Source organism: Oncorhynchus tshawytscha, linkage group LG13, assembly GCF_018296145.1.
Source record: "Oncorhynchus tshawytscha isolate Ot180627B linkage group LG13, Otsh_v2.0, whole genome shotgun sequence".
Lineage (NCBI taxonomy): Eukaryota > Metazoa > Chordata > Actinopteri > Salmoniformes > Salmonidae > Oncorhynchus > Oncorhynchus tshawytscha.
The window spans coordinates 35880719-35931992 of NC_056441.1; the positions used below are offsets into that span (position 1 = coordinate 35880719).

Genomic DNA, 51274 nt, shown 5'->3' on the forward strand with positions numbered 1-51274 from the left:
CCCGCACCTCTGTGATTCAGAGGGGTTGGGTTAAATGCGTAAGACACATTTCAGTTGAAAACATTCAGTTGGACAACTGACTAGGTACCCCCCTTTCCTTTATTTATTTATAAAGCCCTTTCTACATCAGCCGATGTCACAAAGTGCTATACAGAAACCCAGCCTAAAACCCCAAACAGCAAGCAATGCAGATGTAGAAACACGGTGGCTAGGGAAAAACTCCCTAGAAAGGCAGGAACCTAGGAAGAACCCTAGAGAGGAACCATGATCTGAGGGCTGGCCAGTCGTCTTCTGGCTGTGCCGGGTGGAGATTATAACAGTACATGGCCAAAATGTTCAAATATTCATAGATGACCAGCAGGGTCAGATAATAATAATCACAGTGGTTGTAGAGGGTGCAACAGGTCAGCACCTCAGGAGTAAATGTTAGTTGGCTTTTCATAGCCGATCATTCAGAGTTTGAGACCGCAGGCACGGTAGAGAGAGAGAGTCGAAACAGCAGGTCCGGGACAAGGTAGCATGTCTAAAGAACAGGTCAGGGTTCCATAGCCGCAGGCAGAACAGTTGAAGCTGGAGCAGCAGCACGACCAGGTGGACTGGAGACAGACAAGGAGTCATCAGGCCAGGTAGTGCTGAGGCATGATCCCAGGGCTCAGGCCCTCCAGGAGGGGAGGGAGAGAGAGAATAAGAGGGAGCATACTTAAATTCACACAGGACACCAGATAAGACAGGAGAATTACACCAGATATAACAGACAGACCCTAGCCACCCGACACATAAACTATTGCAGAATAGATACTGGAGGCTGAGACAGGAGGGGCCGGGAGACTCTGTGGCCCTGTCCGACAATACCCCCGGACAGTGCCAACTAGGCAGGATATGACCCCACCCACTTTGCCAAAGCCAGCCCCCACACCACTAGAGGGATATCCACAGACCACCAACTAACTACCATGAGACAAGGCTAAGTATAGCCCACAAAGATCTCCCCCATGGCACGAATCGGAGGCGGCGCCAACCCAGACAAGAAGATCACCCACTCTAGTGACGCACCCCCTCCTAGGGATGACATGGAAGAGCACTAGTAAGCCAGTGACTCAGTTCCCGTAACAGGATCAGAGGCAGAGAATCCCAGTGGAGAGAGGGGAATCTGTCAGGCAGAGACAACAAGGGTGGTTCGTCGCTCCAGTGCCTTTCCGTTCCCCTTCACACCCCTGGGCCAGACTACACTCAATCATAGGACCCACTGAAGAGATGAGTCTTCAATAAAGACTTAAAGGTCGAGACCGAGTTTACATCTCTCACATGGATAGGGAGACCTTTCCATAAAAAATGGAGCTCTGTCAAAGAAAGCCCTGCCTTCAGCTGTTTGCTTAAAAATAATAGGGACAATAAGGAGGCCTGTGTCTTGTAACCGTAGCGTACGTGTAGGTATGTATGGCAGGACCAAATCGGAGAGATAGTTAGGAGCAAGCCCATGTAATGCTTTGTAGGTTAGCAGTAAAACCTTGAAATCAAACCTAGCCTTAACAGGAAGCCGGTGTAGGTAGAGTGGCTAGCACTGGAGTAATATGATCAAATATTTTGGTTCTAGTCAAGATTCTACCAGCCGTGTTTAGCACTAACTGAAGTTTATTTAGTGCTTTATCCGGGTAGACGGAAAGTAGAGCATTGCAGTAGTCTAATCTAGAAGTGACAAAAGCCTGGATTAGCTTTCTGTATCATTTTAGGACAAAAGGTTTCAGATGTTTTTGCAACGTTTTACGAAGATGGCAAAAAGCTGTCCTTGAAATATGTTCGTCAAAAGAGAGATCAGGGTCCAGAGTAAAGCCGAGGTCCTTCACACTTTTATTTGAGACGACTGTACAACTATGATGTAAGCAGCTTTGTAGAACCAAAACATACACAGCCTATGCTCTGCAGACTCGAACTCAAGAACGAATCATGTGGGGGGGCTGCAGTTCGCTTACCACCCTGCCTGGCTACCTAGACTACTTGTTCCGGCTACGCCAAGCCCACGGACATTAGTTTCTTCTCCATAAAGAGAAGGAAAAGAACTCTGTAGTGATTGACAGCATCGGAAGAGTCGTCAGGCTACTTATCACCCTCATGACAGTCCAGCCATACATTCCGTCATTCACAAACTAGTCCGGTTGCAGCCACAAATAGACCTCGTTTCATATTAAATAAGAAATCCTCTTATTTGTGTGCCTAGCAATTAACAAATATACATTGTTTAAAGCACATGTTTACAAGTCTCGGTCACAAATGACAGCTCCAATAAAGCCCCTATAACTCTGACCTCGCTCATAGTCACAATGCGCATAGCAGATTGAGTAGCTTAGCCTACACCCAGGGACAGGGTCACTATTAGTGACACCAGGGGTCAGGATCCTGTGGGGGTTCAGTTTCCACGGAAACGGGGAGAGTAAGTTTAGCAGTGAAACTTGAAGTAGTGAGATTGTGCAACTCCTGCACTATGCCCTCCTTCCCCTTATCAGGTGTTTTGAGGCTTCGTCAGTCTGAAAATACTCATGGAATGTGCGTTGTGGGTGTTAATTTGTGTTGGGGTGTGTATGTATGTCTACCACCGTGTCATGTACTGTATGTTGGTTGACATGTCCATTTTCTTTGCGCAGTGTCACTGTAATTTTAGGTTACGCGTGTTTACAGCAGGTGTGGTGTGTGCTTCTGTATTACATATAAGTACTACAACAACCAAACCTGGACCAACTCTCTCGCTCTCTCTCTCTCAGAACTATCTTCTTGACCCTAACCAGTCAGGCTTCAAGACGAGTCACTCAACCGGAGACTGCTCTTCTCTGTGTAAAGGAGACTCTGTCCTGCCAAGCCTGACTGTCTCTCCTCTGTTCTCAAACTCCTAGATCTATTTCTTGCCTTCGACACCGTGAACCATCAGCCATCAGATCCTCCTCTCCACCCTCTCTGGGCTGGGCGTCTCAGGCTCTGCACATCTTGGACTACAGTATATTCGTAAAGTATTCAGACCCCTTGACTTTTTCCACAATTTGTTACATTCCAGCCTTATTCTAAAATGGATTAAATACATAAAAACTCTCATCAATCTACACACAATATCCCATAATGACAAAGTGAAAACATTTTTTTTTTTTTGACAATGTCTGCAGCATTGAAGGTCCCCAAGAATACAGTGGGCTCCATCATTCTTAAATGGAAGAAGTTTGGAACCACCAAGACTCTGCCTAGAGCTGGCCGGCCCGGCAAAACTGAGCAATCGGGGGAGAAGGGCCTTGATCAGGGAGGTGACCAAGAAGCCGACGGTCACTCTGACAGAGCTCGAGAGTTCCTCTGTGGAGATGGGAGAACCTTCAGAAGCACAGCCATCTTTGCAGCAATCCACCAATCGTGCCTTTATGATAGAGTGGACAGGCAACTCCTCAGTAAAAGGCACTTGACAGCGCCCGTGGAGTTTGCCAAAAGGCACCTAAAGTCTCTCAGACCATGAGATGCAAGATTCTCTGGTCTGATGAAACCAATATTGAACTCTTGGGCCTGAATGCCAAGCATCACGTCTGGAGGAAACCTGTCACCATCCCTACAGTGAAGCATTGTGGTGGCAGCATCATGCTGTGGGGGATGTTTTTCAGCGGTAGGGACTGGTAGACTAGTCAGGATCTGCAGGGAAAAAATGGCCGAAACTCCCCAAATACAGGTGTGCCAAACTTGTACTATCATACCCAAGACTCGAGGCTGTAATCACTGCCAAAGGTGCTTCAACAAAGTACTGTGTAAAGGGTCTGAATACTTATGTAAATGTGATATTTTAGTGTTTTTATTTTTACATTTCTGAAAACCAGTTTTTTGCTTTTGTCATTATGGGGTATTGTGTGTAGATTGAGGGAAAAAATCTATTTAATCAATTTTAGAATAAGGCTGTAACATAACAAAATTACGAAAAATTCAAGGGGTCTCAATACTTTCCGAAGGCACTTTACATTCTACCTGGCAGGCCGCTTCTATCAGGTGACGTGGAGAGGATCTGTGTCTGCACCACGTGCGCTCGCTACTGGTGTCCCCCAGGGCTCGGTTCTCGGCCCTCTCCTCTTGTCTCTACACACTAAGTCACTCGGCTCTGTCATATCCTCACATGGTCTCTCCTATCATTGCTATGTGGATGACGCTCAAGTACTTTTCTCCTTCCCCCCTTCAGACACCCAGGTGGCGACGTGTGGATGTCGGCCCACCACCTCAAGCTCAACCTCGACAAGACGGAACTGCACTTCCTCCCGGGGAAGGTCTGCCCGCTCCAAGAGCTCTCCATCACAGTTGACAACTCCACAGTGTCCCACTCCCAGAGTACAAAGGACCTTGACGTGGCCCTGGTCATTTTTAATGAGGTTGACTACTTTAATAAGCGTCTTCTTCTCCAGAACCACTGAAGCAATTGGCACCAAATTTTATATATAGCATTTGTACAGTATTTATGTGCCACACCACGCTCACATTAATGTTTATTGGACTATTTTTTTAGATACTATCCTGGATAAACATAATTTGTGAGAGCTTGGTCCATAGATCCTAAGTATCAAGTTTTGTGCAGATTGGTCATTCGGTACCAGAGGAGTAGAGTTGTGTTTCACAAAAATTCAAAATCCATCATGGTGGATATTATGGGTCTTTGAGGCATATGTGTTTGTTGTGAGGAGAGGGACCTGTATACCAAATTTCAGTTCAAATGGGATGAGGGGTGTGAGCTTTCAAAGTTTGCATTTTTCTATGGCTTGTTATAGAGCCACCATGTGGCCAATTGGCATGACATTGCATGAGAGGTTGTGGCCCTTGCCCCTTTACCATCAAGCAAGGTTGCAACTTCTGAGGTCTTACCATCTCACAGGAAATCACATTTTTTTTCACCAATAAACGGCACCAAATACAATAGGGTTTCACCAGCTTTGCTTCTGAACCCCTAATAATTACGAACGCCAACAAATACAACATATTTAGCATATATGGGGTCGGCTATTTGAAAAACTAGGCTATAACGGACTAACATTAGAATTTAAGATGATAACAATGCAATACATAAAAAAACGTAAATACACAACTAAAGGCAACCACATATTTAGCCATTGAGCATGTTCTGATTGGCCAGTGAGGGGCCAAGCAAGACACACCCACAATTTGTTAATTCATCAAATCCCAGCCCTTTTGCGCCGCTGCCCACTACTGCGCCTATAATTCCGGTTTTGAAATTAGAAAAAATATTTCTGTCACACCCCTAAACTATTAAAACACTGCCACCAGCGCTAAGATTAACCAATGCGATAGGTTTGTTAAAATAGAGCCCAGACTGTATCCTGGTTGTGGGTTCAAGGTCTGTTACAAACGAGAGACATAATATAGAAGTATTTGCATTCATCATTTGCGTAGTGTATGGACGGCAGAATTAGAAGGAAATCCTGATGAACCGGACCTGCAGGATCAAGAGTGAACTACCGCCACCATAGTAGACTGGGCGAGGTGTCGGTGACAATCTTTTCCAAAAAAGTTCCTTTGTGATGATTCATGAGCTAACTGCTGAGGCAGAACCCAAACTAGTAGCAGCCTTTGCAGCTTCACTGGTATCTAATGTCACTGTTCGCCAAGGAGAAATTGATAACTGTGAATTGTTGTGAAATGTAAACTTAAATGTATCTCTTTCTTTCAATTATTCCCCCCCCCTTTTACAAAACACTGAATTACAGCAGTGATAACATGTAATAATGTAAAAAATCATTGACCTTATGATTGACTATATTGTCACGACTTCCGCCGAAGTTGGCTCCCCTGCCTGTTCGGGCGGTGCTCAGCGGTCGTCGTCACCGTCCTACTAGCCGCTACCCTTTTTCGTTTGTCTGTTGGTTTTGTCTTATTAGTTTCACCTGTGTGTATGTTGGTTTAATTAGCTTCCCTATATGTAGTAGTTTGACCCGCCCTTGTTTTGTGCGGGATTGTCTTTTGTTACGTGTGTACATATTAGGTCGTAGTGTATTTTATTTTCTATACTGGACACCCTGTGGTTTTGGATTGTCTGGTATAGGGTCCTGCACCCTGTATTGTATTGGGCTTATCAGTTGGGTGTGCAATAGTAAAGCACTTTACTCCGTTACTCTCTCTCTGCGTCTGATTCCTGCACACACACCTAGTCCCATCTGATTCCTGCACAACACCACTTGGTTTACCTAGTCCCTGTGTGACATGTATTTCATAACTGATATTACAGATAGGATATATGGAGACATACACTGTGCGTATAAAACATTAATAATCAAAGGGAAAGCTATGATCCCTTTATTGATGTCACCTGTTAAATCCACTTCAATCAATGCAGATGAAAGGAAAGAGACGGGTTAAAGAAGGAGTTTTAAGCCTCGAGACAATTGAGACATGATTTGTGTATGTGTACCATTCAGAGGGTGAATGGGCAAGACAAAAGATTGAAGTGCCTTTCAATATAGGGTATGGTAGCAGGTACGAGCCGCACCGGTTTGAGTGTGTCAAGAACTACAAAGCTGCTGGGTTTTTCACGCTCAACATTTTCCCGTGTGTATCAAGAATAGTCCACCACCCAAAGGACATCCAGCAAACTTACCACAACTGTGGGACGCATTGGAATCAACATGGGCCAGCATCACTTTGGAATGCTTGCGACACCTTGTATAGTCCATGCCCGATGAATTGAGGCTGTTCTGAGTACAAAATGGGGTGCAACTCAATATTAGGAAGGTGCTCCTAATGTTTTGTACACTCAGTGTATGTGACAGACTTTGCCCGAAAATCTGACATTCGAAGTGTCACACACCACAAAAGCAGTCTGCAGAAGCCAAAAAACATGTCAAGCTGTCATTCATATTACTCCTTAGCAGCGTTAAGCAGTGGTGCTGTATGCCCTTCCGTTTTGATACAGTTGGATTGAGCACTGACTTTGTGCCAAGTGGCTCAGAGGATGGAGGTACAGGTTTGGCTGGCAGGCTTTTTCCTGGTATGCCAGAGTGCAAAGGGAGGTCAGAAAAACAAAACAAATAACCAGACTAAACAATGTGAGGGAGTTCTTACTTTAATTGTGTCCAGATCTCTCTTAACAAACCTAAGGGAAATGTCATCAGGTGTTCCACATGTTTGAGATTCTTTATACCATCACAACTTTTCATTGACCCTTAAAGGTATTTACTACAAATTGAATATTTATGATGAATATGATGTTCATTTAAATCAAGTTTGTTTCGGTTTAAAACTGTTTCGTACATTAGGCTTACATTGCTGTAAGTGTCGCAAAAGACATTTTTTTTTGTTGATTTCCTGTAAAACTATTTGTTTCGTGGTTTCCATAAGAGACCCCTAATTGTACAAGTTTGGGGTCAATTCTTCATGACTCACTGATTGTGGGAAAGTGCTGCAATAACCAAGAAATAGTAACACCACACTGAGAAAAAACATTAGCCACTGTAATGATGCATCTGATTATGATATTTGGGTATTAATATTCATATGCAATGTACTTTATCATTCAGATGGAAACCGATAACATGATAATGTTTTTAATGATTTTATTTTTTAAATGATTTTATTTAACCCCTCCGGAGGACAAATATCTTAGTTTTTTTTACAGCTTTTATGCTACATATACATACATTTTACATACACATTTAACATATACATTTGACATACATGGTACTTTTTTTATATATAACAACAATACATTACCAAACAAACTCTTTAATCCCAACCCTCAGCCACTCTCAGCCCATCCCACCTATCACCATAGACCACCCATATATTTTTCCATTGTGTTTTACAAAATTTTGGAATCTTTCTAATCGTATATTATCCACAGATTGTGAGCTAAAGATGAAAACCTTTCCTACGAGTATTATTATGAGCTTTTCTTAATAATCTATTGGAGAACCATTTTGGGTTTAAGTATAACTTATGTATGCGTGAATCTTTTAGTGAGAGGTTTAAAGCTTTAATATTGAATAATTTTAGCCCCCCAAACTCATATTCATTATACAAATAGGCACGTTTAATTTTGGCTGCCTTAGCATTCCAAATAAAATGAAATGTTTTTTGTTCATTTGATTTTAAAAACGAATCTTCTGGAGTAGGCCATTAGTAAGTAAGTAAACTGTGATAGGACCAAAGAGTTAATCAGTGTAATATTTCCGTAAATAGAGTATTTACCTCTCCATGGTTGAAAAATCTTATCTATTTTTGCTAACTTTCTATTGAAATGAATCGTGGTAAATTCATTTATATTTTTTGAGATGTGAATAGCTAGTATGTCTAATTCACCATCCACCCATTTTATTGTTAAACTACAAGGTAATGTAGACATTGTATTTTTTAATGCTCCAATATTTAATATGGTACATTTGTCATAATTAGGTTTTAATCCAGTGAGGCTAGAAAAGTGATCAAGATCTTCAATGAGACTGTGCAGGGATCCAGATTGCGGACTTGAGAAAAACTACAATCATCAGCATACATTGATACTTTTGTTTTTATCCCCAGGATTTCTAACCCCTTGATGCTCTTGTTGGATCTCATTTTAATAGCTAGCTTTTAAATGGCCATAATAAATAGATATGGAGACAACAGACAGCCTTGTTAAACTCCTCTTAAAAGCTCAATACTTTCTGAGAAGTAACCATTTTTTACTATTTTACATCTGGGGTTGCTGTTCATAACTTTAAGCCATTGTATAAGAGATTCACCAAAATTAAAGTATTCCAGGCATTTATATATAAATTCTAATCGTACTTTATCAAACGCCTTTTCAAAATCTGCTCTGAAGACCAGACCTGGTATCTTCAATGTTTCAATATGTTCAATTGTTTCAGCTAATTGTCATATTTTATTTCCAATATATAGTCCAGGTTAAAAACCCTTCTGGTCAGGATGAACAGTATCTGGTATAGCCTTTAAAAAAAAAAAAAGATAACTGCATGGTAAGGTTTTTGCCTTCTAAATCCTTACTGGAACTGACCGCTAATGTGTTGTGTGGGTGCGTGCGGTTCGTGACAGGGTGTGTATGACATGGAATGTACACATTGGAGGAAGTCTGCTGTACCTGACTCAGTCGGTCAGTCAGAGACGCAGGTCAGGTGCATGATGGGATAGAGCAATCTATCTGTCTGCCATCCATCACGTCACCTCAGTCCTGCCTCACCTGGGGGCGTTGGGGCGGAGTAACGCCTCCCCCAGCTTTGTCCTTCTGTGACTGAAACACCATGCCCCGAACGGTGCTGAGCACACACACACACAAAGACACACACAGACAGACACTAAAAAATAACTCACTCAGACAGAAACCCAAATAGAGACACACAAACATGCGTACACACACACACACAAGTGTTCATACACTAACAAACATACACAAAACAAAATGCATTGACACACACCTTCATACTTGCAAACATGAACATGTTTGTGTCTACTACAGAAGAATAAGTAAGATATTAATGGGGGAAATGTCAAGGTCCAATGCAGCTGTTTTATCCCAATATCAAAACATTTCTGGGTAACAATTAAGTATCTTACTGTGATTGTTGTCAATCAAAATGGTAAAAATCTTTACCAAAATAGCTTCTCAGCAAGACCAATTTCTCAGGCAAGAATTTTCCCGAGGACTGTCTGGGAGAGATCTGAATGGGGAAAACCGAAAACTAGCTGTTATTGGCCAAAAAGTTTGGAAATTTCCTACGGGTCTGTTAACTAACATATCGCCTGGTGATGTCACCAGACAGGCCAAAACTCCATCCCACCAAAACAGGCTGAAAATTAAACTCTAAAAGGGAATCATCATAATTTTCACAATATTTTTCCACCCTCTTGGTGTGGAGCTAAATATAAAATACAGGAAATCTAGTTTTTGACTGCACTGGGCCTTTCAGCCTGGGCGTCACAATGACTGTAGTGCCACCTGATGGTCCTTATATTCCTCTCCTTTTTGTGAGCAGATCGAGTTATCCTCAGTTTCTGCTAGGGTTGGGGTGAATTACATTTAAAATTCAGTCAGTTCAGAAAGTAAGCAAAACTACAATTACAATTACAAATGTGACTGACTGGAATTGAAATGGAATTGACCCTAACACTGCTTTCTACATTACTGTTGAATGTTACTCCCTTTTTGTCTTGGCACTACAGAGGAGTGGTACAACTGCCTATCTATCTATGCCTGCACAACATCATAACATCCTTACCAAAAACAAACTCATTCAACGCTGGTAGTTACAGTTGAAGTCAGAAGTTTACATAGACTTAGGTTGGAGTCATTAAAACTAGTTTTTCAACCACTCCACACATTTCTTGTTAACAAACTATAGTTTTTGCAAGTGGGTTAGGACATCTATTACACAAGTAATTTTTCAAACAATTGTTTACAGACATATTATTTCACTTATAATTCACTGTATCACAATTCCAGTTGGTCAGAAGTTTACATAAACTAAGTTGACTGTTCATTTAAACAGCTTGGAAAATTACTGAAAACGATGTCATGGCTTTAGAAGCTTCTGATAGGCTAATTGACATCATTTGAGTCAATTGAAAGTGTACCTGTGGATGTATTTCAAGGCCTACCTTCAAACTCAGTGCCTCTTTGCTTGACATCATGGGAAAATCAAAAGAAATCAGCCAAGACTTCAGAAAAAAAGTGTGGACCGCCACACGTCTGGTTCATCCTTGGGAGCAATTTCCAAACACCTGAAGGTACCACGTTCATGTATACAAACAATAGTACGCAAGTATAAACACCATGGGACCACGCAGCCATCACACCGCTCAGGAAGGAGACGCGTGTCTCCTAGAGATGAACGTACTTTGGTGGGAAAAGTGCAAAACAATCCCAGAACAACAGCAAAGAACCTTGTGAAGATGCTGGAGGAAACAGGTACAAAAGTAACTATATCCACATTAAAACGAGTCCTATATCGACATAACCTGAAAGGCAGTTCAGCAAGGAAGAAGCCACTGCTCAAAAATTGCCATTAAAAAAAAGCCTGACTACGGTTTGCAACTGCACATGGGGACAAAGATCGTACTTTTTGGAGAAATGTCCTCTGGTCTGATGAACCAAAATAGTACTGTTTGGTCATAACTACCATCATTATGTTCGGAGGAAAAGGGGTGGGGGCTTCAAGCCGAAGAAAACCATCCCAACCGTGAAGCACGGGGGTGGCAGCATCATCTTGTGGGGGTGCAGGAGGGACTGGTGCACATCACAAAATAGATGGCATCATGAGGAGGAAAATGATGTGGATATATTGAAGCAACATCTCAAGACATCAATCAGGAGTTCTGTCAGGAGAAATGGGCCAAAATTCACCCAACTTATTGTGGGAAGCTTGTGGAAGGCTTCACGAAATGTTTGACCCAAGTAAAACCATTTAATGGCAATGCTACGAAATACTAATTGAGTGTATGTAAACTTCTGACCCACTAGGAATGTGATGAAAGAAATACAAGCTGAAATAAATAATTCTCTCTACTATTATTCTGACATTTCACATTATTAAAATAAAGTGTTGATCCTAACTGACCTAAGACAGGGATTAAATGTCAGGAATTGTGAAAAATTAAAGTTTGAATGTATTTGGCTAAGGTGTATGTAAACTTCTGACTTCAACTGTAGGTTTGCTTGGCTTCAGTCATGCTTGGACAGACTAGCTAGCTAGGCCCTAAAGTAGTGTAGCCTAACGGTAATAATTTCCCCCTGTGTCTCTGTAACTCCTCTGCATTCTATCAGTTGCTTCAAAGCAGTAGTTGGAACACACACATTCTGGCAGGCTTGTAATGGTTTATAATAGTACCAGGAACACACCGTGACATTTCCCAATCCCTTCCCCACCCCCAAATACATACAGTATTACTCGACATCCTAAAGTAAGCAAGAACAGCATTCCCTTGAAAGGAGTCACCCACTTCCCATATCTATTTTGACATGGCCAACTTCCAGATAGTGAATGAATCCAGGGGAGTATCACATCATTCTGATTTGAGAAGATTTATTGACCCAGTAACATATACATAAAAGGGGAGTTAACCTTTTGATACTGTCTGGTTCAATGTGATATGTAATGTGTAATCCAGTAAGCCTACACAATGTAAGTTAAAGGTACACACACACACACACACACAAACACTAAGGGCACCTAAACACATTGAATTTGCATCATTACAGTATTTTTTAATCGCTTTGGTGCTTTTTCCACAAGCAGGTATTGAATTTTAAAAACTCAAAACTGATAACACTAGTTATGTTCAGAACCATTGATTGTGCATTCATTTGGGGTTCCACACATATTTCACCCCTGAGTCTTTCATGCAAAGTTTTTTTGAGAAATACCATGAGAACCATTTGTGATAGGATCATCATTTAGTCATTTTAACTACCTTTAATCCAATAGCAAAAAATACAAGAATTTCCTACATTTTGTTACGCTACAGCCTTGTTCTAAAATGGATTAAATTAACATCTTTCCTTATCAATCTACACACAATACCCCATAATGACAAAGCAAAAACAGATTTTTAGAATTTTTTGCAAATGTATTAAAAAGCAAAAACACATACCTTATTTACATAAGTATTCAGACATTTTGCTATGAGACTCGAAATTGAGCTCAGGTGCATCCTTTCCATTGATCATCCTTGAGATGTTTCTACAACGTAATTGGAGTCCACCTGTAGTAAATTCAATTGATTGGACATGATTTGGAAAGGCACACACCTATCTATATAAGGTCCCACAGTTGACAGTGCATGTCAGACCAAAAACCAAGCCATGATGTCAAAGGAATTTTCTGTAGAGCTCCGAGACATATTGTATCAAGGCACAGATCTGGGGAAGGGTACCAAAACACTTCTGTATCATTGAAGGTCCCCAAGAACACAGTGGCCTCAATCATTCTTCAATGAAAGAAGTTTGGAACCACCAAAACTTTTCCTAGAGCTGGTCGCACAGCCAAACTGAGCAATCGGGGGAGAAGGCCTTGGTCAGGGAGGTGACGAAGAAACCGATGGTCACTCCGACAGAGCTCCAGAGTTCCTTTGTGGAGATTGTAGAACCTTCCAGAAGAATCATAACCATCTCTGCAGCTCTCCACCAATCAAGACTTTATGGTAGAGTGGCCAGACGGAAGCCATTCCTCAGTAAAAGGCACATGACAGCCCGCTTGGAGTTTGCCAAAGGGCACCTAAAGGACTCTCAGACCATGAGAAACAAGATTCTCTGGTCTGATGAAACCCAGATTGAACTCTGAATGCCAAGCGTCACATCTGGAGGAAACCTGGCACCATCCCTACGGTGAAACATGGTGGTGGCAACATCATGCGGTGGAGATGTTTTTCAGCAGCAGGGACTGGGAGACTAGTCAGGATCGAGGGAAAGATGAACGGAGCAAAGTACAGAGAGATCCATGATGAAAACCTGCTCCAGATCACTCAGGACTTCAGACTGGGGCGAAGATTCACCTTCCAACAGGACAACGACCCTAAGCACACAGCCAAGACAACGCAGGAGTGGCTTAGGTATAAGTCTCTGAATGTCCTTGAGTTGCCCAGCCTGAGCCCGGACTGGAACCTGATCGAACATCTCGGGACAAACCTGAAAATAGTTGTGCAGCGACGTTCTCCATCCAACCTGACAGAGCATGAGAGGATCTGCAGAGAAGAAAGGGAGAAACTCCCCAAATACAGGTGTGCCAAGCTTGTAGCGTCATACCCAAGAAGACTCAAGGCTGTAATCGCTGCCAAAGGTGCTTCAACAAAGTACTGAGTAAAGGGTCTGAATTATTATGTAAATTTAATATTTCAGTTGTTGTTTTCAAAAATAAAATTTAAAAAAGTTTCTGCTTTGTCATTATGGGGTATTGTGTGTAGATTGATGAGGAAAAAATGTTGAATCCATTTTAGAATAAGGCTGTAATGTAACAAAATGTGGAAAAAGTCAAGGGGTCTGAATACTTTCCGAATGCACTGTAGATGTCACCTTGATACATAGCCGACATAAAGTCCACTACTCTATAGGGAGGGCATGAATGGCAACACCGGGACAAAGTGCCCTTCGCTCCCGCTTGACAAGCACTACGGTCCGGCAACTGCGTGGGAAGTAGCTACCTAGTAGCCAATATCAGAGTGACAGTACTCCAATCATAAATACTGTTAATATAAAATAAACAATCGTCAGTATTATATGTACAATTATTTGTGTAAAACTAAGAGACTCATTTTTTGGCTTAAAAACGGAAGTCCGAACTCTGGCGGTACATTAGCTTGTGTGGTAAGAAACGGACGAAGAAAAGCACTCCTCAATCAAAACCGTTGGACCTATAGCAGAGCGTTTTTGACACACCCACTCCTCTCTATACGCCCACTCCTTTCCACATGCAAACCACTTTCCTTTTGATACAGCCGCCCCACCCCCTTCTCATCCAAAGTGAAAACACCACACAAGAAGTGGGACAGCATAAGGTCGCCACGACCTGCGGATTTGAATCAATGTTGAAAAAACATTAATGATTTATCAATTTAGTTTTTGTATGCAATGTGTATGTAGGCCTATACAACTCCCTTTCCACATTTTGTCGGTCAACTAATAGTCAATTAATTGTACACACCTTTAATAAATAGACAGTAGCTCACCTACAGGAAAAATTTGACCTCAGACTCAGTCATGAAAATAAAACTGTTTACAGGTACAATGTTGCACTCTAGTGGCTGATCACAGGAAAATGATTGCAGAAAAAAATGCGCCCTTGAATTTTTTTTACAATAGCCTACATGGAACCATTTAAAATCATTTTCAAGAAGAGTGGTGCACTCTGCTAATCATAATCTGTAGTATATTGCTTGCACTGTATATATACTGAACAAAAATATAAACACAACATGCAAAATGTTCACTGAGTTACAGTTCATATAAGGAAATCAGTCAATATAAATAAATTCATTCGGCCCTAATCTATGAATTTCACATGACTGGGAATACAGATATGCATCTGTTGGTTACAGATACCTTTAAAAAACAAATGGGCCTCACAATGGGCATCAGGATCTCGTCACAGTATTTCTGTGAATTCAAATTGCCATCGATAAAATGCAATTGTGTTCGTTGTCTGTAGCTTATGCCTACCCATACCATAACCCCACTGCCAGCATAGGGCACTCTGTTCACAACGTTGACATCAGAAAACCGCTCACCCACATGATGCCATACACGCGGTGTACGGTTGTGAGGCCGGTTTGACGTACTGCCAAATTATCTAAAATGACATTGGAGGCGGCTTATGGTGGAGAAATTAGCATTAAATTCTCTGGCAACAGCTCTGGTGAATATTCCTGCAGTCAGCATGTTAATTGCACGCTCCCTCAAAACTTGAGACATCTGTGGCATTATGTTGTGTGACAAAACTGCACATTTAAGAGTGGCCTTTAATTGACCCCCCCAGCACAAGGTCCACCTGTGTAATGTTCTTTAAACAGTTTCTTGATATGCCACACCTGTCAGGTGGATGGATTATCTAGGCAAATGAGATATGCTCATTAACAGGGATGTAAACAAATTTGTGCACAACATTTTAGAGAAATACCATTTCTGCGACCAACATTTTACATGTTGCATTTATATTTTTGTTCAGTGTAAATTAGTCCTATTAAATGTCCCACAATACAGACATAAAAAAACACAAAACGATACATAGGCTACTAATCTTATATTCTACTTCAATAGTTAATTAATGGTGTATTAATTAGTACAGTTATTACCTCTTTTTTTTGCACATTTTCTTCAGAATTGTCATAAAAAATGCAAAAAATACATATGTATGGCAATGCACTTATGTCATTATTATGTAATAATATCATTGATCAACAAATTGCTCTAGGCACATGAAACTGCGCAATGTTGAACGATCAGAAACGTCATTCTTCTTGTTGTCCAATGTCCATGCTATATTCCAAAACATGCTCCCCACCTCTGGCTAAATTCTCTGTTTATTTTCACCTCGCATTCACATCATTTGTGACGGGGTGGTATCACAATAGTCTAGTTCTAGCTGCTGAATCAGTTTCTTATTGACGAGGATCACCGTGCGAGAGGCGAGATGGTTGATATGGGATCAACAGCATGCGATGGGATGTATTCTAAACTTATCGACAAAGATAGTCAATATTTGGACGATTCAGAGCTGCGCGGTCCTGAAGTGCACACGGGTAAGAACATCAAAAAGTGTTTCCTGTACAAAGGAATTGATTTAGGGAAATTATACAAATTATCTAAAATGTTACAGTAACGAAAGCAGCAGCTATTGGAAATATCCTTCATGGTTTTCAAATGTATGGCTTGTGGGACAAGAACACAATTCAAATGACTACAATATGACAAAAACAATATGCATCATTTCCAGCAAAGAGAGCCTGATATGAAGGATTTACATTGTAAAGTTTCGGGAGTTACTTTGGTTATGCAGTGTTCACTCAGGCATGATGTGTATTGCATTCAAAATAAAGTTATCTCAGGGTTGCCATGTCGTGTCTTTCATCATTACCTTCTTGTCCAATCAACTCAATAGAATAGCCACCGCTTCTAATTCATATTCAATATGCTTTCTTCCACGTATCTGATACCATAGCTAAAAGTAAAATAATTATGTAATCGTATATTATAGAACTATCAGAAGTTCTGAAAATCAATAGTTCTTTATCAAGATATGTTAGTTCAATTAAATCTAGCATCTAATGTGAAAAAATATATTTGCGTGCTGTGTCCTTAATATTGCGAAGTAAAAATCATTTCAATTTCAAAATGTGTCAATCTGGTCATCTGGCACCCCCCAGCAGTTGCCTTCCAGCACTAGCATACCAGATTCAACTAGTCAATTTATCTCCAAGCCATTGCTGCAATATGACAAAATGTGCGACAGCTGGGTTCTCCGAGAAACAGATGTGAAAACACTGAGTGCATACAGTGCACCACAGGAAATATTATTTACAGGAATCCCATATAAAATGGGGCATTTTCTCCAAACGGTTAACAAACTACACCCTCTTCCAATTCAGCCCACGTAGTGTTCCCGGAATCCTCCTCCTACCTCGGTGTGCGGTAGCAACGACTCGTCCAAACAAGCTCGCGACATTTAACAGCAAGATACATGTTCTTCGTGTACTGATTGCACATTTGCGTGGACATGTGTAATTTCACAACCTGGAATATCAACAACCATAATCCTGCATTATAAATATGATGGGAGATGTGATTCAACAACAGGCATTTTGTGAATCATCGGGGAGCAAAGAGGTAGCCAACTAGCAACACAGAAGAGCAGAATAGTCAGGAGTTTTCTTCTTTGCATAACTTCTGTTCCTCTTTTAACAGTTGGCACAAAAAAACATCAAATCAACAGTTCTTCAACAATTCTACAAGTACGGAATTAAATTGATAGGGTATATACAGTACCTAATGATTAGTAGCCAGTAGCCTGTTTCCTTCTCAAGCACCCACAATAACAATTGTGTATTCCAATCATTAGGGCTATATTTCAAGGATTACAACATTCTCATTTTATTTGAACCCTTTTTTCTTTTTGTGCAAACCACATAAAAAATGCAGTCGCCCCCACAATACTCTATGCATTGGTTGAAGTTCAATGTTACATGAAAATCGCTCTACCATCATATGCCATGTTGGCTTAGATCAATGTCGATTAAAGTGTGCAAATCAACTTCATTGGAGGTACACAACACATTCCCCGCCTTTCATCCCAGCCGTCCGGCCGTTACCGAGAACACCATAGCGGATTTTCGTGTTAGAAGAAAAATATAATTATTGCCCTGACCTAGCTCAACATAGACGTTGGATAAGAACAAGACGACAGTGTCCATAGAGTGACAATTAGACTTACCACCTTTCGGACTGAAATCGTTTGTAGGGGCAACAGTTATGATAACATGTATAATTTATCCTCTCACGTGAAAATCTCTGTCCATTAAGAACCAACGATGTGCTGCTTCCTTTTTGTAGCATTTCTGACTATGCTAACATCTTTTCAGCTGAATCTCAGTTCTAAAACCAGACCAAAGCACTTGGGTTGCGCAGCAACAGCACTAGTAGCTAGCTAACACCAGTCGGATGAGAGGCAAGTACAAGAAAAGGAAGGTATCTATATTTTGCTAAGGAAGGTTTTTCACATGGCTGAAGTCGATCTGTTTAAACTGTTGGCCTTAACAATTGCATGTAAACAGAGTTAAAAAAATAAGCACAAATAATGCCTTGATCACACTGACAGTGTCATTGCATTTTGGTACACCAGAAGTACACTTACACCTTGATCACACCGACCGTGTCATTGCATTTTGGTACACCAGAAGTAAACTTACACCTTGATCACACGGACCGTGTCATTGCATTTTGGTACACCAGAAGTACACTTACACCTTGATCACCCCGACCGTGTCATTGCATTTTGGTACACCAGAAGTAAACTTACACCTTGATCACACGGACCGTGTCATTGCATTTTGGTACACCAGAAGTACACTTACACCTTGATCACCCCGACCGTGTCATTGCATTTTGGTACACCAGAAGTACACTCACGCCTCGATCACACCGACAGTGTCATTGCATTTTGGTACACCAGAAGTACACTCACGCCTCGATCACACCGACAGTGTCATTGCATTTTGGTACACCAGAAGTACACTCACGCCTCGATCACACCGACAGTGTCATTGCATTTTGGTACACCAGAAGTACACTCACGCCTTGATCACACCGACATTGTCATTGCATTTTGGTACACCAGAAGTACACTCACGCCTCGATCACACCGACAGTGTCATTGCATTTTGGTACACCAGAAGTACACCCACGCCTCGATCACACCGACAGTGTCATTGCATTTTGGTACACCAGAAGTACACTCACGCCTCGATCACACCGACAGTGTCATTGCATTTTGGTACACCAGAAGTACACTCACGCCTTGATCACACCGACATTGTCATTGCATTTTGGTACACCAGAAGTACACTCACGCCTCGATCACACCGACAGTGTCATTGCATTTTGGTACACCAGAAGTACATTCATTTCCCAATGAAACGCTGCGTTTGCCTTGCAGCATTGCATTGCAGAGGCAGTTGCGGTGTGTCCTGTGTGGTGCATGTGTTGAATTGGTTGCAGAAGGTGAATGTTGAACTTTTGTTGCACACATATCCAGATGATGCGGTGTCCCATTTTGCACAATTGCTACAGTGACGCTCATAGTGGGGAGTTGCAGTCAAGTGCTAACAGTCAGTATCTAAATAATATGTTCGAACAGTCAGTATCTAAATAATATCTGTGAAATGCTTGATAGTGTATGTGTTGTAAACAGAGAGGTCTACTTTCTCGGGAACCTGAATATTGACTGGTTTTCATCAAGCTGTCCTCTCAAGAGGAAGCTTCTTACCGTAACCAGGTCCTGTAATCTGGTTCAGGTTATTAATCAACCTACCAGGGTGTTTACAAACACTACAGGGAACAAGATCATCCACATGTATCAATCACATTTTTACTAATGCTGTAGAACTTTGTTCTAAAGCCATATCCGTACCCATTGGATGCAGTGATCACAATATAGTGGCTATATCCAGGAAAGCCAAAGTTCCAATAGCTGGGACTAAAATCATGTATAAGAGATCATACAAAAAAAATTGCTGTGACTCTTATGTGGGTGAGGTTAAAAATATTTGTTGGTCTGATGTGATTAATGAGGAGCATCCAGACGTTGCACTTGATCAATTTATGAAATTGTTTCTTCCAATTATTGATAAACATGCACCTGTTAAGAAACTGACTGTTAGAATTGTTAAGGCTCCATGGATTGATGAGGAATTGAAAAACTGTATGGTTGAAAGAGATGGGGCAAAATGAGTGGCTAATAAGTCTGGCTGTACATCTGACTGGCTTACAAATTGAGAAATGTGACTAAACTCAACAAAAAGAAGAAACTTTATTATGAAGCCAAGATCACTGATATAAAGAATGATGCAGGAAAACTTGATTACTTCAAATTAAATTATGGGCAGAAAGACAAATTCAACTCCATCTATCATCGAATCATATGGCTTATTCATCACAAAACCATTTGATGTTGCCAATTATTTTAATGAGTATTTCATTGGCAAAGTGTGCAAACTTATGCAGGAAATGCCCACGACAAACAGTGAGCAATTATATTCATGCATAAAAAACAAATAATGAAATAAAAGCAGTGCAAGTTTGAGTTTTGTAAAGTTAGTGTGGGAGAGGTGGAAAATTATTGTTAATGATCAATAATGCCAAACCACTTGGCATTGACAACTTAGATGGAAAGCTACTGAGGATGTTAGCTAACTCTATAGCCACTCCTATCTGTCATATTTTTAATCTGAGCCTAGAGGAAAGTCTTTGTCCTCAGGCCTGGAGGGAAGCCAAAGTAATTCCGCTACCCAAGAGTGGTAAAGTGGCCTTTACTGGTTCTAATAGCAGACCTATAAGCTTGCTGCCAGCTCTTAGCACACTGTTGGAAAAAATTATGTTTAACCAAATACAATGCTATTTCTCTGTAAACAAATTAACAACAGATGATTTTCAGCATGCTTATAGAGAAGGGCACTCAACTATCATGCCACAAGGTGAGACCCAGATGCCGACACAGGAGGCAGATGGTTGGAGTCTTACAATGTTTATTAATCCAAAGGGGTAGGCAAGAGAATGGTCGTGGACAGGCAAAAGGTCAAAACCAGATCAGAGTCCAGGAGGTACAGATTGGCAGACAGGCTTGTTGTCAAGGCAGGCAGAATGGTCAGGCAGGCGGGTACAAGGTCCAGAAACAGGCAAGGGTCAAAACTGGGAGGACTAGAAAAAGGAGAATGTAAAAAGCAGGAGAACGGGAAAACCGCTGGTTGACTTGGAAACATACAAGACGAACTGGCACAGAGAGAGACAGGAAACACAGGGACAAATACACTGGGAAAACAAGCGACACCAGGAGGGGGTGGAGACAATAACGAGGACAGGTGAAACTGATCAGAGTGTGACATCAACATGTACTGCACTGACACAAATGACTGATGATTGGTTGAAAGAAATTGGTAATAAGAAGATTGTGGGAGCTGTACTGTTAGATTTCAGAGCAGCCTTTGATATTATTGACCATAACCTGTTGTTGAAAGCACCTAAGTTTTATGGCTTTTCAACCTCTGCCAGATTGTGGATTCTGAGGTATCTATCCAATAGAACTCAAAGGGTTTTCTTTAATGGATGCGTCTCTAATGTAAAACATGTAAAGTGTGGTGTACCGCATGGTAGCTTTCTAGGCCCTCTACTATTTTCTATTTTTACCAATGACCTGCCACGGGCTTTAAACAAAGCATGTGTCCATGTGTCCATGTGTCCATGTATGCGTCCATGTATGCTGATGACTCAACCATATACGCATCAGCAACCACAGCTAATGAAGTCACTGAAACCCTTAACAAAGAGTTGCAGTCTGTTTTGGAATAGGTGGCCAGTAATTAGCTGGTCCTGAACATCTCTAAAATTAAGAGCATTGTATTTGGTACAAGTCATTCCTTAAGTGCTAGACCTCAGTTGAATCCGGTAATGAATGGTGTGGCTGTTGAACAAGTTGAGGAGACTAAATTACTTGGCGTTACCTTAGATTGTAAATTGTCATTGTCAAAACATATAGATTCAATGGTTGCAAAGATAGGGAGAAGTCTAGCCGTAATAAAGAAATGCTCAGCTTTTTTGACACCACACTCCAAAAAGCAAGTTCTGCAGGCTCTAGTTTTGTCTAATCTTGATTATTGTCCAGTCGTGTGGTCCAGTGCTGCAAGGAAAATACCTAGTTAAGCTGCAGCTGGCCCAGAACAGAGCGGCACGTTTTGCTCTTAATTGTAATCAGAGGGCTGATATAAATACTATGCATGCCAGTTTCTCTTGGCTAAGAGATGAGGAGAGACTGCATCACTTCTTCTTTTTATAAGACACATTCATGTGTTGAAAATAGAGGTCGACCGATTATGATTTTTCAACGCCGATACCGATTATTTGAGGCCCCAAAAAGCCGATACCGATTAATCGGCCGATTAAAAAATACATAATAATAATAATAAATTAATAATATCTATATTTTTTTAAATGTTATTTATTTGTAATAATGACAATTACAACAATACTGAATGCTGGCAAAATCGCACTAAAGTGCTGTTTGAATGAATGCTTACGAGCCTGCTGCTGCCTACCATCGCTCAGTCAGAATGCTCTATCAAATCATAGACTTAATTCTAACATAATACCACACAGAAATACGAGCCTTTGGTGATTAATATAGTCGAATCCGGAAACTATCATTTCGAAAACAAAACGTTTATTATTTCAGTGAAATATGGAACCGTTCGGCATTTTATCTAACGGGTGGCATCCCTAGCCTTCAATGTAATGTCATAATGTACATAATGTTATGTACAATTCTGGTAAATTAGTTCGCAATGAGCCAGGCTGCCCAAGCTGTTGCATATACCCTGACTCTGCATGCAATGAACGCAAGAGAAATTACACAATTTCACCTGGTTAATATTGCCTGCTAACCTGGATTTCTTTTAGCTAAATATGTAGGTTTAAAAATATACACTTCTGTGTATTGATTAAGAAAGGCATTGGTGTTTATGGTTAGGTACAGTCGTCCAACGATTGTGCTTTTTTCACAAATGCGCTTTTGTTAAATCATCCCCCAGCGTTGCATTGATTATATGCAACGCAGGACACACTAGATAAACAAGTAATATCATGAACCATGTGTAGTTATAACTAGTAATTATGATTGATTGATTGTTTTTTATAAGATAAGTTTAATGCTAGCTAGCAACTTACCTTGGCTTCTACTGCATTCGCGTAACAGGCAGGCTCCTCGTGGAGTGCAATGAGAGGCAGGTGGTTAGAGCGTTGGACTAGTTAAATGTAAGGTTGCAAGATTGGATCCCCCGAGCTGACAAGGTGAAAATCTGTCGTTCTGCCCCTGAACAAGGCAGTTAACCCACCGTTCCTAGGCCGTTCTTAACTGACTTGCCTAGTTAAATAAAAGTTTACATCTTCTTCTTCTTTTTTATCGGCAAAATCGGAGCCCAAAAATACCAATTTCCGATTGTTATGAAAACGTGAAATCGGCCCTAATTAATCGGCCATTCCGATTAATCGGTCGACCTCTAGTTGAAAATCCCAAGTTGTTTGCATAGTCAACTTACACACAGCTCTGTCACACACACGTATTCCACCAGCCATGCCACCAGGGGTCTTTTCATAGTCCCCAAATCAAGAAAAATAGTGTGTGCTTGTGTTCCTAACTCCAACAGTGCAGTAGTATCTAACAATTCACAACAATAGAAAACAAATCCAAAGGTAAAAGTATGGAAATAAGAAATATATAAATATTAGATTGAGCAATGTCACAGTGGCATTGACTAAAATACAGTAGAATAGAATATATAGAACATATATACATTTGAGATAAGTAAAGCAGCATGTAAACATTATTTAAACATTATTAAAGTGACTAGTGTTCCATTATTAAAGTGGCCAATGATTCCAAGTCTAGGGCATCAGCCTCTACACAGGTGCACCTTCTGCTGGTGACAATAAAAGGCCACTTTAAAATGTTTTTTTCACACAACACAATGCCACAAGTGTCTCAAGTTTTGAGGGAGTGTGCAATTGGCACGCTGACTGCAGGAATGTCCACCAGAGTTGTTGCCAGATAATTTTCTTATTTCTCTACCATAAGCTGCCTCCAACGTCATTTTAGTGCACCTGGCACCTACTACCATACCCCATTCAAAGGCACTTAAATCTTTTGTCTTGCCCATTCACCCTCTCAATGGCACACATACACAATCCATGTCTCAATTGTCTCAAGGCTTAAAAAAATCCTTCTTTAACTTGTCTCCTCCATTTCATCTACACTGATTGAAGTGGATTTAACAAGTGACATCAGTAAGGAATCATAGCTTTCACCTGGATTCACCTGGTCAGTTTTGTATACTCCGTGTATTTAGGCTTGCTAATGGCATGTCATAGCACCTCTCTTTCAATTATACTTAATAGTTTTTGATTTCATACTTATTTTCCATACTTTGTACAATGATTCATGAAGTCTATAAAAAAAACACATATGTTTCTTTGTCTGTAGGATTAGTTGAAATTCTGAGAAGATTTCAGTGTAAGCATGTTGTCCATCCCCAACCTGCAGACAGTAGGCTGTAGTATAGTATCTGACTGTGCCATCAAGTGTTTCCGGTGCACAAAAGCCCCCCAAAACTGCATACAGGGCAATTAGCACCAACATTTTCAACTGAAACAGAGCTCAATACACTGGTGTCATGTACTTCTCTGTGTCCTCCATAACAGTGTCTGTTCCCTCACTGAGAGCAGGCTCCAGACAGAGTGGCCAAGGGCCCTACAGGTTAGCCACGGGCTGCCTGGCCACACTCTGCGCTGTCCTGCTGCTGTCCATCATCGCTGTGAGCACCCACTGTGAGTAATCAAACACACAACCACCACACAACGTTGCTTCAATGGTGCCTCCATAAACCACTTCCTGATGTACCATTGTGTCCCAATGAGGGGAGGGGAGGGGAGGGTGGATTCATGGAATCTGAATGCAGTGTGTTGGGCTGCCAGGGAATTACATTGTGAAACATGTCTTCCCCAGCCAACAAAGTTTAAGTGCTACCAGTAACTTATTTGTGTTGTATCATTTATTTCCCACATCTCAATGGTCCCAAGGGTTAGTCATACGGTTAGCAGTGTGGTTAAGGATTGGTTTAAAATCAGATTTTTTGTCTCCAGTACATGTGTCATCCCAGTAAATGCAACCTGCATAAAACAACTGATATGAAACTCTACGTGCACACTGACAAAGTGTGAGGTCAAAAAGCGGTGTTGAGTCAGTGATTGCTGCTCCTGAACAAATCTTACCCTGAACAAATATTAGGGCCGCAGTTGACGATTTCATCCTCAGCTCGTTAATGAATAGACATTTGCTTGTTTTGTTCCATGGCGATACCTTCCCATGACTTATGGCTGCCAAGTTCAACTAGCCTTATCAAAGGAACCTTGCCACATCTGCCCTACACTCATCTTATACTTTGTCTTTGCCTTCCATTCTTTAAAGACTTGTTGTTTTTCCTGGATGCTTTGGCCTGAAGTCCCCTGCTTCTTGTCTTCCTCTCAGATAAGAACCTTTATCAGAGCTTGCGCAATGAGCATCAGGCTCCTCTGCCTCAGAATGACTCTGGTGGTCAAATCCAGATGCAGAGGCAGACCACCAATGTGACCACCCTGACTGAAGCCCTGAGAAAATTGCAGATGGAGAAAGAAGACCTTGTGAAGGAGAGAGATGAACTTCTGGCTAGGTTGGCCAAATCAGGTCAGCTGTGTTCGTGTGTGTGTGTGTGTGTGTGTGTGTGTGTGTGTGTGTGTGTGTGTGTGTGTGTGTGTGTGTGTGTGTGTGTGTGTGTGTGTGTGTGTGTGTGTGTGTGTGTGTTCGTGTGTTTGTGTGTGTGTGTGTTTGTATGTGTGTGTGTGTGTGTGTGTGTGTCATGACTTCAGGGGTGCAACTTTCATTAGGGACATTCTGAAATTGCATTTTTGTCCCCCCCAGTTTTATCATTGGAATGTGATTCAAAACGAGGCAAAGGTGTGATTTAGGACCATGTGAAAGCCTCCGAGCAGTTGGGTAGGCTGTTTGGAGTGTTTATCCGACTGGATAAAAAAAAAGAAAATAAGTTATGTCTATGGGATCAATATCATCCCAAATGTCTTCGCAAATGTAAATCACCAATCCACAAATATAAATCACTTTCCAAAAATGTAAATCACCAATCAACAAATGTAAATTACTATCCACAAATTTCCAACATTTCCAAAAATTACTATCCACACTTTCCAAAAATGTAAATACACCACAATAGTGTTGCAAATATAAAGTAATCTAGGTCAAGGGTTTCGATTATTTACGTTGGACATACTATGGTTACACATATGGTTAACATATTATGGTTACCATACTATACATTTCTGCAGCCCTGAAAGGCAGGCATCAACATGGCCGAACGAAAGGCTGCCAGCAATTTACAGTGCCTTGCGAAAGTATTCGCCCCCCTTGAACTTTGCGACCTTTTGCCACATTTCAGGCTTCAAACATAAAGATATAAAACTGTATTTTTTTGTGAAGAATCAACAACAAGTGGGACACAATCATGAAGTGGAACGACATTTATTGGATATTTCAAACTTTTTTAACAAATCAAAAACTGAAAAATTGGGCGTGCAAAATTATTCAGCCCCCTTAAGTTAATACTTTGTAGCGCCACCTTTTGCTGCGATTACAGCTGTAAGTCGCTTGGGGTATGTCTCTATCAGTTTTGCACATCGAGAGACTGAAATGTTTTCCCATTCCTCCTTGCAAAACAGCTCGAGCTCAGTGAGGTTGGATGGAGAGCATTTGTGAACAGCAGTTTTCAGTTCTTTCCACAGATTCTCGATTGGATTCAGGTCTGGACTTTGACTTGGCCATTCTAACACCTGGATATGTTTATTTTTGAACCATTCCATTGTAGATTTTGCTTTATGTTTTGGATCATTGTCTTGTTGGAAGACAAATCTCCGTCCCAGTCTCAGGTCTTTTGCAGACTCCATCAGGTTTTCTTCCAGAATGGTCCTGTATTTGGCTCCATCCATCTTCCCATCAATTTTAACCATCTTCCCTGTCCCTGCTGAAGAAAAGCAGGCCCAAACCATGATGCTGCCACCACCATGTTTGACAGTGGGGATGGTGTGTTCAGGGTGATGGCTGTGTTGCTTTTACGCCAAACATAACGTTTTGCATTGTTGCCAAAAAGTTCAATTTTGGTTTCATCTGACCAGAGCACCTTCTTCCACATGTTTGGTGTGTCTCCCAGGTGGCTTGTGGCAAACTTTAAACAACACTTTTTATGGATATCTTTAAGAAATGGCTTTCTTCTTGCCACTCTTCCATAAAGGCCAGATTTGTGCAATATACGACTGATTGTTGTCCTATGGACAGAGTCTCCCACCTCAGCTGTAGATCTCTGCAGTTCATCCAGAGTGATCATGGGCCTCTTGGCTGCATCTCTGATCAGTCTTCTCCTTGTATGAGCTGAAAGTTTAGAGGGACGGCCAGGTCTTGGTAGATTTGCAGTGGTCTGATACTCCTTCCATTTCAATATTATCGCTTGCACAGTGCTCCTTGGGATGTTTAAAGCTTGGGAAATCTTTTTGTATCCAAATCCGGCTTTAAACTTCTTCACAACAGTATCTCGGACCTGCCTGGTGTGTTCCTTGTTCTTCATGATGCTCTCTGCTCTTTTAACGGACCTCTGAGACTATCACAGTGCAGGTGCATTTATACGGAGACTTGATTACACACAGGTGGATTGTATTTATCATCATTAGTCATTTAGGTCAACATTGGATCATTCAGAGATCCTCACTGAACTTCTGGAGAGAGTTTGCTGCACTGAAAGTAAAGGGGCTTTCTATCGCGATAACTTTTTTCTATGTGTGAGAACTTCTTGTCTACGCATGAGAACCTGTTGTCTACGCATGAGAACCTCTTGTCTACGCATGATAACTTCTTGTCTTTTTCTTGTCGTCAAATCCCTGCCAAAAGTCAGGTGACCTAAGCGCTGGAGTTGCAGGTTTGCCAGATCTGTCATGTTTGCGCATATCTCTCCGATGTGAAAATCTTTATGGCAGTGATTTTACTTAAGGCCCTCGTTTTACAAATACAAATCAAAAGGTGTTTGTTTGTGGATCGTGAATTGCATTAGTGGAAAGTGATGTACATTTGTGGATTGGTGATTTACATTTGTGGATTGGGGATTTACATTTGTGGATTGGGGATTTACATTTGTGGAAAGTGATTTACATTTGTGAATACATTTGGTATGATATTGATCCCATATGTGTCCCCTCCACTTCTAAAACCAAAGTTGCGCCCCTGCGTGACATGATGCTGAAGTAAATCAAACATTTGCTGTCGATCTAAATCCTACCTTCTGCTGTGTATGACAGAACCAGAGCAAACATCACCCACATTACTCCCATCTCCACTGTCACCTCCGTCAATCCCATTGCCCCCTTCAACCCCACTAACCTGTCCTCCGGACTGGCTGGTGTTCAACAGAAGCTGCTACTACATCTCCACCAGGAGTTTGACCTGGCCGGACAGCCAGACCTGGTGCAAGGAGAAAATAGGACACCTGGCCATCATACACACTGCTGAGGAACAGGTGAGAGAGAGGGGAGAGCGAGGCAGGGATGGGGGAAGAGAGAGAAGGGGGTGGAGTTAAAGATGGAAAGAGAGGTAGGAAAAAGGAGAAAGGAGGGTGGGAAAGAGAGTAGAGGAGGAGAGATGTGGTGGATTAGACACTGTTGATTTTCTCTTTTCTCAAATATCTGGCAAGGCTGGAAATAGCCAATCAATAGGGAAGATAAAGTCCAACGTCAACAAGAGAGTGTTGGGGTTCATGATAATAGTCTAAACCAATTTCTCCTGGTAGAATGGAGTAATTGAGGGAATGTTCTTTAATCATGTCTCCTGTTGTAGACGTCGCCATTCACATCCCAATGTAATCTTGTCACGCCCTGGTCTTAGTATTTTGTGTTTTCTTTATTAATTTGGTCAGGCCAGGGTGTGACATGGGTTTTGTATGTGGTGTGTTTTGTCTTGGGGTTTTTGTTAGGTATTGGGTTTGTATTATAGTAGGGGTATCTAGCATAGTCTATGGCTGTCTGGAATGGTTCTCAATCAGAGGCAGGTGTTTATCGTTGTCTCTGATTGGGAACCATATTTAGGCAGCCATATTCTTTGAGTGTTTCGTGGGTGATTGTTCCTGTCTTTGTGTTTGTTGTCACCAGATAGGCTGTTTAGATTTTCTCACATTTATTGTTTTTGTTAGTTTATTCATGTATAGTTTTCTTCATTAAAAAACATGAATAACAATCACGCTGCATTTTGGTCCGCCTCTACTTCACCTAAAGAAAACCGTTACAGAATCACCCAGCACAACAGGACCAAGCGGCGTGGTAATGGGCAGCAGCAGGAGCAGCGAAAGGAGGACTGGACATGGGAGGATGAATTGGACGGTAAAGGACCCTGGGCACAGCCTGGAGAATATCGCTGCCCCAAAGAAGAACTGGAGGCGGCGAAAGCAGAGAGGCGCTGGTATGAGGAGGCAGAACGGCGACGCGGATGGAATCCCGAGAGTCAGCCCCAAAAATGTCTTGGGGGGCTCACAGGGAGTATGGCTTCGCCAGGTAGGAGACCTGCGCAAACTTCCTGTGCTTACCGGGGGCTAGAGAGGCCGGGCAGGCACCGTGTTATGCTGTGGTGCGCACAGTGTCTCCAGTGCGGGTGCATAGCCCGGTGCGGTACATTCCAGCTCCGCGTATCGGCCGGGCTAGAGTGAGCATCGAGCCAAGTGCCATGCAGCCGGCTCTACGCATCTGATCCCCAGTGCGTCTCCTTGGGCCGGCTTACATGGCACCAGCCTTGCGCTCGGTGTCTCCGGTTCACCTGCATAGCCCAGTGCGGGCTATTCCACCTCGCCGCACTGGCAGGGCGACCGGGAGTATTCAACCAGGTAAGGTTGGGCAGGCTCGGTGCTCAAGAGCTCAAGTGCGCCTGCACGGTCCGGTCTATCCAGTACCACCTCCACGCATCAGCCCTCCGGTGGCAGCTCCCCGCACCAGGCTTCCTGTGCGTGTTCTCGGCCCAGTACCACCAGTGCCAGCACCACGCATCAGACCTACAGTGCGCCTCGCCTGTCCAGCGCTGCCAGAGCCTTCCTCCTCTACAGCGCTGCCGGAGTCTCCCGCCTGTTCAGCGCAGTCAGAGCCTTCCTCCTCTCCAGCTCTGTCGGAGTCTCCCGCCTGTTTAGCGCTGCCAGAGCCTTCCGCCTCTACAGCGCTGCCGGAGTCTCCCGCCTGTTCAGAGCTGCCAGTCTGCAAGGAGCTGCCAGTCTGCAAGGAGCTGCCAGTCTGCAAGGAGCTGCCAGTCTACAAGGAGCTGCCAGTCTGCAAGGAGCTACCAGAGCTGCCAGTCTGCAGGATGCCGCCAGAGCTGCCAGTCTGCAAGGAGCCGCCAGAGCTGCCAGTCTGCAAGGAGCCGCCAGAGCTGCCAGTCTGCAAGGAGCCGCCAGAGCTGCCAGTCTGCAAGGAGCCGCCAGTCAGCATGGAGCAGCCAGAGCCGCCAGTCAGCATGGAGCAGCCAGAGCCGCCAGTCCGCATGGAGCAGCCAGAGCCGCCAGTCCGCATGGAGCAGCCAGAGCCGCCAGTCAGCATGGAGCAGCCAGAGTCGCCAGTCAGCATGGAGCAGCCAGTCAGCATGGAGCAGCCAGTCAGCATGGAGCAGCCAGAGCAGCCAGTCGGCATGAGGCAGCCAGAGCAGCCAGTCGGCATGGAGCAGCCAGAGCAGCCAGTCGGCATGGAGCAGCCAGAGCAGCCAGTCGGCATGGAGCAGCCAGTCGGCATGGAGCAGCCAGAGTTAGAGTGGGGTCCACGTCCCGCGCCGGAGCCGCCACCGTGGACAGACGCCCACCCGGACCCTCCCCTATGGGTTTAGTTGTGCGGTCGGGAGTCCGCACCTTGGGGGGGGTTCTGTCACGCCCTGGTCTTAGTATTTTGTGTTTTCTTTATTAATTTGGTCAGGCCAGGGTGTGACATGGGTTTTGTATGTGGTGTGTTTTGTCTTGGGGTTTTTGTTAGGTATTGGGTTTGTATTATAGTAGGGGTATCTAGCATAGTCTATGGCTGTCTGGAATGGTTCTCAATCAGAGGCAAGTGTTTATCGTTGTCTCTGATTGGGAACCATATTTAGGCAGCCATATTCTTTGAGTGTTTCGTGGGTGATTGTTCCTGTCTTTGTGTTTGTTGTCACCAGATAGGCTGTTTAGGTTTTCTCACATTTATTGTTTTTGTTAGTTTATTCATGTATAGTTTTCTTCATTAAAAAACATGAATAACAATCACGCTGCATTTTGGTCCGCCTCTACTTCACCTAAAGAAAACCGTTACAAATCTTGTCTCCTGTTGTAGACGTCATAATTCACATCCCAATGTAATCGTGTCTCCTGTTGTAGACGTCATAATTCACATCCCAATGTAATTGTGTCTCCTGTTGTAGACGTCATCATTCACATCCCAATGTAATCATGTCTCCTGTTGTAGACGTCATCATTCACAATCCCAATGTAATCATTTCTCCTGCTGTAGACATTGTCACATCCCAATGTAATCATGTCTCCTGCTATAGACGTTTCTGTGGAACCAGTTACCTCGGGGCCACTGGAATGCCTACTGGTTTGGAATCAGTGACGAGACGGCTGAGGCAGACTGGCTTTGGGTCGATGGAACCAAATTGGTCGGGGGGTAAGTTTTTGGCTTTGCTGGGCTACAACAAAAATGTGGGTGGGTTTCGTGGATGCCTAGATTCAATCAGATCAGGCGTTAACTGGCGATAGCAGACACCCGCACAAGGGGGATGTTTTGGCGGAGTGTCAGAGGTAGAACTGCGTTGGAGCCGTCATATCGCTGCTCTTGCTATCATTGTCACAAGTCACCCCCACCCTACTCAGATTAGAAGTTCAGAGCGAGAAAGTGCAGGCTGTATAGAAATAATGACGCTCAAATTGAAAAATCCTGAAATAAAATAATAAGGGTTTCTGTCATCGTAATGGAGGTGTAGATTACATCTCACAAGGCTGCATGGGATTTCTGTTCATGTGACTCCCTGCAGCCAATAGCAATGCCCGCTTCAGGTATAATGCCAGGACAGCTAAAGCAGTTCCACCTCCGACACCGCCAAAACAACCACTATGCCGATGTCTGCTAAAGCAGATCTGGTTGAATAGAGCCCTAAATCTACCCCAGGATTATATTGGATTCAATCAACACTAAATTATTGGCTTCATACACATGGCCTATATTATCTCTGGACTGTGGTGGTTCATTAAAAACATATTGAATCACAGACCGTAGGTCTAACTAACCATGTAAACCACGATTGGGGGATGTTCATTAATCAATCAATCAAACGTATTTAAAAAGACATTCTTACATCAGCAGATGTCGCAAAGTGCTGTACAGAAACCCAGTCTAAAACCCCAAACAGCAAGCAATGCAGATGTAGAATCACGATGACTAGGGAAAAACTCCCTAGAAAGGCCGGAACCTAGAAAGAAACCTAGAGAGGAACCAGGCTCTGAGAGGTGGCCAGTCCTCTTCTGGCTGTGCCGGGTGGAGATTATAAGAGTACATGGCCATTAAGACCAGATTGTTCTTTAAGATGTTCAAACATTCATAGATGACCAGCAGTGATTGTAGAGGGTGCTACAGGTCAGAACCTCAGGACTAAATGTCAGTTGGCTTTTCATAGCCGAGCATTCAGAGATCGAAACAGCAGGTGCGGGACAAGGTAGCACGTCCAGTGAACAGGATCAGGGTTCCATAGCTGCAGGCAGAACAGTCGAAACTGGAGGAGCAGCACGGCCAGGTGAACTGGGGACAGCCAGGAGTCATCAGGCCAGGTAGTCCTGAGGCATGATCCTAGGGCTCAGGTCCTCCGGGTGTGGAGGGAGAGAGAATTCACACAGGACACAGAATAAGACAGGAAAATGACACCAGATACAACAAACTGACCCTAGCCCCCCAGCACATAGACTATTGCAGCATAGATACTGAAGGCTGAGACAGGGGTGGGTTGGGGGACACTGTGGCCCCGTCCGAGGATACCCACGGACAAGACCAACCAGGCAGGATATATAACCACCTTCGCACCCCTACGTCAGACTACACTCAATCATAGGACCTACTGACGAGATGAGTCTACAGTAAAGACTTAAAGGTCGAGACCGAGTCTGTGTCTCTCACATGGATAGGCAGACCATTCCATAAATATTGAGCACTATAAGAGAAAGCCCTGCCTCCAGCTGTTTGCTTAGAAATTATAGGGGCAATTTGGAGGCCTGCATCTTGTGACCATATCTGTACCTGTAGGTATGTACGGCAGGACCAAATCGGAGAGATAGGTAGCCCATGTAATGCTTTGTAGGTTAGCAGTGGAGTAATATGATCATTTTTGGGGGTTCTATTCAAGATTCTAGCAACCATGTTTAGCACTAACTGAAGTTTATTTAGTGCTTTATCCGGGTAGACGGAGAGTAGAGCATTGCAGTTGTCTAATCTAGAAGTGACAATAGCATGGATTAAAAGTAAAATATTGCCACCTTCCACTTCCAGGGCAATTTTAGGCAATTTTGGAGCTTCACCCTGTTTCATCGAAATATAAAGCTGTGTGTCGTGAAAGTTAGCATTCTGTTTCCAAATGACATCACCAAGAAGTAGAATATATAGTGAAAACAATAGTGGTCCTAAAACGGCACCTTGAGGAATGCCGAAACTTACAATGGATTTGTCAGAGGACAAAACATCCACAGAGACCAACTGATATCTTTCCGAGAGATAAGATCTAAACCAGGCAAGAACTTGTCCGTGTAGACCAATTCCGGTTTCTAATATCTCCAAAATAATATGGTGATCGATGGTGTAAAAAGCAGGTCTAGGAGCACGAGGTCAGATGCAGAGCTGTGGTCTGACACCATTAAAAGCTAATTTACCACCTCCATTTTTTAAATTTTATTTTACCTTTATTTAACTAGGCAAGTCAGTTAAGAACAAATTCTTATTTTCGATGACGGCCTAGGAACAGTGGGTTAACTGCCTGTTCAGGGGCAGTCTCAGTGCTATGATGGGGTCTAAAACCAGACTGAAGCATTTTGTATACATTATTTATCTTCAGGAAGGCAGTGAGTTGCTGCGCAACAGCTTTTTGTAAATTGTTTGAGAGGAATGGGAGATTCGATATAGGCCGATAGTTTTTACATTTCCGGTCAAGCTTTGGCTTTTTCAAGAGAGGTTTTATTACTGCCACTTTTAGTGTGTTTGTTACACATCTGGTGGATAGGGAGCCATTTAAGCTGCTCTTTCAGTAGTTTAGTTGGAATAGGATCCAGTGTCAAGAGATACAGGATTAAACAACTTAAGTGTCTCCATTGATCCTAGGTCCTGGATGTTCTGTGCAGACTCAGGACAACTGAGCTTTGGAGAAATACGCAGATTCAAAGAAGAGTCCATCATTTGCTTTCTAATGATCATGATCTTTTCATCGAATAAGTTCATGAATTCCTCCCAGCTGAAGTGAAAGCCATCCTCTCATGTTGAACAGGTTGAACGTTTCTGTCGGCTAGATGAGCGACAACGGTGGGGGGGTTCTGTGCGCATAGTGTTCATGTTAATGTTACTACTTAGCTTTTTCGGCTAGTGGAGGTCCTGTAGAACCATGTCCAGATAAAGCATCCGGGTTAAAAGTTGAATGAAAGAGTTGAGCAAAGAAAAAAACGAAGACTTTGGTAAATGTATTAAAAGTTCAAAACGAAAAGTTTGGCAGATAGCCGAGTAGCAACAAACAGCCCAACAGCACGGAGATAAGTCTGTAAACCAGGATTCAGCCACACCTGTTTAATTTGAGTCTGTGGCATGTAATATGAAAACCTGCTTTATCTTGTACAAATTAACATATTCATGTAGTTTTTCACATTTTTTGTTTACTCAGTCCTATGTTTTCGCAGTTGGTACCTGTGATGCAAACAGCTTATGGTTCATTTGACTGTGTTTTTCATACCCAGGCGTGTGCTATTCTGTAGGCCCCTACCCCATTTGGTTGTCCATCATTACACGTCTGCAGTTGAGCACCTGCCCATTTGCATTGATGGACAGGATCGCAATGGATGACTCTGCCTTTTTATATGCTGTAAATGTGACCTTTTTGGGTGTTGTAGCTGTCTGATAAATTCATGTTTTGCCTTCTGCACGCTCTGAGCCATCCAAAAGATTACCAGAGAGTCTGTATACTGTTATGAGACTATCAACATGCTGCCTAAGGAACTTCTGGGCCAAGAATAGCCCCCCCCTGCCCCACCCCAACACAACTTTCTTTCAAGATGAAATGTTCAATTTCAGTGGGTTTGTCAAATACTTGCAGCCCAACCCCTCCTCCCCAATGTTGTCAATGTTCTATATTTGCATTCTCATTTTGGGCTAATGTAACTTGCAGCTTATTAGGCCCAGTTCCCACATGTTCAATGCAAATGCGGCATTTGAGCTTCTAGAGGTCGGAAAGACAAGATGTCACTGCAAGCATAAACCTTGTCTTGTCAGAACTGCAGGATAAGCACATCGGGATGGACAACCTGGCGTTTGTCAGCGTCAATGTGACTTTCATTGCAATCAGCGTATTTGCCAACGTATTTTTTGCCTTCTGCCTGCTCTGTCCTCAGCGCGGCAGAGAGGGACTCAAACAGCCTATGAAGACACTACTGGAATCTTTAGTTTGCTGCACCATTGTTTTCTTGGTTTCTGTTATTGCAATGAAATATTTCCTCTTCACGGAACATCTGAAGCTCAGGCTCGCTGCTAGTATGCTAGTGGAGTACACTTTCCCCACTAGTATGACAACCTCTGTGTGGCTGAATTTCTTTTACTACACCCAGATCGTCCCTGCTCGGCGAGCTCTCTTCACCCGGGTGAAGAGGAACATCAAAATCATAATTTACTGGGTCCTGTTTATCAACAGGGTCTTGTTTTTGTTTGACATTTCTCTTCATATTCCAGCGATAGTTGATTTACTCAACAGTGCCTCTGGAAATGCAAACGGCACTTACACATCAATGAACAGCACTGCGTCTGCCTCGCCAAGTGCCCTGTTTTACACTGAGATGACACGTCTTGTTTTGAAAATTCTATACATCTTTTTTGGACTCTGTGTGGTCGTCGGGTCGAGCTGTGCCACTGTGCGCTACCTGCACAGACACATGAAGAGCATGAAGGAGAGCGGCAGCCCCTTCTCCGCGCCCCGCCTGCGCAGTCAGATGAGGGCCACCATTACTGGGATCCTGCAGGGAATTCTCTACGTCATTTGCTTTCTGTGGCTCATCTTTTATGTCTTCAAGGACTTTTTCTTTATAACTTTTGACAATAATAGAAATATCTTCTACACAGTCCTCTCTCTGTACACGTTTGGCACCACTGTAAACCTGGGTATTGGTCAGTCGGTTTTCAGACAGAGGGCTGCTGATATTTGGCTCAAGGCTCAACAGGCTGTAAGGTTGTCAAAGTTGCGTGGATGAAACAATCAGTCAGGTGTGTTACACAGAGACTTACGCATTGGTATATTTAAACATGTACTGCTGCGCTGAGTTAAATAGTCTGCCCCAGGATTATATTGATATATAGATATAATCAATGCTAATAATAATCATTTGGATTCATAGACATGGCTTAAATTATTTAAGATTCAATAGTTTATCAACAAAATTCTTGTTTTTTTGAACCAGAATTACACCTTCAACTGTAAGCCTTCACTTGGATTTATTTAAACTGGCCCATAATGTAGTTGGCTATAATCTTTTACAAATTAGTCATTATACTGTATTTATTTACTTTTTTATTTATACTTTTTTTTCTGTTTTTCGTTCATTCTGTGGTCCTCCGTAACTCATCTGGTAGAGAATGGCACTTGCAACGCTAGTAGGTTTGAAATCCGGGACCACCGTAACATGTATGCACACATGACTGTTAGTCGCTTTGGATAAAGGCATCTGCTAAACGGTATATGTTATTATTAGATTTATGTTTCTACATTATGTTTACCATCTGTATCTGAGATACAAATATGTTATGGTACATTTGACTGTGTTTTTCATCAGGCGTGTGATATTCCTATTTGTTCTTCCATCCACTTAACTTATTAAGTGGACTATGATAATGGATTTTAAATAGTAATAGATGATATATAATCTGTTTAGTACATAATACAATACGAAGATTACCAAGATGGATAACTATAGCAAGATGGATAACTAATTGACCTCTATATTTTCTACTACATGACTGTACTTAAAAGAAACTTGTGAAATGTATGACTGTGCTTTGTATGCCCCATAAAGAAATAATATAAAACAGAAAAATAACAAAAATGTGTAACCCAATGGATCTACATGCAGGAGAAATAGGCTATTACAAAATACTGTTCGGACCCCAGAAATAAAATTACTTCCTGCTTTACTCCTATGGGTACACTCAATATTGCCACCAGTCCACCCATCACAGAGCATTGACTTGAATGGTATTGACCATTCTAGTCGTTCTATTTCTATGGGTCCAAATACCTCCCTATATCTCAGGTAGAGGGGAAAAAGAGAAGGCTGCGGCTCCGGAAACATATAACCGCCACGTTCCTCCCCCGCCCCGCCCCCCTGAATCTCCTTGAAAGATCTGTATCACGTTTCGCGCATGTCTTTCTTTACCTCTACTTTACACATATATTTTTTTGTGGTCACCCTCCCTTCACATTTCTCACTGTCAATCGTGTATGATAATTCTTTAAGCTTTACCAGTGAAACATCTGCACGCCAAACTATTTGATCTCAAATTATACTCTTCTTAGTTATGTACAGTGTTGTTTTCGAATCCTGTACAGTGAGCAAATCTTTTAGCAGATAGTGTTAAACAAACTATAGCATACCTGTGTTTTGTTTCGATCAAAGCAGATATTTTGCCTAGTGGTGCATGCTGTTGAGTTGTGGCCGCATGAGAGAAAAATGGTTGATATGCTTCAGTTTGCTGCCATATGACTGGTTTCACATTTTGTCTCCAGCGATCATACGGGTTAAATAGATCGAAAACAATTATAATGTATATTTACAATCACCTTATCCTAGCGACTTACTCATTTACCCAGCTCTTATCAATAGCTCAGCCTCTTATCAATTTGTAAATTACAGTACATGGAGAATTATGTTATTTCTATCTTAAAAAATAAAGTCGCTCCACTTGGAAACCAACAGGTTGCTTAACGTTATTCATTGTTTGATTTGATTGTAAAGGGGGCGGAATTACGAGGGAATTAAGTAGACACACCTCCTCCACATCTTCATTTCTTTGATCTCCACCCCCAAGCGAATAGTGAGTGAATAGTTTCACGTCGTGTTAGTCATATGTAATGGGATACTCATGGTGTACATCCTCCTAGGAAATGTTTAACTAGCAGGTTCTTTCGCGACAAATGCAGCAATAACAAATAATAAAAGATAAGAATATAATCATAAAGTAAATGGCAGTAGAATAGAATACACATTTTAGCAAGAGTATAATTTATAGTCCAATATTTACACGTGTATTGGGGGATGGGGGGGGGAGACGAGTGTTATTCTCATGCTTATATTCAAGGTCAGAATAGACAAGAAAAAATTGCATCAAAGGGGAGTTACGGTCCATTTACGCTCGCAAGTAGAGAATCCTGTACATGCGCAGAGGTTTTGGCACCTTTAGTCCCCGGAAAGAAAGTTCCAGAGAATATGGAAAACAGAAACAGCTACTAACTTAGCTTGTTGTCACCCTAGCTCTGGTTCCTATGGACACTGACCTCTCGGACTGTGTGCTCAGGCAGCAACAGTATTGATCTACAGTAAAATAGGACAGGACCGTCTGTGTATACACACATTTACTGGCTTGTTTTGGTATGCATACTTTGAAAGAGAACCTTTCCCCTTTGGCCCAGTTTCCCTTCCTCATGGGCCCAGAACCTCACTTGTTTTCTCCATGTTCTTCTTCCCTCCTTCAAATTTGTGTCAGCCTGGTCGCCATCATATGATCTCTCTTCCTCATTCTTAATGTGTTTTCAAAGGATATTAGTGTTGCTTCAGATTTCCTTCTCCTTCCCCTTTTTTTGCTTGTCTTATGCTCCTTCCCATTCTTCAGCATTTCTTCCTTATTTCTTCCTCTTTTCTTTCTTTATATATATTTTTTTTTTGGGGGGGGGACATATTCCACTGCTTTGTCTTTCCTTACTACTGCTGCAATTAAGACGGCAGTGACAGAGTGAAGAATATGGTACATTATTTTACATTATCTCACCTTTATAACGGTTTGTCTCATTGAGACAAAGAGAGACCTGTAGAGGCACTGCAGATAACCTAGTTCAGTAGCGCACACCAATGGCCAACAGCTATTCTAGTGAAACATATATTATACGCACACACACACATATATATATATATATACAGTATATATATATATATACACACATACAATTGAAGTCGGAAGTTTACATACACCTTAGCCAAATACATTTAAACTCCCTACTTGAGTATCTGGAACATCGGCATTTCTTGGCAATGTCTCGCATGGAATTGCCTTCATTTCTCAGAACAAGAATAGACTGATGAGTTTCAGAAGAAAGTCATTTTTTTTGCCATTTTGAGCCTATAATCGAACCCACAAATGCTGATGCTCCAGATACTCAACTGGTCTAAAGAAGGCCAGTTTTATTGCTTCTTTAATCAGTACAACAGTTTTCAGCTGTGCTAACATAATTGCAAAAGGGTTTTCTAATGATCAATTAGCCTTTTAAAATTATAAACTTGGATTAGATAACACAACGTGCCATTGGAACACAGGAGTGATGGCTGCTGATGGTTGCTGATAATGGGCCTCTGTACGCCTATGTAGATATTCCATAACAAAATCTGCCGTTTCCAGCTACAATAGTTATTTACAACATTAGCATTGTCTACACTGTATGTCTGATCAATTTGATGTTATTTTAATGGACAGAAAATGTGCTTTTCTTTCAAAAGCAAGGACATTTCTAAATGAAACCAAACTTTTGAACGGTAGTGTATATATGTTGTTTGTATATGATGTACGTAATACCAAGAGATGTTTTGGTTGAATATGTGTTGTTATTTTTAATAATGAAACCATTTTTCTCCCTTTATAGCTTTTGGGAGGAGGGCGAGCCCAACAACCACATTGACGAAGACTGTGGCTACATCGTGAAGACGCGCAAGCTGGAGCGCAAGGCGGTGAGCAGCTGGTACGACGCCCCGTGCACCATGCACTGGCCCTTCATCTGTGAGATCGAGATGTAGGCCTATGCACCTGCTACTTAGAGATAAGCACTTACCAGACTCTTGTTGGACCCAGAATTCCTCCCTGTCAACGTCCATAGTGATAGAACAGTGATGACCAACCCTTCACCTGCAGAGCTACTGGGTATTCAGTTTTTTGCTCCAACCCTGCTCTAACACATCTGTTTCAGCTAACCAAAGTTCGGATGAGCAGCTGATTAGTAGAATCAGGTTTATTAGAGCAGAGAGAGAGCAAGACCTGTAGCTCTTCAGGAAGATGGTTGGCCACCCCTGTTGTAGACTTTTACAGCATTATCAGGTCTGAAGAGCAATGCTTTACTTTAATAGTATCTACTTTCATTTGCTTTTTCAATTAAACTTTTACTCCAGGAGGATCTTATATAGTTACTGTTGTGTCATTGAAGTGGTCACCAAAGTTCAAAATCCTTCTAAAGCAATGTCTGTCAATCAACGGTCATGTTATTTAGATTCATAGAAGAAGAAAAAAAATATATATATAAAAAAAAAAAGATTTATGTAAATGTTTTTCATAAAACAGATGATCAAATGATCTATTCATAACAGTGCAAATGCATTTGATTTGGTTTTGTCAATAAAAATGTTGAAAATGGAAAATAGTTCAGCTTATTTACTATGACATATTATGTTGGACCACACATTTTTACTTCTAGTGGTTCTGGTTAGTTTTGGGAATGGATCATCCAGTTGAAGGTCGAAGGTAATCTGTCTAGACCAACGCGGTTATAAAGTATGTCCTTTTTCAGTGTTGTTCTCTAGGTGATTAGTGTTTGGGGCTGTCAACCGCCAAAGGAAATAACAGAATAGGTGTTATATAGGTGTACAGTTAGCGTATAAGTTACTTGTTTGCTAAATGATTGCTTTGCCTCGCCTATTTACATGTGGGGTGTTGAGCTATTTGAATACTGTGGAGTGAAATCATTCTAGAAAAATGGTATAAGATTTAGGACAATCTAACAAGATTTTGAAGCTTATTGGGCTTTCAGAATTATTACAGGTTTTTCAAAAACTGAATTACTTTGCTGTTACGATGAAAAGCATACACTACCGGTCTACATTGTAGAATAATAGTGAAGACATCACAACTATGAAATAACGCGTATGGAATCAAGTAGTAACCATAAAAGTATTAAACAAATCAAAATATATTTTATATTTGAGATTCTTCAAATAGCCACCCTTTGCCTTGATGACAGCTTTGCTTACTAGTGGCATTCTCTCAACCAGCTTCACCTGGAATGCTTTTCCAACAGTCTTGAAGGAGTTCCCACATATGCTGAGCACTTGTTGGCTGCTTTTCCTTCACTCTGCGATCCGACTCAAGCCAAACCATCTCAATTTGCTTGAGGTCGGGGGATTGTTGAGGCCAGGTCATCTGATGCAGCGCTCCATCACTGTCATTGGTAAAATAGCCCTTACACAGCCTGAAGGTGGGTCATTGTCCTGTTGTCCTGTTGAAAAACAAATGATAGTCCCACTAAGCCAAAACCAGATGGGATGGCATTTCGCTGCAGATTGCTGTGGTAGCCATGCTGGTTAAGTGTGCCTTGAATTCTAAATAAATCACACACAGTGTCACCAACAAAGCACCCCCACACCATAACACCTCCTCCTACATGCTTTACGGTGGGAAATACACATGCGGAGATCATCCGTTCACCCTCACCAGGTCTCACAAAGACATGGCGGTTGGAACCAAAAATCTCCAATTTGGACTCCACACCAAATGACAAATTTCCATTTGTCACATGCGCCGAACCCAGCAGGCGTAGACCTTACAGTGAAATGCTTACTTAATGCTTAATTATATCCCTCAAATATCCAATTTATGGTGGCCAATATTGAGAGCTATTGTGAGGCCACCCTCATGTCTCTGAAATGATCTTTCCTGGTCGTGAAAAGCATGCAATACTGTCTGTATAACTCTGATGACGTCACTGGAAATGTGTAGTTCTAACTATGTTAACGTTTCTTTTACAGTCCCTTGCAAGCGGCACGCAGTTGTTAAATCAAATCAAATCAAATTTATTTATATAGCCCTTCGTACATCAGCTGATATCTCAAAGTGCTGTACAGAAACCCAGCCTAAAACCCCAAACAGCAAGCAATGCAGGTGTAGAAGCACGGTGGCTAGGAAAAACTCCCTAGAAAGGCCAAAACCTAGGAAGAAACCTAGACAGGAACCAGGCTATGTGGGGTGGCCAGTCCTCTTTTGGCTGTGCCGGGTGGAGATTATAACAGAACATGGCCAAGATGTTCAAATGTTCATAAATGACCAGCATGGTCGAATAATAATAAGGCCGAACAGTTGAAACTGGAGCAGCAGCACGGTCAGGTGGACTGGGGACAGCAAGGAGTCATCATGTCAGGTAGTCCTGGGGCATGGTCCTAGGGCTCAGGTCCTCCGAGAGAGATAAAGAAAGAGAGAATTAGAGAGAGCATATGTGGGGTGGCCAGTCCTCTTCTGGCTGTGCCGGGTGGAGATTATAACAGAACATGGCCAAGATGTTCAAATGTTCATAAATGACCAGCATGGTCGAATAATAATAAGGCAGAACAGTTGAAACTGGAGCAGCAGCACAGCCAGGTGGACTGGGGACAGCAAGGAGTCATCATGTCAGGTAGTCCTGGGGCATGGTCCTAGGGCTCAGGTCCTCCGAAAGAGAGAAGGAGAGAATTAGAGAACGCACAGATTCACACAGGACACCGAATAGGACAGGAGAAGTACTCCAGATATAACAAACTAATCCTAGCCCAATGACACATAAACTACTGCAGCATAAATACTGGAGGCTGAGACAGGAGGGGTCAGGAGACACTGTGGCCCCATCCGAGGACACCCCCAGATAGGGCCAAACAGGAAGGATAAACCCCACCCACTTTGCCAAAGCACAGCCCCCACACCACTAGAGGGATATCTCTAGTGGGTATTAAAGGAGGGTTTTAAAGGAGCTGGTGGGTCTCCTTGCCCCCAAGCAGGCAAATTGAACGCCTTGCACTTTATTGTGACGTTTTATTGATAACAACCTGTAGTCAGATCAGATTGTGATGTCATGATCTGTGCCAAAAACTCCATCTCACCCCAACAGGCTGATATTCCATATATATCTTCTTCTTTTTTTTCACAAAAAGGGCATTAATCATCATTTTCAAAATATCAGTGTTATTTCAACCACATAGTGTAGAAATGTCTTCTTCTTCTTCTTTTTTGAACTGGAATTTTTTTTTTTAACTTGAGGTATTATTCTATTCCTTATACATTATTCATGTTAATATGACACCACATGGCGGATATTTGGATTGTTATTCAGAATGTCTTGAAGTAATGACAAGTCACAGGTGTGAAATGGCCTATTATAAAGACCTAAAGGTGGGACACAGAACTGCTCCAGTCCCTGTAATACGCATTTCCAAAAGTCCTCACAAAACAGATATGGTTAGTATAGCACTTTAACACACAGTATACTGAACACTATCATACCAACATAATAGCTAAGCTAATATTTTACAACAATATATTTAATACTAGTAAATGTTTGTTCCCGAAGACTCACTGTTGGACTGTTCTGCATAAAGTGCTGCCCTGAAAACATGGACCTTGAAAGTATTAGACCGACCTACATCAGCCTGGTTGTGTACTTTGTCAGCTTCTGCCCAGATAAATGTGAAATCGCCTCGGTAGCAGTAGGTGAAATGGCAGTATTGGCATGGGGAGAGATACTGGGATAGATTCAATCTGCAAACTAACACTTTACCTCGACCTTCCGTCCTGAGACCTACTTAACACTGTGGCTGGCATCATACTAGTAATGTAACATGGCATAAGCTCTCAATAGACATGATAGCTTCGGACAGACAGCTTCAATGCAAAGTGTTACCACACACAATATATGAACGTGCACCACAGGGGAGGGAGGGAGACGGGGAGAGAAACACAAAACTGAGGAATAGACACACAGACATATACATACCCCTTTCATACACAGACCACAATCCCACATATTTACCATGCGTGCATTTTTATACCAGAATAACATGGGAAAAATAAAGGCCACCTAAAGATTCCTGCATTTTCACAGACCCCGTAACCAAAATGCAGGTATGGTGTCTGTGTGAATGGTTCTCTGCTTCATTAAAGGTAAATCCATGAACACTTCCATTGTTTATCACCTCCCTAATTTGAACTGCAAACAGACCCCATGTATAAAAGGGGTGTCAATGCAAATAGGTGGTAAATAAGGGTGTTTGAAAGGGGGTGACATACACATTGCTGTATATATATATTTTTTTACAGCTAACATACCAAGTCTTCAGTCTGAATTGGGTAATAGAGAGGAGGGAGAGAGGTGAGAGTGTGCAGAGAGAGAAGCGAGAGAGAGAGAGAGAGTTTTGTTGTTGATGTTGTGTCTTGTCACTTTTGTTTTTTGTTTATTTCACTTGCTTTGGCAATGTCAACACATGTTTCCCATGCCAATAAAGCCATTTGAATGAGAGAGAGACAGAGACAGAGAGAGAGAGAGAGAGAAAGAGAGAGAGAGAGAGAGGGAGGGAGGGAGGGAGGGAGGGAGGGAGGGAGGGAGGGAGGGAGGGAGGGAGGGAGGGAGGGAGGGAGGGAGGGAGGGAGGGAGGGAGGGAGGGAGGGAGGGAGGGAGGGAGGGAGGGAGGGAGGGAGGGAGGGAGGGAGGGAGGGAGGGAGGGAGGGAGGGGAGGGATAAATGATAAATGATAAATGCACAGCCTTGCACAAACACTGAGGGAAAAGGGACGATGGCCAGGTTTACCATAGTAACTAACAACATCACAGGAAAGCATCTGAGGCTTCACCCCCTTGCACTGCTTTGAAGGGGCTTTGCAGATCTTTTCAGTGCCAACTGCAGAATAAAATCAACACAGGACAGCTTCTAAAATGGATTCTAAAAACTTGGATCGAATGCCAAATACTTCACTTTTCAAATACTTGACCTGCGTTTGATTGATTTTGAGTGGTACAACAGAACCGATAGAATAGTTTCCATCGTAAGTGCAAAACTCCAAGCTGAATAAAGCACTGATACACATTTGCACAGGTCTGTAAGGTGTCAGAACTCGTTCCCAAATATTCAGACAACATACTCTATGGTAAAGATTATGACATTCACAATTGGCTGTTGGGGGGGCCAGGGGGGAAGCATTTCATGCCTGTTGAAACTTTTATCAATGCCGAACAATAAAGATAAAGAAATGATTGTGCATTTTATGCAGAGGATATTCAAAGATATCAAATTTGGCCATCAGTGCCACTTCCCTCCCTCGCGAAAATAGTTGCGGCTCTACGTATTTATTGGGAACTCGTGGTCCACAGCCCCCTGGTGGTAGCCAGGTAGCAGTGCATCATCTGTCAAATCAATGGATTACAGATCAAGGACTTTTGACTGGTGAAGGTGTGAATCCAATCCGAGTGTCCAACAGTCACCTCAACCTTTCACTATTTCTGGCCCAACATGACATGCCACAGTGCAGGGTGATTGGTTTATCGCACCAATATGAAACCAGTGGAAATAGGCCAGATAAGTGGTAGTGTTGGTTCTACGGTGCAACCGAATGCATGACCTCCTGACTGCATACCTAAGTCTTTTTTGTTGTTGCATGCTTTCCATTGAAGAGGATTCAGCTACTTTTCACTATTTCTGCACATTGTGACTAGGATCCTAATTCCTGATCATTTAGGTTTTCACTTGTACTGTTTTGCTAGGAGTTCAAGGTGCATTGTCTCGTTAATACCAGAGGGTTGCATAGCATAGAATATATGTGTTTTCACAAGATTTCTCCTCACATGGGGTCTAATACGACCTATAAAGTAATCATTGCATGGGCGCCGTTTAGAATATCAGTATTGTGCCATATTGTGTGCATCTAGGTACAAGGTTTGTTTGTTGGCATTCCTTACCACCAATGACCTCTTGAACTCTTGAGGGTGAATCTGTACATCTGAATCTATATATCTGAATCTATATACTGCAGTAATATTACAGGTATTACTGCAGCAGCAACCCCCCCAAGTTCTCGTTCCCATCCATCCCGATCTTTAACCCCGCCCCGATCTTGTGGGATCTGTGAAATCTCTCCCTCGGAGTCACAAGTCAGTTTACGTCCCATGGCTGAGAAAGGACAATCAACTCTCACTGTAACATTCTCCCTTTATCTACCAGAATTGCAAAGGCTTGTCATTTATTCCTAAATTCATTCTGTAACTGCACTGGCATCTTCACACCCAAGTCTCTATTTTAACCCACAATCGATTCCTCGATTTCTTGATCCATTTCCATCTTGTGTCACTTGTGACGCACATTCTGGTTGGACTGCTCCAATTCCTTAACGAGATTTCAGATTCCCCCGGATTTCCAATTGGATCCTGATTAACTGGGCTCAGCTCATTAGCTCTGACAAATGAATTCAAACCCCCTTCATCCTCAACCCCTGCCAATCTCTCAGAAACCACACCAAATTCAACCGCCCCATCAATACAGTCAGACAATAATGTCTGATCATTTCTGACTTGCTGCATCAGATGATTAGAAATGAAGGCTGCCATTGATAGACTGGATAAGAACCCAAACACCACTAGTTAGTGATGTGCACAGTAGAGCTTCCATGCAATTGGCTCAAAGTTGGTGATATAAATGGTGATATAAATCATGAGCCAGTCCAGGTCAGCAAAATCAAATACGCTCTCTTTGCAGACCTTAATATTATACTGTTGAATGATGAGTGATTGAATGTGGAAGACATCAAATGTGTTCCTCTACCAGCTTTATGTAGTAGCCATTGACGTGGATGTTCTAACTATCAGTGTCTCTCTACTTTCTAATATTCTCACATTTAAACCTCCACCTGTTCCCCCTCTTCCTTCGTTCCTTCTCTCTTTACCTGCTCTTGACTTTTGACCTCATAACCTGATTTCCTCCTCCGATCGGTTTACCTGCCTCCTCTTGTCATGCTCCCTGCTCTCTCTGCTCTCTCTTTCCCTCTCTCTATTTCTATCTCCGGGCTTATCCCTTCATCCCTGATCTCCTTCATCCCTCCAATCCTCATCTGTTCCTCACAGGAGGAAGGGAGAGAGAGTTTTCACAGGATTGCCTGCAACCAGTCTGTGGGTGAAAGCGTGAGAGGAACGAGAGAGAGATAAGGATAGCAGGGCTGACTTGAGTATTGTGGGACATAAAAAGCTGCTCCAAAGGGCTACTGAGGCGGAAAAGCCCAAAATAAGAAGGATCACATTTTGTGTGGAAAAGGTGAGTGAGTTTTGTCCACTTTGGTTGCAAATTCTTCTGGGCATTTACATGGAACTATGTGGAACTACATTGACGCCTCTGATGATTACCACCATGGATCCACATAATCCTGGAAAGTATCCCATTACCTATCTCAGTGTTCTCATCCGTGATAAGATTTCACAGTTAAAAGAACGGAACTTCATCTGATTTGCAGTACGGGCCAATGGATTGAATATGAGCCGAAAGAAACCGCTCAAGGGTCGGCCAATGACAGCCGAAGTAATTGGAGTTCTCAGTGGTGCTCATTTCCATCGAAAAATGAACTCCAATGGCATGCCTGCAACAAGTGTGCTGTAGTCCGTGGAAAAGATACTGACTGATGTCTGTGCAAGTGGGAGAAAGAGAGAGGCGGAGAGAAGTAGGTAGTTACAGTGACATCGAGGGCATTTCTTCTCAGAATCAGTCTCCTTTATTAGGTAACAGCAGGATGCACAAACATTAGCAGCATTATCATGAAGGTGGCAAATCCTCCCACATTGATTCCAGTATAAAACAAAAATCAGGCCTGAAAGCAGCAAACTGCAGAACTTTCTTTCTCAGTTGTTTCTCGCTTGACAAAATGATTTTTTTTTGCAGGTGGCAATGTCTTACAGATAATAGTAATAATAATTATATTGCTAATAGAATTGTGCACTTCTAGAGTACTTTTAGAATAGAGTAATAGAGGCCTGTCTGTGCACTTCTAGAGTACTTTTAGAGTAGAGGAATAGAGGCCTGTCTGTGCACTTCTAGAGTACTTTTAGAACAGAGGACTAGAGGCCTGTCTGTGCATTTGTGCAGATATATATTCAAAGGAAATGGCCAAACAGGAAACTGACGAAAACTCAAATGTATACCTGATAGGCCCCTCTATCTTTGCCTATTCTTGCCCCCTCTATCCTCTCTGCCCCCTCCCCTCACTCCCCCTTTCTGATCCAGAGGTGAAGAGCGGTCTGTAATCGGATGACAGGAGATTTGACTGGAAAAGTCTCCCTTAAGTTCTGGGGCTTTAAAGCTCTTTTCCCACTGGGCACAGACATCTTTTCAACATCTAGTTTTGATTTACATTTGATTGAGTTGTGAACTAATGTGAATTCAACAAGAAATCCAAATAATTTTTACCTTATCATTGGATTTAGGTTGAAAGTTGGGTGAAAAAAAAGACACAAATTCCAGAAATTCCTTTACGTTGATGACTTGTTGCAAGTTTGCAGTTTTGCACATTGATTCAACTTTTTTTTTTGATGACGTGGAAACAACGTTGATTTAACCAGTTTGAGCCCAGTGGGTTCTGCCCACCCCTCCTCGCACACTGTCTCCCTGGCTCTCGTCCTAGGTCGAACTACTGAACGCCTATGCTTTGTCAACACGTGAGCAATTGTTTCTGTGAAAGTAATACGTTTTTTTAACACCATATTTGCAGGGATGTGTGCTGTAGTTAGTTGGACACAGTTTTAAAAAACAATTTAGAAAGTGGTGTGCGTTGGTAACTGGCCTCCAAATACAAAAACGTCAGCATCCAATTAAGAGTATTAGGGCCATAGACAGCTAAGCACTAATTACTTCTTGATCATTAAATATTCTCTCTTAAAAGGTATTGAAAGTCAGAGTGAGAGCTGACAGAAGAAGGTTCATGGCAAATTGTCTCTTAAACTTGTTTTAATTGTAACAAAACATTTAAATAATTGAAGTCATGAATAGGAAAATGAAAGTAATAAAGTAAAGTTGCCACGTTGTAAAGTTGTGGTAAAACAGTCATTCTAAAAAATAAAATAAAAAGACAAGTACTCTCGAAACACAGGCAACACTTCTGTAATGACCCATGAAAACCAAAATGGCTGTCTGTGTCACAGAAAAGATGGTCAGTAATTTAGCCCTAATCTTCAGATAGGTGAAGGTAGAGCTTGGATATATCACTATTAGACAGCGGATGGGGGATTATACCTCGTACCATACTCAAGAAGGCCAAGCTAGGCTCTGGCACCAGACTAGATGACGAAAGCACCTGAGCGATTTAGTTTAGGGGTCAGAGGCCATGGGTGGGGTGGGGGGTGGGGGTTACAGGAACCAACAGTTACGTTCTCCTCAACAGGTACCACTGTACCACTATGTTACATATTTGAGAACGTTAATTCTTAGTTCTATTTAAGGTCTTCCTTATATGATTGAGTTCTACATTGTATTAATTGTACAATAACGACAGCATTTTTGCCAAATTCTGATTTGCATACATATGTTTGTAATCATATAATCCTTTTCTCTTTCTCCCTATCCTCTAGTCTGCTAGTTTCTTTCTCCGGCGGTAACAGCCCCTATCAGCCGTTGCCATGGGTGAAATGGACACGTTGAAAAAGGAGGCCGATGGCCTGAAGAGCCAGATTGAAGTGAGTCTTCCTGTCACAGCATGCATTGATGTTGGGGTCACCATGACAACAGACATACTCGTCAAGCACATTTCTGTGACGATATTCAATATCACCTCCAGTCTTAAAAAGGGCTCATCATCAGATAAATAACTTGGAAGCACAGTACCAATAATGCACAATAATTGATGTACGTACAGCCTACATAGAGTTTCCTCCACATACCAAAACTGGTACTGAGCTAAAGTTATTCTAAGACATTTTGAAGCTGTGTCTGGTTCCTGAAAAATGGAAAAACACCAGAAGTATGGAGAACATTCAATGTATATATGCTTATTTTTCGACAACTATTTTACTCTTCACTAATCTTATTCCTCTCCTATGTGTATCTCCCCCTCACACCACGAGGCTGCCCGCAAGGCGGTCAATGACACCACCATGGCTGCCGTAGCATCTGGTGTGGCGGCTGCACCCCGTGTCCAGCTGAAGAACAGAAAGACATTGAAGGGCCACCTGGCCAAAATCTACGGCTTGCACTGGTCTGCTGATAACAGGCGAGAAAGACTTCTTCTCCAGATAGCTGAGAATCAGGATAGCGTCAGGGACAGTCTAGCTCACCACAGACACCCCACCACTACCACGAGCCAGTGTGATATAGGGGCTTATGAACAACATAGAGAAGGTCTACTTTGCGCAGGGTAGAGAAGGTCGATAAGAGGGGTTGTCTGATGCACCGCTGAAACCTAAGTGGACTCGGATATTGAAAAGTCCCATTGTTTAATGTGTCCACTCTAACATGCAAGTGTCATGGGGTTCGGTGAAAAGGCTTTTCAAAGGCCTTCATTGTTTCAAATGTTGCATTAAACCAGATTCATACTGGATCTCGTGCCTGAACCCGGTTCAAACAGAATTTGATAGACTGACTGACCACTTGTTTAACTCTCTTTCTCTCTCCAACAGGCACATGGTCAGTGCCTCACAAGATGGCAAGCTTCTTATTTGGGACACCTACACCGGCAACAAGGTAAGGGCTGATCACTGATCAGTCATCATTTTCACAGTTCTAACTGTTTTCATAATAATGCATAGGACTTACATCGAGAGCTTTCCACTTGGTTTACAGTGTACGGAGTAGATCCCTCCTTCAACCACCGATGTGTAGAAGGAGTATCGACTTCTGTTTCAGATTGTCTTGACTTTGACTACACACTCTACGAATGTATTTATATGGTAAAAGTCAGCTAGCTTGGTATATTATGTATTCTAACCTTTAGACAAAGCGAACTAGAAAGTGAGTGGTTAAGTGTTCTTCTCCCTGCCCTCCAGGTATATGCCGTCCCCCTCAAGTCTTCCTGGGTGATGAGTTGCTCCATGGCCCCTTCTGGCAATCTGGCGGCCAGTGGAGGTCTGGATAACATGTGCACCATCGTCAACATCAAGGGTGCCAGCCCAAAGACCCTAAGGGAGCTGGATGCACATGAA

General features: G+C 42.3%; 2 protein-coding genes across 2 annotated transcripts in view; both read left to right on the top strand.

Annotated features, from left to right (window-relative positions):
• The first annotated feature begins 15978 nt into the window (after positions 1-15978).
• LOC112264815 (C-type lectin domain family 4 member M) lies at positions 15979-40654 on the top strand. Its single transcript, XM_042295611.1, has 6 exons — positions 15979-16236; positions 24455-24580; positions 25281-25475; positions 28145-28362; positions 31386-31501; positions 39969-40654. The coding sequence occupies exons 1-6, from the start codon at positions 16128-16130 to the stop codon at positions 40117-40119; spliced, it is 915 nt and encodes a 304-aa protein (XP_042151545.1). The 5' UTR covers positions 15979-16127; the 3' UTR covers positions 40120-40654.
• Positions 40655-47199: 6545 nt separating this feature from the next.
• Positions 47200-51274, top strand: part of LOC112265914 (guanine nucleotide-binding protein G(I)/G(S)/G(T) subunit beta-3-like) — a 7096-nt gene continuing 3021 nt past the window's right edge. The window contains exons 1-5 of the mRNA XM_042295612.1: positions 47200-47408; positions 49709-49813; positions 50201-50346; positions 50753-50816; positions 51119-51274. The exon at positions 51119-51274 is cut by the window's right edge and continues 1 nt beyond it. Coding sequence (XP_042151546.1) covers positions 49757-49813; positions 50201-50346; positions 50753-50816; positions 51119-51274 — 423 coding nt within the window. The 5' untranslated portion in view covers positions 47200-47408; positions 49709-49756. The remainder of the gene's footprint in view (positions 47409-49708; positions 49814-50200; positions 50347-50752; positions 50817-51118) is intronic.

Excerpts from the sequence above, each read along its gene's own strand:
- LOC112264815 (XM_042295611.1), top strand. The coding sequence starts at position 16,128 with ATGGTTGATATGGGATCAACAGCATGCGATGGGATGTATTCTAAACTT. Across the intron at positions 16,237-24,454 it reads CGGTCCTGAAGTGCACACGG|TGTCTGTTCCCTCACTGAGA; the intron begins GTAAGAACATCA and ends CCTCCATAACAG. Across the intron at positions 25,476-28,144 it reads GGCTAGGTTGGCCAAATCAG|AACCAGAGCAAACATCACCC; the intron begins GTCAGCTGTGTT and ends TGTGTATGACAG.